A 68,045-nucleotide genomic window follows, 5' to 3' on the forward strand; every position below is an offset into this window, starting at 1 on the left:
CTGAGAAACCTATAAAAAAACCTGTTTTTTTTTCACAGCATTTACCACTATTTGAAATGATTTACTTGTTTCTTGGTTTATTCTCTTGACCCCCTAATCAGAATATAAATTTCAAGAGAAATGAGACTTGGTTGGTCTTGTTCACTGCAATGTCCTCCACAGAGGGTGGGTGCACCTGGCACAAAGGAAACGCAGGTAGAATGTGTGAACGCTGGTTCCCATCGTGGATACCAGACGACATTCTACTCACGTGGCTGCTTCCGTCATGAGTAGAATGGATGGAGAAGGGATAGAAAAGGCACCGGGGACAGAGAGGGCCGTTTGAAAATCAGCATCCCCCTTATCGACGAGAGTGCACTGGGAGCTGTCCGTGGTGCTGCAGCCATCGCCGGGGAGCCAAGGGCGTGACTCCAGCTTGGCGCTTTTCTGGTGTGTGGTTTGTTTTATGGTTTGTGTGTGTGTGTGTGTTTTGGGGGGAGTTTGGTGTATTTTTAATTGGGGTTAAAATATGCATAACATAAAATTTACCATTCTGATAATTTTAAGTGTGAGGTTCAGCGGCATTAATTACATTCACAAGGTGCAACCATCACCTCTATCATCTCCAGAACTTTTTCATCTGCCCAAACTGAAACAATAACTCCCCATCCCATTTCTCTGGTCCCTCATAATGTAAGCTCATTGTTGACTCTCTACTCCCTAGACCAGTGGTTCTCACCAAAAAGCAATTCTGATGCCCTCACCCCGGGAGACAATTGGTGATATCTGGAGACATTGTATGTTATCACCACTCGGGCATGCGAATGACATTGACATCGAGTGGCCAGAGATCAGAGATGCTGCTCAACATCATACAATGCACAGGACAGTCCCCCACAATAGAGAATTATCTGGCCCCAAGTATCATTGGGGCCGGGGCTGAGAAACTTGCCCTAGAAGAATGCCTGAAACAGTCAGTTCTCAGTAGTTTTAAGACATAGAAGTTGTTAAACCTCCTCAAGTCTCATTTTCCTGATTTGCAAAGGGGATTAATAAAAGTACATTCAACCCTCATTTCTTGTTTCCATGTTTCTGTATTTGCCTACCGGCTGAAATTTATTTGTAACATGTGTAACCCCCAAATCAATACTTACGGTGCCGTTTACAGGCAGTGCAGAGCTGTGAAAAATTTGAGTGCATGTTCCCACCTGTGGTGGGGCAAGGTGATTCTCTGTCTTTTTATTCCAGCACAGGCTGTAAACACCTTTCTTTTTCGGGGTCTATTTAGTGCCATGCTTTTGCATTTTTGTGCTTGTTGTTGGTTATATGGCTGTTTATCATGGCTCCCACCCATGGCACTGAAGTGCTATCTAGTGTTTCTAAGCACAAGAAGGCTGGGACACGCCTTACGAAGATATGCACATTAGATAAGCTTCATTCCAGCATGAGTTGTAGTGCTGTGAGTTCAATGTTGAGGAATTGACCATGCATATTAAATAAGGTGTCTTTCAGCAAAACACACACATAAAATAAGTGTATGTATTGATCAGTGGATGACAATGTTGCTCACAGGAACCTAACCCTGTATTTCCCCATGAGCAGGGGCTCAGTGTTCACTGTTCCATGTTTACAGCAACTTTAGAGAACTGCTGCTAATAATGAGAATTGACAGTATCTACTTCAGAGGGCTACTGTGAGGACTAGATAATATTGTGCATGTAAAGCATTTAGCATAATGCTTATAGTCAATAACAGGAAAAAATATATTATGTAATCTGGAAAAATATCCCATTAAAACAGACCTGCATTTGTATAATGCATGCAGCCTTCATTATTTAGAGCTGCAGAGAATTGGAGGGAGGCTGTGTGTAATTACCATGCTGAACTGTAGCCAGTGCATGGTGGGAGAACTGTGTTCTCCAGACCCAGTCGATCGTTCCTCGAGGCGACACATGGTCATAAAGACACAAATGGAAGCATGCCATCCACTAAATCACCCATACGGCTTTCCTTGGCACCCTGGGCTCGCACGGTTTCTGTCCAAGAATTAACTGACTGTTTAAATTAAGGGGCAAAATAACACCACCCCACCAGTCAGTAAATGTACTTTTTTGGGCCTTTTTTAAAATTAATTTTTTAAAGTTTGAAATAACTTTAGAATCACATGAAGTTGTAAGAAATAACAGACATCCTATGTACCCTTTCCCCCGTGTTACCCAATTGTGACATCTCACAAAATTATAGTACAATACCACTATTGCTTTTGATACAGTCAAGATTCAAAATATTTCCATCACTCCAGGATCCCTCATGTTGCCATTTTTTAGCCACTTGCACTTCTCGTTCCCCCGTCCCCATGTCCTTAACCCCAGGAAACCACAAATATGTTCTCCATTTTTATAGTTTTGACCTTTCAAGAATTTTATGTAACAGCATGTAATCTTTGGAATTGGTTTTTCCCACTCAGCATAATTCTGTAGATCTTCATCCAAGTGGTTGTACGTCTCAAGGGTTTATTGCTTTTTATTGCTGAGTATTATTCCACTGATACGAAATGTGTAGAACAGGCAAATCCATTGAAACAGAAAGCAAACTAGTGGTCGCCAGGGGTTGGGGTGGTTGGGGAGTGATTGGTAATGGGGACAGGGTTTCTCCCTGGCGTGGTGGAAGTGTTCTGGAGTTCGTGGTGATGGCTGCACGACTCTGTGAAGGTACTAAAAACCACTGAATTGCGTACCTTAAATGGGTGAATTGTATGGTATGTGAATTATATCTCGATAAAGCTGTTATTGACCCCAAAAAAGTCCCATACGTGTAATTAATAATTTGGTTATTATCTGCTTCCCTGATTCTAAGTTCCCGAGGACTGGTACAATGTCAGTTCTGCTCACTGCTGCATCCCCCCAGATGGCCTGGCCTGTAACAGATGGGTCAAGCTATCTTTCTCAAGACGAATTACACTTAGAGTAGGGTTTCTCCACCTCAGTACTGGTGACAGTTGACGCTGGATCATTCTCCGTGGTAGGGGGCCGCTCTGGACACGTGGGGTGTTAAACAGCATCCCTGGCACCCACTCCCTCCACGCCAGGAGCACCATGCCCGGAGCACCCCCAGTCATGACAACCATAGATGTCCCCGGACACTGCCCAGTGTCCCCTGGGGGCAAATCACTCTAGTTGACAACTACTTATTTAGAGCCACCGAATTTGAGGTGCTGAATGGGCTCTTAGCAGGCCCCCAAAAAAGGCTGGCATCCAGGATGTTGCTGAAGGGACAACCAGGGCTTGGCTGTATGAAAAGGGCCACATCCACTCAGCCAGAAGCGGTCGGTGGGGCACGTAAACCCACTCAAGTGGGACGTAAAGTAAAACACACGTGTAGGTTCGCATCCAGGGCGGGGCTTGGGGTACGGGGTCGGGGGTCGGGGACGCGAGGCTCCCGCAAAGCTGAGTGGTTAAAGGGACAGCGGGGCTGGGGAAGGGGCGGGACTTGGGCACAGCCCCTCCCACATTTGGGCAGTTAAATGGCAGGCGGCTAGGAGGCGGGGCTTGTGGCGGGGGCGAGGCTCGAGGCAGAATTAACGCCTCAGTCGCGAAGCAGGAAGCGAGGGGGGAGCCGCGCGGGGGCGGGGCGCGGGGCGCGTGGCGGGGCGCGTGGCGCGGGGCGCGTGGCGGGGCGTGGGGCGCGGGGCGGGGCGGGGGCGGGGCGGGGGCGGGGCGGGGCGGGGCGCGGGGCGGGGCGCGGGGCGGGGCGCGGGGCGGGGCGCGGGGCGGGGCGCGAGCGGCACGAGGCCCAGGTGACGTCACGCGCCGGGACCCCGCCCCTTCGCGCCCGGGGCCCACTCGCGCCCTGTGGAGACGCCAAGATGGCGGCGGGGAGCTACTACGGCTGTGCGCAGGGTGCTGGCCCGCAGTACAGGTAACGGCCCCGCGCTGCCCGCCGGGGGAGTCGCGCCGCGGGTACCCGCGGGTCCGCGTCTTGGTCAGAATTGGGTGGGACACGTGCTAGGGGTCCCGTTTTGGTTAAGATGGCCGCGGAGCCTGGGCGTCCGCAGCCCCGTTGTGTCTGTCACGGGGAGGGGTTCCTGACGTGGGAGGGGCCCTGGGCCTGCTGCGGGGATGGCCACTGAGCCGTGCGGCGTGGGGGATCGTGCCTGCGGGGGCCGCCGAGATCTGAGGGGGAGGGGCGGGCGGAGGGGGTGTCGGGGGGCGGGCGGAGGGGGTGTCGGGGGGCGATGCGGAGACAGGGGGGGGTGGGGGGGTTGAGGCTTGTTTGGGGGCTGAGCAGAGACTTGGGGCGGGGGTAGCCCACTTGACACGGGGGAGTCCTGAGACCCAATGGGCAGGTGGGCACCTGGGGCTCCCAGGGGAGGCAGGACAGTTAGGAGGCGTGCAGGGGCTGGAGTAGGTGTTGGGATATGTCACATCTAGAAAAGGACCAGAATCCAGGCGTTTGGGCGAGAGGGAGACCAAGGAGCCTGGAGAAGAGATGGGGGTGGGGGGGCGTGGCGGCAGCGATAGGAAGCAGCGGGGAAGGACGGTTCCGTGGGTACATAGGTGGGGTGTTTTGTACCTCAAATGTGCAAACACTCCCACGCCAGTTCTTCTTGGAGCATCTCTGCTCTCTCCTTCAGCTGTCTTTTTTTCTTTTTTTCTTTTTTTAAAGATTTTATTGGGGAAGGGGAACACGACTTTATTGGGGAACAGTGTGTACTTCCAGCACTTTTTTTCCAAGTCAAGTTGTTGTCCTTTCAGTCTTAGTTGTGGAGGGCGCAGCTCAGCTCCAGGTCCAGTTGCCATTGCTAGTTGCAGGGGGCGCTGCCCACCATCCCTTGGGGGACTCAAGGAATCGAACCAGCAATCTTGTGGTTGAGAGCCCACTGGCCCAGGTGGGAATCGAACCGGCAGCCTTCGGAGTTGGGGGCGTGGAGCCACGGGGCGGCCCCACCTTCAGCTTTCAAGATCAAGTCCCAGGCAGGGGTGCAGGGCTGGCATCCCTGAGGGAAAGTGCCCCCTCCCCCATCATTTTCATTTATCACCCTTGTGTCAGTTTCTACCTGGTAGCCTGGCAGAACCTCTTGGGCCTGTTTTCTCAGAGTCTGAGGAGCCAACCACAGGTGCCAGCCGCCCTTTTTGCAACTTGAGAGACAAGTGTCTGCTGCACTAGGGGCCTTTGCTGCACATGTTGTTCATACTTGCAAATAGATGAGGCCAGTGGAAAGTGAGTGCCATCCCCTCAACCTGGGTGTTGTGATGATGCTGCCATGTTCTTTCCTATGGAACATGGGGAACCAGACTAGGGCTTGGAAGGAAACAAGGGTTCCAGCCATTGGGAGCGTTCCTGATGTTTTCTGCACTCAGTGTGGTCTCTAAGGTGTAATGTTTGGCTGGTAATGGATTTTCTATCAGGGAAGGAATGCATAGCCTGCTGTTTCCTGGAACAGTGTTAGGTTTTTATTTTATCCCACCTTGTTTCCATCATCCTTGGTAGTATTGATTACCAATGATTAAAGAAGCAGGACTCTGCTAGTCTTGTAGTCTGTTTGAGAGCGTGTATTTCTAGAAATGCTCCACTCTTCTCTCTGCTTGCTATCTTTTCTCTTTTCTTTCTTCAATGCATTCTTCAGTCAGAACTGGAAAATCACTTTTTTTTAATCTATTGGGGTGACAATTGTTAGTGAAATTACACAGATTTCAGGTGTACAATTCTGCATTACATCATCTATAAATCCCATTGTGTGTTCACCACCCAGAGTCAGTTCTCCTTCCATCACCATGTATTTGATCCCCCTTACTCTCCCACCCCTCACCCCCCTTGAAAATCACTTTAATTTTATGCTTTGTATTAAGACTACCTTCCAGAGGAGAAATTGAGTGTTTACACTGTTAAAATAGATAGACAGACAGACTTTGGAGATATTGTGGGTTTGGTTCCACACTGCCACAATAAAGCAAATAGCACAATAAAGCGAGTCACATGAAATTTTGGTTTTCCAGTGCATAAAAAAGTTACTTACATTCTGTCGTAACCTATTAAGTATACAGCAGCATTGTGTCTAAAAAATGTACATGCCTTAATTTAAAAATACTTTGTTGCTAAAAAACGCTAAAATGGCACTGAGACTTGCTTGATGCAGGGTGGTCACAGGCCTTCAATTTGTAAAATGTGATATCTGAAGCACAGTAAAGGGAAGCACAATAAAACAAGGTATGCCTATCATTGCCGGTAGCTGTTTTCGTCATTTATTTGACTTCCTGTGCTTCCGTGTTTTAGCACAGCTATTGTCTGTATTCTGATGTTGTAGGTGACACGACATACACACATGTAACCAAGGGTGCGAAACTACCAGGAACCCAATGTCAGAACTGTCTGACTTAAGAATTGTCCCTGAGCGCACGTGTTCTTCTTTGAGAAAAGAGAAGTTTTAGCTACAACTAAAATGAATCGCACCAAAATAAATTTCAGTCTCACAAAATATTTAAACAAGATAATCTGCATTATTAGAATGATTTTAAGTTAACCAGATATTCTCTTCTGGGGGAAATGGCTTTTGCTTGGAACCTTCACCTGCTTTTAAAGTACACATTTCTCATATAATGTGCCATGGAAAAGCTGATTAGATAACAGGTTTTGTGAGTACCAACTTCATGGTGGCATTTGGACAATAGTATTTACAAAGACTGTTTCATGAATTGCCAAAGCAAAGACAAGAGTTTGTTTCTTAGAGGAATTTTGAATAGGTTTTCTTGGCTTTTAAAACTGACCACCATGGCACTGGATAGGAATATTCCTTTTTTTTACTGGATTTTTTTTTTTTTTATAAGGCAGGTGCATCTCACAGTGGCCTATGCTGGGATCGAACCAGCAGCCTTGGTGTTATTAGCACCACGCTCTAACTAACTGAACTAACCGGCCACCCTTGATAGTAATATTCCTTATATCATAATCCATAAATCAAAAATCTCTCCCAGAGGCAACGGATACCTTGGGAAAGGTACTAGAGCCCAAACTGACCCTGAGAAGTGCCGGCAGACAGAAGATTGCCTGTTAACACCCCTGGTTAGGAGCTCCCTGCTCTGTCATGTATGGCTGCACCCAGGCCAGCCTCCACTGCCTGCCCACTCACATGTCCTCAGACCCTTCCAGAGCGAACCGTACCTGCCAAGACCCTTCTGTCCCCTAAGCTTAGGTGCAAGGAGCGCAGGTTGCCCGGGAGAATCTGGTGGTCCTGCCTCGCCAGCCAGAGTGCACACTTCTAAATGGACTCCTACTCACCTAAAAGCATTGCTTTAGACACCCAGGAAGGTGGGGCCTGTGGGAACCTCTAGCTGAGTTTGAAGCAGTCCTGATAAATGAGCACCTACGCAGCACCCATTTATTCCCTGGCGGAACTGCCAGGAAGTTGACCTTGGAATAGCAAGTCACATGAGTCTTCCTGTTAGAATGTAGTTGCTGTTGTCTTTTTTAAAGGTCCATCTTAGTAAGACTAACATACATGTTAGGGATTGATTGAAGGAATTCCTTGGGAGGTAATTTTGAGTGGTAGCTCTGGACTGCCAATAAAATGTTGGCTTAAGTGTATTTTAAGGAAAAACTTTCAGATGACTGAACCATGATGTCTTAGATCCTATTACAAATACATTTGGTACATTTCAAATTTTTGAAGTGTGGATTTTGAATTTTTATTTTTTCTGTTTTAGAACCAAAAATCACCTCATCAACAATGGAGCATAAGTAAATTCTAATAGAGGTTTTTTTCTCCCCCTAAACATATTGTGTTTCTGAATTTTTAATATTTTTGTTACATTTTGTCTTTTGTCTGGATCTAATTTGTGTATATTGAGAATTATGAGAACAATACATCAAATTTAAAAGCGTTTTCAAATGACTTTTTAAAAACTATTTTTTCACATGAGTGTAATTGGTGTCGTTTTGTGTGGTTATAGAGGTAAGGGGACAAAGACCATTTATCTGGATGAATAACTGGTAGTCCTGGAAAAATAAGGAAAATGCGCAGGCATCATTTGTAAACCTGTATTCATTCTCCTTTTATCTTATATTAGTAATTAAAAGTTTGTGTAACTTCCGATCAGGGATTGCAGACAGCCCTGTATGGGCCAGACATATACATAAATGAATTGAGTCTAAGAGGGTAGAGAGTGTATGGGGTGGGGGGAACAAAGACAGAGCTTGCACCCCTCCATACACACAACACACACACACACACACACACACACACACACACACACACACCACCTGTTGTCAACCAAACCCAGCGTGGGGAGTCTTCTTCCCATTTCCCCAGAGAACCTGCAGTCCCCTTCTATGTGAAATCATGCAAGTTTTAAATACCAGCACCACATTCAGGCTATGTGGGACAAATGATACCTACCTCCACTTTATGACATCTGCTTTATATTTTTAAAAGTTTAAACATGGTACTGTAGAAGATATTATAGCTACAGTTCATAATAAAAAGGTACAGTACATTCTGAACTAGTTGGAGGAACCCTCCATTTCAACTGGTTTTAGTCAATTAAGACGATTCTGGGGTTGGGGTTTATTGTGTCAGTACCAATTTTTGTTTTCATCACAGTTCTAAGTTGTTTAGACAGCTTATTCATCAAAGCCAAGTAATGCTGTCTAATTCTGAACAAAATTAGGAGGTTTTGACAAATCACAGAGAGTTTTTGCTGTTTCTTTTTTCTTTCTTTCTTTCCTTTCTTTCTTTCTTTCTTTCTTTCTTTCTTTCTTTCTTTCTTTCTTTCTTTCTTTCTTTCTCTCTCTCTCTCTCTCTCTCTCTCTCTCTTTCTCTCTCTCTCTCTCTATCTATCTCTCTCTCTCTCTCTCTGTCTATCTCTCTCTCTCTTTCTTTCTTTCATGTCGTTTTCTATGTCTGTCATGCCTTAAATCTGAAGTGTGCTGTTTACTCATATTCTTTAGCATCTTGGTAGGAAAAGATTTGGACACCACCCAATGTCTAATTCGTTGGTAATTGTTCCCTTTTTCTGTCTCTTGTACCAAACTGCCACAAACTGAAACTGAAATTCTCTGTCTATTCTTTTCTCTTATACTTGTGTTATATGATAATTTTAAGGTTGCCAGTTTCTTTTAGCTGGAAAGTTCATTTGTAAATATTTTGGGCAATGAGATATCTTTTTTGGTAGATATTTTACTTTGGCAGATTTTCCCCCCCTAAAGGTAAGTTACATGTGTGGCACATCACTGTCCATTTGCCTTTTTATTATTTATTTATTTAAGATTTTATTGGGGAAGGGGAACAGGACTTGATTGGGAAACAGTGTGTACTTCCAGGACTTTTTTCCAAGTCAAGTTGTTGTCCTTTCAGTCTTAGTTGTGGAGGGCGCAGCTCAGCTCTAGGTGCAGTTGCCATTTCTAGTTGCAGGGGGCGCAGCCCACCATCCCTTGCAGGAGTCGAACCGGCAACCTTGTGGTTGAGAGGACGCGCTCCAAACTGAGCCCTCCGGGAGATGCTGTGTTCAATCTTAGTTGCAGGAGACGGAGCCCACCATCCTTTGCGGGAGTTGAAGAATCGAACCAGCATCCTTGTGGTTGAGAGCCCAGTGGCCCATGTGGGAATCGAACCAGCAGCCTTCGGAGTTACGAGCATGGAGCTCCACCACCTTAGCCACCAAGCCAGCCCCCCATTTGCCTTTTTAAATTAACAATCCAAGTCACTTGTCACTATTGACTAAAAATCGAGAATGGCTTCATTCTCGAGAGTGGCTTTGATTCTGTAGCATTTTTGTATTTTGGATAGTCAGTTCCATTGACTGAGGTTAACTCCATGATGAGGTTTGCTCTCTGGGAGCAGAATAAGCTATAACATCTAAGATCCTTGGAATGAATGTTTTAAAAAGGCAGTGGCTTTTTAAAACATACTGAATGTCATTGGTTGAATTCATGGTTGGTGGTTCGATGTCTGTTGTATTTGCTCATGAGAACCTCAGATTGGCTGTCCAGCCCTACTTCCCCTTGTTGACACCAGAGAGGCACATGTCAGACCCGTGTAGACGTGTCTGTGGCAGTTTTTCTGCCCCTTAAAGCAGCAAGAGAGGCTGGAACCATACATTACCCCTCACTGTTCCCAAAACATTGGCCTCTCACCAGTTTTTCACAGCATTAAAAAGGCACAGCTGTGTTGTTCGTGGTTGGAAATTCTTTCACTGCTTCTAGGAGTGCTTGTACGTATTGCTTTCTCTTTAGCTTAACCAGCACAATGTCTTCAAGACGGACTTCTTAAGCAACTGACAGGCGGAGCGAACCATGTAGCGGCCCTCTGTGTGGGTACCATATTCCTGATCAGAAGGATGGAAGAGAATTCCAGGAGTTCCCCTGCCAAGCAGAATCTGGCTCACCATCGAGGCTCGGGAAACCGCTGTCACCAGTCTGGAATCCCTGCCTCAGGAATGCCAAGCAGCCGAGTGACTGTCTCTGGGAGCTGAGCAGCCCTGATTTGGAGCCAGAGACTCCTGCCTACATTTTAAAGAAGGTTGCATATGGGGGTAGGGGCTCAAATCCTGTCATCTTCTCAAGAGCCCAAAGATTTATGTCATCGAACACCTTTCCAGTACGTTGGGATGTTTTCCAGACATCTATATCTGAAATTGGTATTTCATGGTGGAGAATGCACATGGGCTTTCGTGGTTAAGAAAATAAAATTCCGCTTTAAAAAAAATCAGAATTGTTATGGGTTTGAATGTATAATACGTAAATATTTTGAATATAAAACCCTTGTGAACCAAAGTGTCAAATCATCGCTGGGTGTGTATGTATGTGTGTAACAAAGTAATTAAATGTGATCTTATTGCCAATAAAATGGATTTGAAAACATCCTCCCTGGTGGATGTCTTTAGTGACCCTACTAGCAGTGGGTATTGCACTTTCCAATGCACCATCTAAGCTCTGGATACTACCCCACCCTGTGAGTCTCAGAGGCTCCTGGAAATCCCAGGGCAGCATGCTGGAGCAGAGCTTTTCTCTCAGCGCGGCAGGATAGGTGGTCTGTGATGTTGAGGTTTGTAACTGCTCAGCGCTCCGATTTGATCTCAGTCTCGCTTAGTTTACACCACCTGAGGGAGCGTGAGGAAGAAGAGTGACAAGTAGGTGAAGAGCTCACTGCTTAAGGGGAGGCTTTACCAAGAGTAAACCTGTGACTTGATTTCTCTTCCTCAACCACCACTCCCAGCTGCTGGCTTGGTCTTGGTCACAGGTTGAAAATAGGCCGCCTGAAGAGCATGTTTGATTCTCACATGAGCTTTATTTGGCCTATGCGGAGGGTGGTTTGCTCGCTTTATTTAAATTAGTCACCAGCATTTCAAAATTGGGAGACTTTACAAAAGTCCTAAATTCTAGCATCGCTAGAAAGTCAGAAGATCTGGGTCGCATTGTGAGCTCCTGCCGTGTGCGAGGCACGGCAGCACATCAGTTCTTGTTTGTCACGCCATCCCAAGAGGGAGGTGTTCCCATTTTACAGGTGAGTAGACTGAGGCAAGGAAAGAATAAGCGACTCACCCAAGGCCTCACAGTGAGCAGAGCCAGGATTGGAAGCCAGATGGGCCGTGGCTCTCTACCCAGTTACTAAGCTTGAAACCCCTGAGAACTCGAACCCAGTTCTCATGCAGAACCCTGACATCCTCCGCTTCTTTTCTCCACCTTGTTGCTCTTAGGGAATGTGTCACGTGGGCCCTGGGATTTTAACCTGTGGGAGCGCCTAAGTGATGACATGGAGAAGTCAGTGCCATTGGAAGAAGAATTTATTACGTTTCCCGAGAGAAGGGCCTAGGCCTCACCACGCCAGGCCAGGCCACGTAAAATTTGCTATTTAACCTCAGTGATTGCTTTTTGATGTCCCCATTCCAGCAGGGGGCCTGTGAAGCCCAAGGTTACAGGCAGAACTGTCTGTGGAAATCAGAGAGGGCAGGAAGTCACAGCTTTCATCTGATTCTTGAAAGGACTCAGAAAAGGCGAGGAGAAGTTGAGAGAAGGTGATATGACCGGTGTGAGGCGCTCTTCCTTCAGACCTGGGGCAGGGAGCCTCCGTGGGAGCAAGTCTTTCTGCTGCCCACTCAGCTGCTTTGCCCCCAGAAGCTAGACCCCCAGCCCCAGGGCCTCCCAGCCCATCCTGGTCCGGCAGCACCGCTGACACTCTCTGTGGGCATCTGCCCTGGGCACTGGCAGGTGTTGGAAAGCATCCCTGCCCCCACCCACTGCGTGCCAGGAACATCCCCCATTGTGACAACCACAGATGTCCCCAGACGCCTCCCAGTGTCCCCTGGGGGCAGAACCACCTGGGTGCGAAGCCCTCGTCTAGATTACCTAGGTTCTGACAAGCCTGGGGCTGTGCCTGGGGAAGTCTTTTCCATGAGCCGTTTTTATGGCTGGCTCCACTCCTACAACCCGGCTGTGGTAGATTGGTTCCCAGAATGTCTCTGTCCTTTACCATTATGTCTGCCCCTTACTGCTGGGACGCCGTAGGTCTTCCCAGCTAAACATGGCATGGATTTCTCTGGCCTTTGACTCGGGGCTCCCTTCTGCCTCAGCTCAGCAGGTAGACTGCAGTGGGAGTGACGCTACCGTACATCAAAAGTTGGTGTCGCCACGAAATTCCTATGTTGAAGTAAAATCCCAGTGCGATGGGGTTAGGAGGTGGAACCTTGGCGGTGGTTAGGTTAGGAGGCTGGCGCCCTCATGGAAGGGAGTAGTCCCCTTATAACAGAGCTCCCTGGTTTGCCACAGGAGGACACAGTGAGAGAAGACAAAGTATGTGGCCGTACTTTGCCGAGCCCTGTTTCAGAACAATCTCTCCCTTTCTCCGTTCCACCTGGGCTCCTCCATGCTGAGGAAGAGACCCACAGGACGTACACTCCCCAAATTTGAGGAATACTCCATGCTCCACTTCCTCAGCTTGCTGAGCTAGATAATAGTGAGGTGACACTTCATCTTCCCAGCCACACACAGTTGTATGTAGGTGGCTTTGTGGGGTCATGAGCAATTAGAGTAAGTTAGGTCGAGTGTTCCCCTTTGGGTTACGACCAGCACTTTGATATTGTCATCAAACATTCACTACACCTGACTGCTCTGCAAAGCCCTGTTTCAGGTGTTTGTAAAGCCCCAGGTTGCCAGCAGCCAGCTTTAGCCAAACTTACAGGTGGCAGGATGTGTCAGGCATTCTTATCCCATTTCCACCGCTTTGGTTGAGGCCCCTGCACGTCTCGTGTCTTCCAGCAGTCCTTTCCCCTGATTCTCCCCTCCATAGCCATCACCAACTGTATTGGTCAGTTTGGGCCACCATAAAACTACCAGAGACTGGACGGCTTACACAATTGTATTTCTCCTAGTTCTGGACGCTGGCAGTCCAAGATGAAGGTTCTGGAGGGGTTGGTTTTCTTGAGGCCTCTCTCCTTGGCCTGCAGGTGGGTACCTTCTCCCTGCGTCCTCACGTGGCCTCTCTGTGTGCAATCCTTGGTGTCTCTAATAAGGGCACCCTTCTCACAGGATTAGGGCCCTCGCGTATCACCTCATTTAACTGTAATTACCTCCTTAAAGGCCCTGTCTTCAAATACAGTGACATTGGGGATTAGGGCTTCCCCATGACTTGGGAGGAGGAAGACATGAGTAAGCCCATAGCACCACCTTAGCTTCCTGAAACAGGTCAGATCTTGACAAGAGACACCTTGGCGACTCCCTGTTGCTTGCTAGATAAAACCCGGCTTCTGCCTAGCGTCCGAGAGCCCCGAGCCCACTATCCAGCCTCCTGTCACCCACATGTCCTGTGTCCCTCAGCACACAGGGCAGTTTTTCTGCCAGCCTCGTGCCTGTCTCCCATTCCAGCGTCTGTGCCAGGCCCTTCTCTCGGCCTAGTCCGAGCCCTTACCCTCTGAAATTCCAGTCACCCTTCTAGCCTGGATTGCGTGGCTCCTCCTGTTACCTGCTGGGTTGTCAGCACGTCCATCCTTCCTTGAGTTGTCCTGTCGTGGTCCCCCCTGCCCCTCTGCCAACATCTCAGCTGTTTGCATAGGAGAGGCTTTCCCCTCCTGCAGGTGTGGGGCGGGGGACGGTGACCTCAGGGGTGTTTCACTGTCTCACATTGAACTGAAAGCCGATGTTAACCTTGAGCTTGTACCCTCACAGTCAACCAGTCTGCTTACAGCTGTGACATTTCATAACAACACCCAGGGGAGCCGCCCTGCATGCAGAGCACCCGAGACCTTGCACTGCAGCCTCTGAATTACTCCAGGGCGTCGGGCTTGGATGCCCAGCCATCTGCACATAGGCTCCTTTGGTTTCTTCCTTTTCGTCTGGCTCAGTGGTTCTTCAAACGTCAGTGCGCATAACACCACCATTCAGGGTCATATACGACGTGTCCTCTTAAATGTACACTTGCAAATGTTCTGTCGGAGGCAGACGTCCTGGTGATCTGGATTAGGGTCTGGACCAGGCATAGAACCGCCTATGACGCTGCCCAGCTGGTGCCCTGGGCCTGAGGTTGTCCTAGGCCAGTGGGGACATCTGTGGGTGTCACGAATGGGGGTGACATTGTGTGGGTGGGGCCAAGGACGCGGCCCAATACCCCGCAGTGCCCAGGACGTCGCCACCCACAGAGTGATCCAGCCCAGTGTCAGCAGGGCCTGCAGCGAGAATCCCTGCGGTGCTGGCAGCCTCTGGCTGCAGCAGCAGCAGGTCTCAGTCCAGACAGCTCCAGGTCTGCGCTTACACTGGCCTGAGTGACCTTGCCTTTGCAACTTGGGCGCATCAGACCCGCTTGTCGAGCCTTCCCGATGGCTGCAACGGCATGGCCTGTCGTCCTCCCAATAGCCATCCCTTCCGTTTTCCTTGCCTGTTTGGGTTGGGTCCACGCTTCTCCCACGTGGTTCAGGAGAGGGTGTCCCAAGCTCAGGGTAAATCTTGATGGATGAAAGCCAGCCAGCCTGGCCTCATTACCCTCAGCTGTGCCCGCTTTGGAGTGGGTGGTGTGGGACCTAGGCTAGACAGGAAGCCAGGAGGGGCAGCTGGCACAGGAAGGCACATGGAGAACTTACATAGAACATACTTGGCAGCTGCGGTTTGACAGAAGAACATTGAAAATAACGTGATGCTTTAACATAAATCCACAAATTCTTTGATACTCCTCCCTTCAAAAGGTGGGGCCTAATCCTCTCCCGGCAAGTGTGGATTAGATTGAGCGATTCACTTCTCACTAACGGAAAGTGGCAGGCATTATGCCATGTGATGTATGAGGCTGGGCCATAAAAAGGACAGTTTCCACCTGGTGTGAGCCCGTGCGCGCTCTCTCTCTCTCTCTCTCTCTCTCTCTCTCTCTCTCTCTCTTTTCTCTCTCATACACACACACCTCCCCCTCTTCCCGTGTCATTATGTTGTAAGAACACTCAAGCAGAGCTGGGAAAAGCCCACTTGGGGAGGAAGTGGGGGCTCCCGCCAACAGCCAGCACCAACTTGCCGACCAAGTGAGGGAACGTCCTGGAAGCAGATCCCACTTCCCCAGTCGAGCCTTCGGATGACGCAGCCCAGCCGACAGCTTGACTGCAGCCTCAGAAAGGCCCTGAGCCAGAGCCCAGCCACGCCGCTCCTGAATGTCTGACCCACAGAAACTGTGAAGATGATAAATGGTTATTATTGATTGAAGCCACATCAGTGGGGCTCATTTTTAACTCCACAGTAGATAACTAATATATAAATGTCTACCAACAGGCACCAGATGAATCACTTGTGATACATTCAAGCAAGTAAATAATCAGCCTTTAAGTTTGGGAGGCTCAGGGCAAGAGTACAAATGAAAATCTGCAATACTCCGTGTCTAAATATTTTAACAGTAGGCTCCTCTTATCCAAGAGACATATGTTCCAGAACTTTCTTATATGATCATTTTTGGTATTGGGCTAAAATCTTTGATGATACACCTTCCCAACAAATAGGCTTTTAAATTCGAGGACTATCTGCGGGTGGCTGATATTTAGCAGAGCGTTGGGGCACTGGGGTCAGAATAGATCCCAAGCACCAGACATGTGTCACTGATCCTCAGGGGACAGATGGATGGGTAGATGGACGGATGGCGCTGGCATCTTTTCTATGGGAGTAAGGCATGAATGAGGGGATGTAGATGGAGGCCTCAGAGGTGTGCTTTCCACAGAGCGAGCCATCAGTAGAAGCTGGTTCTCGTTAGTGAAGAGTTTTTAGTGGTAACTAATTTTCCGTATTTTAATAATGGGGTGGGTTCACTTGTTCTTCAGTTTAAAAATGCCATTAAAGTCCAACTTTGTGGGATCTTGGTGTCAAGAAAAGGACTGCCACCCATGTGGGTGAGGTAAGAAGTCTTCGAATGGGTTCAGGCCTGACTTTGCCACTCACTGTGCCTCAGTTTCCTCTTCTATAAAATGGGCACAAGGATGGTCCCTACTTCACAGCATTGTTGGGAGATTGCGTTCATTCATGAAGAGCACTTAGAACTGTGCCTGTGCTCGTCGGAAGGTCTCAGCAAGTTTTAGCAGTTACAGGAAGTACCGTATGAATAGGCAGCTGACGCAGCTGATGGCGGTGCTCTGCTGGGATTGACGTGCTTGTCTCAGGTTCTACGTAGAGCTCCATCTAATGCAGCCGGGCTTTTGTGTTTGTTATGGTTCTAGCACCCAGCTTCCCATGGCTTTTCCCCTCCCTGCTGCTGGAGCCAGCTTCGCCGTACAAACTACACCTGGAATGGTCCCCACCGTGACCCTGCCGTTTCCCCCCACGGCCACCCAGCCACCCAGGCCCAGCGGCCCAGCAGGGTATGGCGAGTACCAGCCCCACTCCATCCAGGACTTTGATTATGCCGGTGGACCCCCGGAGCCCATCCCCGTGCCTACCACTGCTGCCTCCTACCAGGTATCAGCCAGCCTTTCTCTGCCAGCACCTTTCCCTCCTGGAAAACATGGATGGTGTTGAGTGGAAGAGTGTGGTGGGCAGCCTATACTAGCAGACAGGCCAGGACACATCCCCACCCTCCTCGTGCTCTCGTCCCTGCCCCTATTGGTGACTGGGGACAGGCTCGTCCTTATAGGCCCTTTTGGTATGGATGATGCTACTTTCCCCACCTTGGAGCTCTGGGCCACATACCTTGCCAACCAAGTGAGGGAACGTCCTGGAAGTATCTGGCTGCTGCGTTTCCTCTTGGAATCGCCAAGGCACCCCACGCTGCCTGTGGTCTTCCCCCAGCTTCTGCTACCCACAGGTTGCCTCCAGGTGGGTCAGTAAATGGCACCACAGGCCACCGGGTTTACCAAGCTCCACCAGTTGGCTCCGCCCCCTCCTTCCCTCCAAGGCTTCCTACTCCTCCCTCCAAACCCATCTTTCCACCCCCTGCCCCCTCCCAGGGCCACCTCCTGGCTTCAGTGCTTTTGTCCTGGGCTCCAGGTAGTCCCTGATCCACCCAACAGCCCGAATCCCCCTGTGAACTGAAATCCAGCCACGCTCCCCACTGCCCTTGGCACAGAAGCCAGACCCTTGAGAGTACCCTGGGTGCACCTCACCCTGCCTCCTGCTCTCTGTGTCTCTCCTGCGGAAACCCTCTTGCAGGACAGTTATGGCCCTAGACCCTCGACAGCTGCCAGTACCTACGAGAACAAACAGTATCCCGCACCTGCTGTGGGCCAACCTCAGCTCCCTGCCGTGGCCACACTCTGCCAGCCAGGTAGGTCTCTGCAGAGTCAGAGGGCGGGTGCAAGGGCGTGGAAGTCACTGCGTGAAAGGCACATCTAAACATTCCAGAGTCCTGGAGATCCGGGAGTAATGTGACTGGCAGGGCTGTCTTCTCCGATCAGGCTGACATCTCAGCTAGGTGGTGGCCTGTGTGAGAGAGACGGACAGACGCACGTAGAGAGACAGACACAGAGAGAGAACGAAAATGGAGCTCATAGTGTTTTCCGAGGAAGCTTTCCCAGGGTGGAAGGGGATACGTTCTGCTGAGGACTTGGGTCCTAGAAATGAAAGAGGTAAGGAAGGAACACGTTGGATACACATACACCCCTTTACACGTATGACAGCGGAGGAAGAAGAGTCTAGAAAGGAGTGGTGGGCATAGGTCACCGGCTGGGTTCAGAGCTCTGGACCAGCGGCCCGGGGCTCCGGCCTCCAGCCGAGGCTTAGACATCCAGGGGGCCCGTGGCCAGTCGCACCTGGGGCCTATCCACAAGTGGGGGCCCAGGTTGGCTCCGGCAGCCGGGGACGCTGGTTGTGGTCACAGGCAGCGTGGTTCTTGCTCTCCACTCCCCAGGGATGGTGGTGAAGTGTGGCTCTGATTGCTTTCCAGGGATGAAGGGAGCTTACTGTCAGCGCAGCGTTGGGTATAGCCAAGGGCAGCCTTCACAACTGGCACCCACTACGGCCAGCGCCCCATCCTCCAGTTACACCTATGTCCCAATGACCAGCATCCAGCCTGCGGCCTCCCTGTCCACCCTGCCTTCCTACACCCCATCCTCATCTTCCTACAGCTCCGCCTCCACCTTGGACACAGGTAAGCCGGCGGTTTCCCTGAGCAGGCATGTGGGCAAATCCTGTTATGCTGTCTGCAGCCGAAGTAAACATTGCCCTCAAAACCAACCCATCTCCCTGTCTTATTCTCTCTGCTTCTTAGGACCAAGGTACCCGAGCTATGACGCGTCGGTGTACTCAGGAGCCGGTCCTCACTACCCTCCACTGCTCCCCCCACAGATGCCGGCCCCGCCCCCACCCCCGCCACTCCCAAAGCCCGTGGACTCGTCCCCGTGGGATGGCTCAGGGAGCAGCCCCAGTGCCAGTTCTGCTGGCAGCTTCTCCAGGAAGCCACCGGTTCCCAACAAACACAAGAGCGGGCCCAGGCAGCCCCCACTTCACTACTGCGACATCTGCAAGATCAGCTGTGCTGGTCCCCAGGTCAGTGCCCCGTGCCCTATGCTGGGCAGGCCCCCCACTAGCCGGTAGAGCCCCTTGTCCCCTGTGGCCAACCGGAGGTTTGGCTCGTTGCCTGCCCGAAAGAGGCCTGTTAACTCAACTTGCAATGTCAGGTGTGCGTCAGAACTGCCTTAAGCGTGACCTGCTGGGGTTTGAGAGGAAGGAGCGAGATCAGCACAGTGCTGACTGTTGGCTGCAGAAGCGCAGCCTTGAACCCAGGGTGAAGGGCGTCTCTTGAGTAGGCGTAGGAGTCAGCGCCCCTCCTCCAGCAGCGAGGGCCCAGGCCCACAGGGCTAGGTGTGATGTGCCTTTGCAGGCCCGGGTGCACGAGTGAGCGTGTCTGCGTGTAGTCGGAGTAGACGGAGTGTGGGCTCGCAGCCCGCCTCCCACGCTGTCACCCAAGCAGGTGTCACAGCCTCTCTGAGCCTCCCGCGGATAGTGTTTGCCACGTGTCACCACTCAGCATAGCAACTAGCATGTACTCGATGTGCCTCGGAAACATCAATTCCTCTCATTCCCAGTTTTGCTAATGTGAATAGCACTTTTTAAGCTGGCGTTTTTATCAAGATAGTTGTCGGTTCACAGGTGGTAACAACACAGAGAGGTCCCGTGTACCCTTCCCCCAGCTTCCCCCAACTTGTAACCAGGGTATTGACATTGACACAGTGTGTCCTTCTTCAGATGTCCCCAGCTTTAGTGTGCTCGTTGTACACACGTGTGCGTGCGTGTGTGTTGTGTTCTGTGTGAACTTATCTGGCAGGCTTGTGAGTCCGCTACTACCACCAAGATCCTGAATGTTTCCAGCACCACAGGGTCTATCTTGCTGCCCTTTTCTACTCAGCCCCCACCTGGCTACCTCATCCCCAACGCTGTCTCACATCCTGTGAATGTTGAAATAGCCACACGGGGTCCCCTCCGTTTGTGTCTGGAAGGGATTTGTGTCAGCGCAGCCGCCCTGTGGCCCGGCTGGCAATGCTCTGCATTTTCTCTGGGTGTCCATCTAAGCAGCTCTCCAAGTCAAGGCCAGCACGGCTGACAGGACGGGGGCCACGAGCAGGAGGGCGGCCTCGAGCTGCAGCGGGAGCCCTTGACAATGCAGGAGCCCCCGGCCGCCTCTTTCTAACACTGCCCCCTGGTTCTCTCACTACACACTTAATACTGTGTATTTACCCTGGAAGCCAGGTGCGAGAATGACAAAAATTGCAACATTTGCTCTTACTCTGAACGCTCTGCAAAGCATTTCTGTAGGTTATTTCACGCCTCTAACTGCATGTTACCATCTCCATGTGGCAGTTGAAAGCCTGGGGCTCACAGAGGGTCAGTAGCCTGAGGAACTCAGAATAGTTTTAGGGATGAAGATAGAAATCAGATGTTTTGAGGTTAGTCAAAGTTTTGTGGTTACTACGACCGACCGTGTGTGCAAAGAAGCAGGCGAGAACTGCCTTTAATTACTCCGTTGCTTAGGTAAAACGTTCATAAGGTGCCCACCCCAGCGAATAGCCCTCCACCCCTGCCCCTGCCTCCAACCCGCCCCCAGAACCAGCTGGTGTTGTCAGACCCTTGTGTATTTTCCAGAGGTATTTTTGTTCCACAGATTTAACTCTTGGCACAGTCAGAGTGCACTGGTTTTGCGGGCCTGCTTTATGTGTGTTTGCTGTAGCTTGCCTTGTCTTTAGGATTCCAGAGAGGAGTCTGGAACCACACAAGAGCTTGGTCATTTGTCAGATGCAGTCAGATATTTGGAGCCCCATTGGTGCAGGACACGTAGGCCTATGACCCACAGTAACCCCTCTCGTGTCCAGCCACTCGGTTTATCAGCGGTGTTTTCACAAGAAAGCGTAGTGCAGGGGTGTCCAAACTGTGGCCCGCGGGCCAACTGCGGCCCGCAATCCATTTTTTATTGGCCCGCAGCAAATTCCAAAAATATATTTAGTTTACTTAAATAAACCAGGTGAGGCAATACGTACTTCACCTCGAGTGCGTGCCCCGGCTGTTTGTGTATTTTACCGCATATGGCCCTTGGTAAAAAACATTGAAAAAAAGTTTGGACACCCCTGGCATAGTGTGTCCTTGCTTGGTTTCTGAGGTCAGATTCTGAAAATCCAAAATTTTCTTTCACAGCAGCCCCCAAAACTAGGTGTGTGATCCTTTAAGGATGTAAGCTTAAGAAACTCATTGATTTGTGTGTTTTTATTTTTATTGCTGACTTTCATTTTTCCTTAAATACAGTGATCTTTTAAGAGAATAAACAAACACCAAAAAACCACTTTACATAGCAAATATTTTACATAAATGTAAACATGCACATCTACTTCATAATTAAGCAAAATAAACTTTATTTTTTTATATTTTATTGGGGAAGGGGAACAGGACTTTATTGGAGAACAGTGTGTACTTCCAGGACTTTTTTCCAAGTCAAGTTGTTGTCCTTTCAGTCTTAGTTGTGGAGGGTGCAGCTCAGCTCCAGGTCCAGTTGCCGTTGTTAGTTGCAGGGGGCACAGCCCACCATCCCTTGCGGGAGTCGAGGAATCATACCAACAACCTTGTGGTTGAGAGGATGCGCTCCAACCAAGTGAGCCATCCTGGAGGCAGCTCAGCTCAAGGTGCCGTGTTCAATCTTAGTTGCAGGGGGCGGAGCCCACCACCCCTTGCGGGACTCAAGGAATCGAACTGGCAACCTTGTGGTTGAGAGCCCACTGGCCCATGTGGGAATCGAACCGGCAGCCTTTGGAGTCAGGAGCACGGAGCTCCAACCGCCTGAGCCACCAGGCTGGCCCAAAATAAACTTTTAAGCACAAATTTTTTTTTTAATTGGATAATATTGGGGAACTGTGTTTTTCCAGGATGTCAAGTTGTGGTTTTTTTTTCCCTCTTCCGCCTCCCCCTAACTTCGGTTCAAGCCAGTTGTTTCTCAGTCTAGTTGTGTAGGACACAGCTCTCTGGCTCATGCTGGTGTTATGAGCCTTGCGCTCCACCCAGCTGAGGCAGTCGGTCACCGGTCATTGGTCGGCTGCTCACAGCAGCTCACAGCAATTGTCACCAGCTGCCGGCCGCTCACACTGGCCCCCGGCCACTCATGGTGGCACATGGTCGCCCACGGCAGCACCCGCCAACCTCTGGCTGCTCACGGCCGCCCAGCTCCAGGGAGAGCTGTTGTTCACAATCTTAGCTACAGAGGGCGCAGGTCACTGGCCCATGTGGGAATTGAAACTGCAGCTGTTGACGTTAGGAGCATGGCGCTCCAACCACCTGAGCCACTGGGCCAGCCCAAGTCGTTTTCTCAATCTAGTTTTGGAGGGTGCAGCTCACTGGCCCATGTGGGAATCGAACTGGTGATGTTGGTGTTATGAGCACTGTGCTCTAACCACTGAGAAAACTGGCCCCCACTGGTGGCTCAGCTCCAAGCTCAAGCCGCTGTCTCTCACTGGCCCATGCGGGAATTGAACCGGCAACCCTGTTGTTAAGAGCTTGCACTCTAACCAATTGAGCCATTCAGCCGCCCCCAAGCACAAAATTTTTAAAATCACTAAGCAATGAGACAGATAACCCAAGACAAATAACAGAAGCAACAAAAACACACATTTCATAAAGCTTCAATTGATCCTCTCTTCCAACCTACTGGTTAAGGCCCGAGTTTCAGAAATCCTGCCTTCCTTGCTAAATGGAAACATCCAGTTTGGCTGTACCTAATATATATGCACATAACAGAGTATTACTCTTTCAAAATAATGTAATAAATACCTCTCTCTCTCTCTCTCTCTCTCTCTCTCTCTCACGCACATCCACACTCACACACACACACACACACATCCACACATGTCCACACATACCCTATTTAATCAGCCTCTCAAACAGGGAAGTAAGGATTGTGAAATTTTCAAGTTTTCCCACTTGAAGCACATACATATTCAAAACTCATTGACTTTTTTAGGAAAACAAAAAAAGAAAGAAAAGAAAAAGAAAGAAAGCTGATGTCTTTCAGGCCAAGCACCTGCGTCTGTGGACCAGACATAATAAAGCGGTGCCCGAGCCTCTCAAAGGCCAGCGAATGGAGGGGTGGGGACTGCAGGCCTGTGTTTGCCCCTCATGTTCACCCACGTCCTGCCAGTGAACTGTGGGGAACAGTGCGGTGCCCAGTGGGCATGCACCCCCTCAGGCTGCTCTCACTCTCGCTCACTGTCCGCAGACCTACCGTGAGCACCTGGGAGGACAGAAGCACAAAAAGAAAGAGGCGGCACAGAAGACGGGCGTGCAGCCCAATGGCAGCCCATTTGGGGTGCAGGCGAAGCTGCATTGTGACCTGTGTGCCGTGTCCTGCACCGGGACAGAGGCCTACACCGCCCACCTCCAGGGGGCCAAGCACCAGAAGGTAGGAGCCCCCCACGGGCCCAGGCAGGGCTTCCCTGGGAGCAGCCCCAGCCTCTACACTCGGGCCCCAGAGGGCTCCAGTGACATCAGAAGGGGCAGCCACTGATAAGAGGGAGCTTTCCCTGTAGGGCGCATGTGCCTTCCTTCCTCAGAGGCCTAACACCTTCTCCCAGTTATAAAAGTCCGACCAGCTCCTAGACAAAGGCATAACGCAGTGCAGGGCTCGTATCCAGGCCCTGAGAAACCATTCTCAGCATTAGGCATGTTTACATGCTGACACGAACGAGAGTTTGAATATTGATGAGATCAAACAGTATATTCCATTTGGGGTTTGCTTTTTAAAAACAAGTAAAATTAAAATAGTTTTAATGTTAAGGATATCCAGGATGTGGTGTGACTGATTCCTGGGTGCTTTTGTGTCCACGGACGTGTACACGTCTTCCCACAGAACATAGACGTGCGTGCACAGATGTGTACACGTGTTCCCACAGAACATAGACGTGCATCCACAGACGTGTACACGTGTTCCCACAGAACATAGACGTGCGTCCACAGACGTGTACACGTGTTCCCACAGAACATAAACGTGCTTCCACAGATGTGTACACGTGTTCCCACAGAACATAGACGTGCGTGCACAGATGTGTACACGTGTTCCCACAGAATATAGACGTGCGTCCACGGACGTGTACACGTGTTCCCACAGAACATAGACGTGCGTGCACAGACGTGTACACGTGTTCCCACAGAACATAGACGTGCGTCCACGGACGTGTACACGTGTTCCCACAGAACATAGACGTGCGTCCACAGATGTGTACACGTCTTCCCACAGAACGTAGATGTGCGTCCACAGATGTGTACACGTCTTCCCACAGAACGTAAATGTACATCCAAGGATGTGTACACGTGTTCCCACAGAACATAGACGTGTCCACAGACATGTACACAGGTTCCCACAGAACGTAGACATGTGTCCACGGACATGTACATGTGTTCCCACAGAATGTAGACGTGTGTCCATGGATGTGTACACGCATACCTCTTAGCAGGCGGCCCCTATCCACGCCTCCATCCACACACACTGGGTACCTATCAGGGGTGGGCACCAGGTTGGTGCTTGGGAAGCAGAGAATGGCTCTGCCTTTCAGCCCAAACTCGGAGGAAGGAAGTCGGTGTTAGGCAGCACCGGGTGGCGAATATTATAGGGCCGACATGTGCGTGACTGGTGGGGGCCTAGAAGCAGGAGATAGTTCAGAAAGGCCCTTCCAGGGGGAGTGATGCTCGGGAGAGCAGAAGGCATGTAACCAGAGCTGGGGAGTAGGCGGGTCCCTGGGACTGGGATGGGACCACCCTCCCTCACTTCCACAGGTTGCCAGCCCTGCCATGCCCACCATGCTGCTCTTCCTTCTCTTGAGGAACGTGGATCAGGCCAGCAGATGGCCTTAACAGGGACATCTGTTCTAGGTCTATAAGCTACACACCAGATTGGGGAAACCCATACCCACCATAGAACCGGCACCCAGGAAATCCAGCTCGTCACAGACCACCTGCACCAGCAAGCTGGCCCCCCTCATCACAGAGAGCCCCCCTGTGGCCTCAGCCAAGCCTGGTGCCCGTACTGGCTGCAGTGTGCGCACCCCAAGCAAGCCAGAGCTGGCCAAGAGACCAGCGGCCGGGAAGGCCGCATGTGTGAGTACGTGTCTCTACAGTTCACAGCCTTCCCACCCACGCCCTGACTCAACAAGCCTGAGATTCAGAGAAGTGCTTGCCCAGTTAACTTGTGTGCGTGTGCAAGCCATCGCATCTGGGGAGGGACTAAGCTATGAATGGGGCTGGGGAGGGGGCGTGCCTTCCTCCCGTGTTTCTGCCAGGCAGGATGTGCTCTGGTCCACACCCTCCGAACCTTTGATGTGAGACCATTTCCCAGAAGCCTTGGCAGAATCAATGGCATGGCAGCATCATTTCTTCCCATGGAGCTTGGGGACTGCCCAGGTGCTGGCACTACTCTGCAGCTCCAACCTGGGCTGCTACCTCCCAGGCACTGGGAACAGTCCCTTCACAGCCTGATGCTCACGGTGGACACACTGGGCTCTGACTGTTACATGGGCACTGGAGACTAAGGCCGGCTCCTCAGAGCCCCACCTCCGGCCCTGCCTTCCTTCCGGGGTGGGGCGTATCTGGCGGAGACCCCAGGGAAGTAATGGCTGCCTCATGCCGCATAACCAGGATTAGATGCCTGGCACTCAATCCATAACCGCTCCACATGCGTTTTCTGGTGTGCCCTCCACAACTCTTTAGATTTTGTCATTAGTCCCAATTTGCAGATGGAAAAACTGAGGTGAGGGGAGGGAAAGTTCCTAACCCAGCCACCCCATAAGCGGTGAAGGCAGGATTTAGACCCAGGTCTCTGACCCTCTCTGCTCTTCCCTTCCATGCTTTGTGTGGGAGGAGGAGGGGCTTATTTTTAGCCTCAGCAGCACTGTTTTTTGAATAATCACATGACATTGAAAATAAAATCACAAAGCGCTTTGGATAACAAAGAAATGCTCCCTCCCGAGGCTCAGTGGATTTGTCTTGTGGGGCTGGCTTGCCTAGGATCCTCCTTCCACTTGTTGTCTTACCGTCAATTAACTGAGGGCTGCAGGGGCTGCCGTGGGGGGTTCCTCAGCCAGGGCCATGCTGTGGACAGATTCAGACTGGCACCCAGCACTGTGTGGGCCTCGTTCTCTCAGCTGTGACCCAAGCTGGCATGAGGGGGTTTTGTGGGGGTGAGAGGGGCACTGTGCTATGCTCCTTACACCGGTGGGCTGGAAGCTGGCTGTGGTTTCTGGCCGGACCAAGTTATAAGGGACACAGTTCTTCTTTCCAGGGCCTCCTGAGCCAAAGGCAGTGGGCCGCAGACCCCCAGAATGGAAACTGGCACACCGGAAATCAGAGGTGCCCGGAGAACTGCCCACCCGAGCAGGCTCTGCAGAAGCTTCTGGAAGCTGCAATGACTCAGAGCCAGTGGGCCCAGGCTATGTGGAGGAGGTAACTCTGCCTGTGACTCTTGCCCTTAGGCCATCAGCGTGTGCCCTGCTCCACTCCCGAGCTCTGGTGGAGAAGGGCCTTGCTGGGCTCAGACTTCGGGCCCTCAAGCCAGTTCTCCCTCTTACATTTACACACCCATCCCGGGGCAGACCTCAGTGAGTTGTGCAGAACTTGCTAGAAGGCCCGGGCACTGGGTTTCAGGTCTTAGAAGGAAGGCCTGAGGCAGGCAGGGTTATTTCTTGCTGGGCAGCCCCTTTTCCCGTGGGGAGGAAGGTGGGAAGAGGAAGCCACGTCCTAGAAATCCAGGTGACTGTGTCACCCCAAGCTTGACACATGATTCTAGGGGTATGAGGAATAGCGTGCGCGCTGCACGACCATTGCCCAGACGTGCCCAGAGCCCAAGCAGTAGCTCCGCGGGTTTGTCTTAACCTTCTAGAACTCCAATCCTGAAGCTCCTCCTGGATGCTTCCGTAGTTCCCATCCTCCCTGAGTGCTGCCGGAGACGGTGTGGCTGGGAAGTGAGTGCTAACATCCCGCCTTTTGCTTTTTCGTCGTTTTCTTCAGCCAGTGCAGCGTCTTCCGTGTTGTCCGTGCCAAACAACCACACCAGATAGGATTCCTGTGCCCGACACCCCAGCATTTCGTAGTTAAGGAGATGAGATCCCTAAATGCTGCAGCAAACAGAGAAGAGCACTCTGGCCCTGGTGGGCGGAAACTGTGACAGGGCAAAGACGGGAGCAGCTCAGGGCAGGACATCGGTGGGAGGTGGCTGAGCCCAGGGGAGGAGGCGGGACCTCACGGTGGCAACTGACGGTGGCAAGGGCCAGCCCCCCAGGAGGGCGTGCTGGCTCCTCGGAAAGTCACTCTGAAACAACTCGGCAGATAGGAAGCTGTACTGTCCACTTCTCTGGGCCGCTCAGGAAGGCGTAGTACCCTCGGAGGGCGGAGGGAGGCGCCCTTCAGCTGAGCTTTGTGTGTCAGGTGTGCAACGACGAGGGCAAAGTGATCCGGTTCCACTGCAAACTGTGTGAGTGCAGCTTCAATGACCACAACGCCAGGGACATGCACGTGAGGGGGCGGCGCCACCGGCTGCAGTACAAGGTGTGCCCTGCAGGGGGCTGCGCGCGGCGGGGAGGGGGTGACCTGCCATGCTTCCCACATCTCCGGCCCTGTCTCAAAGCGTGGCATTCTTCCTCGACAGTAGCTCCATGCCCGGAGGGCCTTGCAGCAGAGTCCAGGACCGCATTTCCCGCTGCCTGGCCGACCAGAGCAGAAAGCAGGCCGTTGTATTTGCCAGTTGATTTCCTCTCTTGCAGATGAATGTTTACTTTTAAAACTCTGTACCCACGTGTTCCCCAGGGGAGCCCTCAAGCTCACGGTCAGATCGTCTGTGTGCCCACAAAACAGGACTCAGATGTGGCCTCTTTTTCCCGACTCAGCGTCCGTTCATTCCTACGTGACATGTGCTGTGTTTCTTTTCTTGGGCCTCCGCCTGTGTCCCAAGCTGGCGTGTGCTGGCTGAGATGGGGAGCGCTGTGCCTCATCTGAACTGAGTCCCCACAGGAAAGCATGCAGCTCAGTGCAGGCTGAGTCTGTGAGCTCGGGAGACACCGGGGTCCTGGTGCTGAGGGGACCAGAGGGCCCACTGCGGCAGAGCGGCGTGGGCCAGGCTGAGCCATCCTTGGGGAGTCTGGGACCTCCATGCCGAGGGCCTCCCAGCGCCAGCAGCCCACACGGGGTGGCTTTGCGTGGCCAGGAGCTACTGTGGGCCCATGGGCACGCCCGCACACGTGTGTTTAAACATGCCTGACTGTCAGGCTCCAGTATGCTTGTGCACAGCACACACGTGTAACTCTCCTTGGATTACATGTGATAAACAGTGGTTTCTGGGTATTTCCTCTTTGGGTCGCAGCTTCATTGACATATCATTCACAGACCACACAGTTCATCCACACAAAGTGTACCGTTTAATGGCTTTTACCGTATTCAGATTGTGCCGCCACCCCTTCTCTTTACTTCCAGAACATCCTCATCACTCCAAAGAGCCCTGTCCCCATTAGCAGTCACTCCCCAGTTCTGCCCCAAGCCCTGTTTAAAAACCACTAACCTACTTCCTGCCTGTGGATGTGCCTGTTCCGGACGTTTCCTGTAAGTGGAATCACACACTGTGTGTCTGGCTTCTCTCATGAGCCCCGTGTGTTCAAGGTCCATCCACGTGGCGAGTGTCAGCACCTCCCTCCTTTTCACGGCCGAGTAGTATTCCATTGAGTGGATGGACCACGTTGTGTGTATCCATTCACCTGTTGGGTCGTTTCCGCCAATGAGTAATCCTAGACAACACTACACCTTCTGAATGATGAAATCAAGTGATGAAAATCAAAGTTCAGCAAATGAATTAGCAATGCTATTTGAAATGTACATGGCTGGATTTCACGCCAACAGTGTTTGCCCTGAATGATTTTGATTGGAAGTGAGCTTTTTCCGTTGAACGTTCAGTGACTTCAGTGATTGCCGGTGGTTGATTGCCGGTGGTGTCGCAGCTCCTTTGGCTCCTCTGTCAGATACGTAGACGTGGTTTGGCTCTCACTGTTGTCAGACGTCGTGTCTGTTACTCTGCGTGTCAGTCGTGTTTGTCCCCTGCGTTACTTCTCTTTCCTGCCTGTGCTTTTGGGGACGAGGAGTGTTAAGACTGGGGGGGCTTGAAACCTAGCTGTTGTCTGAATCCTGCAGAAGGGTGTCCGTCACGGGTTCTCTCGCTGGGTCCCTGAGACATCCCGGCATTGTCACCTAAGTGATGGTCTCTGGTCTTACAGCCCTTCCTTTCCTTTTCAGAAAAAAGTGAACCCTGACCTTCCCATCGCGATCAGACCCAGCAACAGAGTCCGGAAGCTCCTGAAGGAGAAGCAGCAGCAGCAGAAGCAGCTGACCAGGAAGCGGCTGGCAGAGCTGCGGCGCTGGCACGCGGAGATGAGGTATGGCGTCCTCCCCTCTCCCCCTTGGCCCGGGGCAGCTTTGAGAACCAAACATCCATTTACTCTCTTGCTCGAGTTGTAGGGACATCTGCTGTCGCTTCCAGGCCTGAGGACCCGGGTACTCATGACCTGCGGGGTGGGTAGGGGACACAGCACTTGTCCGGACGTGGAGGGTTTTGGAGCTAGCCGGCCCTGTGCACAGGTCACTCGAAGGGTCACCTAACAAACGAGGGACGGCGTGGTCCTGCCAACCACGGGGCTGGCACTCTCACGCCTGATTCATAAGGTCACCTGGGTATCCGCCTGACTTCCTGTGTCCCTGTGTCCCCCGACCCTTAGGATCCCTCTGACCCCTGCCATTCCCCTGACATCTTGTGTCCTGTGACTCCTGACCCGTTGTCTCCTGACTGCCCTCACATTTGTCACCATCCTCCTCCACCCTCCAGAGCAATTCCAACGCATTTCGTGACACAGTATCCGATTCACAGAAGATCTGTGGCAGCATCTGGGCTGGGGAATGAGGTCCAGGATAGACTCGGGGGCTGCGGCTGCTCAGGCACTCAGGCAGGCTACTCGGGGGCTGCGGCTCCTTCTTCCACAGCAGTTGCCCGTGGTTTGTGTCCTCATGGCCCTTGGGGCCTCAGTCTTCCTGGCATATGGTGGGCGTTTATGGGCTCCTTCGGGGTCCCGTTTAGCCGCTGCGTCTCCTTAGTGGTCTTGCAGGCCCACACTTGCTCAGCCCAGGACCCAGGACGGGGCAGCTGCAACATATGTCTTCCATACGCTGCCTGCTCCGACGAGACAAGCCTGGGGTCCTACAGCTGCTGACCGCGGTTTGCCCTCTTGCTTCCCCACAGGTGCTACGACCTGTGCAAGAGGCGGCTGGAGGAGAAGCTCCAGGCCCAGGATGAGCACCTGGCTGGCTCGCGGACAGACCAGCACCCCCCGCCCCTCACGCCCCTCACGCCCCTCACGAGCAGGCCCGGTGTGCCCATGGCCACACCTCGGGTGGGTGGAGGTCGTGCACAGAAATGCCTAGTGTGGCAGTGACCCCGGGCTGGCTGATGTTCTCCCATCCTCACTAGGACCGGAATCTTCCAGGAGTGAGGAGCAGGACTTTGTACCAAATCCCTGTAGGGATGCCCACCCCCTCGCTGGTCACCACCGGGGCTCCACACCCCGGTCCCACCACCCACACAGTGGTCCTTTTAGCTTCCCGAGGCCTCGGTTGTCACATCCCTCGTGGTCCTTAGGAGTCTGTCTGTCTGAGCAGGCCGTGGTTGGATGGGAACCTTAGATTTGCACCTTGCTGAGGGCGCAGGCCCACTGAGTTGGCTGAAAAGCCTATGGCTGGGAAATGTAAGAACATCACAGGGGAGCCCACTGGCCCCCCTCAGCCCGGAGTTTCCCGCAGCCATTGGGAGGCTCTGGGGTCCTCACTGGGTCACCACCTATGGGTTGCCATCATTCCTCAGCATGGCTTCCCCCTCCGCACCCCGTGACCGCCTGCTGCATGTGCTATACTTCTGCAAGGCTGACACGCATCCTGTCCCCTGCCCACCCGGGACCTCTCAGCCCACTGGTGACGTGCACACCTTTCTCCACAGCTCTCACGACGGCCAGAGTCCAGTGATGACCGGCACGTCATGTGCAAGCATGGCGCCATCTACCCCACGGAGGAGGAGCTCCTGGCTATCCAGAAGGCCGTGTCCCACTCAGAACGCGCCCTCAAGCTCGTGTCCGACACGCTGGCAGAGGAGAATTCCGGAAGCCCAGAGCAAGAGGGTGGTGAGTGCAGGTAATGGCGATCACCGTGGGTCTCCCCAGGCCCAGGCGACTTGCAGGAGGTGGGGGGTCTGCTGTCTGGGGCGATTGTGGGGGTTCTCACAGGAAGTCGCTGGGGTGGCGGCAGAGGCTCACCCTCCTCGGATGGCTTTGGGTCTCTGCAGTGGCAGGAGCTTTCCAGCCTGTGGGTGGAAAATTCACCAGGTGAGTCTCAGGGCCAGAGCACCAAGGTTCAAATGGAGTTTTAGTCCCAACAGGCGAGAGCTGTTGTTTTAACACCAGAATTTACTTTTCTAACCAAAGGGGCATCTAGAAACATAGTTCACAAAACATGAACTACCTCTGTTTGCTCATCTGCTAAATGGAGGTAAGTGTGATTGTGCCCCGATCGCTCCACCCCACGGAGCAGCAGCAGCCACTTCACGCCCACCTGAGTCGTCGTTCCAGGCCCTGTGATTTTCAGGAGACAGAAAAATCCCTGTGCCTTGTAATGAGTTGCAACACGATTTAAATAATCCGAGAGGCAGTTAGTGTTTCCAGGTCCTTTCTCTCTTGGTGTCTTCATCTCCTTTTTCTATTTTTATTTTTTTTTATTGAAAAATACTCATATCATGAAATTTACCATCGTAGCCATTATTACGGGTACAGTACAGCGGTACATTAAGTACATTCTCAAGGTTGTGCAACCATCATCACCCACCACTATCTATTTTCAGAACTTTTCCATCATCCTAAACAGAAATCTGCCTGGTTAAATTCCCCACCCCCGTCCCAGCCCCAGGCACCATCATTTCACTTCCTGTACATGCAGTATTTGTCCTTTGGCCAGTGCCACTAGGTTTCTTTTCATCATGGTGTTTGTTTCCTAGCAAAGAATATGTGCCACTTGTGAGTTACAAAGTATCAGATAAAATGAACTCACCCTTCAGTTTAAACATGAGAACTTCCCTGAAAGGATGCATTTACTTGGGAGAGTGAACAGTTCTGGTAGGGAAAACAAGGGTGCAAAGAAGACATTTCTTTCATTCCCCCCTCCACTCCATGACTTGGTGAAACCAAAACACAAGACAGCAGAGTCTGATGGGGGAAGTCTTTGAAGGATGCAGCCCAGCTCTGAGGTTTGCCTGCGGCTCGGAGCTTGCCCACAGTCAGGAAAAGATGGTCTGGCCATGAGGCATGACACAGCAGACGTGCAGAGCATGTGAGGGGAGAAGGCAGGGAACGCGGAAGCTGCCCAGAGGCGGCTGCTACTGCAGACAGAAAGGGTGTCTCCTCGTCTAAACCTTCACTCTTGTTTGCTGAACAACAACAAACAAAAATCACCCCTCATGTAATGCTTTGAAGTTCCATGCAGGTTTTTTTTCCCCTGTACACTTGTTTTGGTCTTCTTTTTGTTTTTTAAACTTTTTATTTTGAAATAATTATGGACGTGTAACAAAATAGTACAGAGAGATCATGGGACGCTTCCCGCAGCCTCCCGCAGTGTGGAGACTTAGCACCAGGCAAGGCTGGAAGTCGACACGGCTCGGCAGAGAGTTGCAGACCTTCCTCCTATCTCCCTGTGTCAGAACGCACTCTGCTTCTCAGATGCCATCTTGTACAGCTCAGGGCATCGCATCACCTGCATAAATACCCGTCACCCACCAGTCAGGACCCAGAACCTTCTGTCAACACGAAAAAGCAGTCTTTACACCTCCACGCTTCCTCCTCCCTACACCCAGCAACTGCTGTGTGCTTTGAAAACAAAACGATTGCGTTTTTAAAAGCTTCCCCGTAACATTTACATCACATTACACGTCCTTACCTATTTTTCAAAAGCACAGAAATGTGTTTTCTAATGGGAACATAATAAACCATCCTGTGGATGTTCCATTATTTATTTAACTGTTGCAAAGAGCAAGTTAGTGTTGGATTCTTTCAACTTTCATCATGGAAATTCTCTAACATACACAGAAGCTGAGGGACAGTAAAATGTGACAAATGCCATGTGACCATTCCTGAGCCATGACCAGCTCACACGATTTCACTGGCTCCCCAGCCCCTCCTCCCTGCCCCTCTGGTGAAGGTTAAAAGGAGAGCCTATCTCACGCGTATCGTCATATGTTCCGTTAGTATTTACTACCTACCTCTAAACAATAAGGACTCTATTCAACAAAACCACAATGCCATTATCATTCTTTCAAATGAACAATAATTTTTTAACATCATCCCATATCCGGTCAGTGTTGAAATTTCCAGCTGTCCCACAGATAATCACAATGTGTTTTGTTGGTGTTTTAGGGTGTGTTTTTTTTCTCATTTTACAGCTTGTGTGAATTGGGGTTCAAATTGGTTGACAAACCTCTAAGTCTCTATGTCTGCAGGTCCCCCCTCCCCTGCTTTCTGCTTTCTCTTCCCTTAGGAGTTTCAGTGGCAGAGTCGGGGCCCTGTCCCCTAATCCAGGTGTCCCTGGTCTGGATTTTGCTGGCAGCCTCCTGAGCCAGGTCCCATCAGGGCTTGTTGGGCTCCAGAGCTCTGTGGTCCCCAAATGGATAAGAATACGTAAATGTGTTTGTTTGTTTTCTTAAGAAAGAAAACTTCTATCTCTAGAAGTGTCACAAAGTAAAAGTGGTGATTAGAGAGTGGCAGGAGATGGCAGCTTCTAGAGTGGAAGAGGTGACATTTGTTTAGAGATCTGGCAAGTGAGGGCGTCCCAGGCACCAGTCCTGGGGACCAGAGCAAAGGAGCGAGCCCTGTGGGGCTGGGGGATATAGGAAGGGGTTTGGGTTAGAGCATCAGGCCTAGAGGGAGTCGAGGGGAGAGGGTGGCGGCAAGGAGGCCTGGGGTCAGGCTGGGGGCCTGGGCCAGGCCAGGGAAGAAGCTTGGGTGTTGCTCTTCTGCCAGCCGAGGGCCAGCGCCGGGAGGTTAGGTGGCGGGCAGTCGCAGTGATCAGGTACACACTGCAGAAAGGTGGCTCTGGGCTGTGGGGAGGTGAGGCGGGAGCAGGGACTCCCTTAGGACGCTGGCCTGAGCACCTGGATGGACCTGCTCGCAGAGGGTCCAGGTGGGGGTGAAGTGACCCTAGTAATGGCTCAGAAGGTGCCCAATCCCAGGGGCTGACCAGGGTGGCGCCAGCTGGCTGAGGACCAGGGGCCACTGGGGATGCCATCGTTGGCCTTTTTCAGAATGTAATTTATCAGGGGATAGTGACAAGTGCCAGCCCTTAGTGAGCACGTATAATTTACCAGTTGCATTTCCAACGCTTTTCTCAGATACGTCTTCTCATGTCTCCTTTTCGTCAAGTGCACTCTGAAAAGTGCGTCTCGGAAAGTGCCCATTTCATAGATCAGGAAGCTGAGGCACAGAGGGCTCAGCAAGCTGCTGGCATCCCAGGAGCTCATAAGGGACCGGGCTAGGACCCCACGCTCCCTTCCTCCCCAACCCCTCTTCTCCACCAACGCGCTTTTGTGGCTTCGTCTTCATTGCAGCTTCAGCCCCTCTGCTCGGATCCTGAAGGGCGTGATGCGGGTCGGGCTCCTGGCGAAAGGCCTCCTCCTGCGGGGAGACAGGACTGTGCAGCTGATCCTGCTCTGCTCCCAGAAGCCCACCCGTGCCTTGCTGTGCAGGGTCACCGAGCAGCTGCCCCAGCAGCTCCAGGTAAGGGCCCATCGCCTGGCAGGGCACTGCCAGCCCTCTCCCAGGAGCCCCTCGGGCTCCCAGTGGCGGGGGTCGGGTGACGGGCAGGGGGTGACTTTGCTTCCACAGGATTTTAGGAAACAAGAGGTTGTGGTTATTACATACAAACCAGTTTGTTTTTATAAATAGTTGCAAGGAGACAGATTGGTGGCAACTTGAGGGTTCCTTTATAAAGTGAGTCCCTGGTAAAACTTGGAAACCATGTAAATGTCCCCCCATGAGGATGGCAGCTTAGGTTACATCCTTCCTACAGAGCCTTAAGCAGCCATTTAAAAGGATACATTGTGTGTTGTATAAAAGAGGGAAGTTAGCCCTCCCCTTGACAAGGGTGGAGGAGACCCTCGGCCTGACAGCGTGCATATATATGGTTAAGGCATTACCACCTACTTCATGGTATCTAACCATCGCTTTTAAAAATCCTTTACCTTCTCATCAAATAAAAGGCTACATGGTGATGAAAACTGCTGTGAGGTTGACTGTAAGATTTCACAGCCACAGGACCAGGAAGGCAGAGGCAAGATGGAAGCCCGTTTTGAGGCCTGTGGGAGGGGAGGCTGGCTGGATTTTCTCCGCTGGAGTACTTCCTCTGTTGTTGTCATAGGACTTTCCTCACGCGCATTGATAACTGGGGGAAGAGTGAGATCCCGTCATGATTTACACTGATCATCTTAGGTTAAACAAATCAGTTCCAGGGCAGCGTCTTCCTGATGTGTCTGGCGCTGTTCCTGTGAGATTCGGCTTGGCTCCTATGACCCGCTTCGGGAGTGCGGGGACTCGCGGACCCCAGCCCTCTCTCAGGAGCAGATAAACAAACAATAGCCGCCTAACTTCACTTTGTTTCCTGTGAGGAAATTAAAGCCTCACGCCAGGTAGAGTGCACCTGGGGAGGCAGGGGCCACGTCCAACAGGACAGAGGGAGGTGTGTGTCCTGGCAGAGGACTTTTCGGTGGTTTTCAGTGTTCTGTATTACCAGTGAGCCTGCACAAAATAAAAAGCTTTGTACACACGCCGCTCCACACATGTGGGAGTGTATCCTAGGGCAGAGTCGCTGGGTCAAAGGCATGAGCCTGGTGCTCCTGGAAAGTGTTTCCAGGTCAGCCTCCACCGGCAATTTCTAGCTGCACAGATCTGCCGGCCCAGCTGCTCCTCTGACTTTTGGAGTTTTGCCTTCTCACAGGTGATGATGACACCTCATTATAGTTTTAATTTGCTTCTCTCTTACTATGGCGTTAATCTGTGTCATTGTGTAAGAAGGGACACTTCTGTTTTCTGCCAACTATCTGTTGTATCACTCGCCAGGTTTTTTGTTTTTGTTTTTGTTTTGGACTGCTGTTCTTGTTATTGAGTTAAGGGAGTTCTTTACATATGAAGGCACCTTATATGCAGGGTCTTATATGCAGTGTCCATTGTCTATACGCATTTCTACATGTGTGCACTCCTGGAGGGCGGGGCTATGTCTCAGCCCTGTGGAGGCTCCAGGGGCCCCGTATGGGGCTTGCCACCTGGCCACATCCTTGCTGTTTGCACCTGCCTCTCAGCTGGAGTGATGCAGCCTTGTGTTGTGTTTGCACCTCGTAGATGGTGACAGAGGACAAGTACCAGGTCTCCTCTGACCCCGAAGCTGACATCGTCATCTCGTCCTGTGAGGAGCCCAGGATGCGGCTCACTGTGTGTGTCACCTCGCCCCTGATGCGGGAGAACCCCTCCACGGACAAAGGTTTGATGGAAGCCTTCTGTCCAGCCCCCGGCCCCACGCACCCAGGTGGCCTAGGGCAGCGTGTGACTCTGCTCTGGGTGGGGGTGAGGTGATGAGGGTGTAGCCTTCTGCCACTTCTGTCAGTGCTGGAGGCCACCGGTCAGATAAGAGCTGGGCCTTGGGACAGCGGAGGAAATGAGCTGGTGACCAGCGGTCAGAGGCTCAGCAGAAGCCTGGGGCTGGGCACACTCCTCCCTGACGTCCAGGCTGCTGCAGGTACTGGCACCCAGCCCCGGGGAAACCAGCGATGGTGGGAGCTCAGATTGTCCATCTGTCCATAGCAGAGGCCGCAGCGTCCTCCTGCTCCCACACCACACATATGGGACACAGGGGCTCCAGGGAGCTTGAAGTAGATGGGCATTGCCTGAGGGAGAGTGGGGGGTTGCCGGGCGAGGCCAGGGGGCAGCGAGAGTCCCCACTGCACGGCAGAGGCCGGCCCACAGGGACGCACCTCCTGGCTCATCAAGCTGTGGAACCTTCTGGAACAGCCCCAGGAGCGTTTTCCAATCCAGTCATTCTTGAACCCCCTTCGTGATTGGTGTTTTGTCATAGCTGAGGGCCACCAACTACTAATGTGTTTTTTTTCTTTAAATCAATTCATTTTTGACACTCAAATATTTAAAGAGGAGATCCTTTGACAATAAGTGGAAAGCCATTACCAGTTGTCATAAATGGAGAGTCATCTAAAAATAAATACAGGGGTGGGGGGAGCAGCATTATTAAATTCTAGCTGAAAGCCCTGCTAGGGTTTGCTCAGACACACGTACAAGGGGGAGATTGGGAATGTTAGAAAGTATAAAGATCCATGGCCACTCGATGGAGGCTGACCGGAAGGATTAAGAGAGCCGGAAACCCCTCTGTGGCAGACGTTCTGTGAGCAGCAGGAACCCGTAGCCTGTCAGTCTTCTGCCCACACAGGTGTCCACACCAGTCTGCCTGTTGCTGGGGGGGTAGCTTCTAACCCTCCTTGCAGACACACCCCTGCCACTTCCATCTCAGCCCTGTGACAGGCAGGCGACAGGCACAAGGACTCCTGGGGATATTTACGGGCAGTAGTGAAACCTGTACTCCATCATGTGACCTAAATAAACTAGGGTCTCCTAGAATGAGATGATAATATTCTTGAAGCAGTAATAAGAAGAAAGGAAAAAACGGACCTGAATTTCTCAGACACGGGAACCTTTGTCGTAGATGATGGGATGTGTTCAAACTGACCCACTTTCTCCCTTTTAATTATGCATTCGGAAGTTTCTGGAAATCTGGCTGTATGCATGGTTTTCCATCTGTCCTGTGATTTGCTAACTGAGGAAGTCAGCACTGAAATGGCTCAGTAACGAGCATTAAACTCTTCGCTTGTGGGCACGAACCTCAGAGGAGATAGGATTTCACCGAAATTATTTCTCTGCTCCGCGCAGTGTCCTGGAGGAAAGACAGTCCGGGGGAAGCACAGATCTTCCAGACAAAGAAAATGGGGCCCAGAAGATAAATAACATGAGACCCAGATAATTGAGGGGCAGGGCCCCCATGTGGCCGAGGGAGGGAGTAGAGTGGGAAGGGGCGCCTTGCCCACAAGTCCTTTTCTTCTAGAAGGAATGGAAGCTCCTCCACCCGACCCAGGGGATATCTTGAGCCCAGAAAAGTGTCTCCAGTCACTGGCTGCCCTCCGCCATGCCAAGTGGTTCCAGGTCAGGGGGCAGGGGTGGGAGGGGGCAGAATCTGTCTGTCCTGCCAGTTGCACCTTCAGCCGTCTCCTTGGCTAGCAGCTCGGCCCATGTCTCCTTGCCCAGCACGAACCTGATGGGTCGGATCAGAGCAGGCCTGGTTCTGTTGTCCTGTACCCATTTGGGAGTGGACTCTGCTCCCAGCCACCACCCTCTAGGCCAGCCAGCTATGCCGCTGGAAGCCCTCCCTGGCCTCCATAGCCACGATGCCAGGACAGGACCCTTGGATCTGTTCGCCACCCCCAGGGTCAGCCCTTGTCCCCTCAGCTTCACACATGCCCCCCTTACAGCCACGTGCATGTGGCTTCCGGAGCTCACAGTGCGTTTCTTCTCCCAAAGGCACGAGCCAGCGGCCTCCAGAACTGTGTGATTGTCATCAGGGTTTTTCGGGACCTCTGCCAGCGTGTGCCCACCTGGGGGGCCTTGCCAGACTGGGTAAGGCAGTGCCAGGCAACCGGCCCTGCTCTGGGAAGCCCACCGAGGGCCTCTGCAGCCCCAAAAGGCCTTGCTTCCTCCTAGATAGACGTTGCCCCTCCCAGCTTTTCCCAGAAGAAGCTGGTGTCAGCCTGAGTACCCGGGAGAGGTAGATCACAGCAGCGGCTTCTCGCGGGTCCCTTGGCACCAGGCAGAGGCCTGCTCTGGAGCACAGCCTCACTCGGCTGTATTCTCTTAACCCATGACCTCGCGGGCAGCACCAGGCACCATGCCAATGCAAGGGTACCAGGCAACGTGCAGCATCAGCACAGAGGGCCTGGCGAGGGCAGGGACCTGGCTGCTCATCCTGGCTCCACGCTGGCCTCTGGGGGTGCCCGTTCCCCCCCCTCCTCTGGAGAGGATCCCCCTGCAGCTCTGACACCTCTGGCCAGTAGACACCAGAGCCTATGGTGGGGGAAGAGCAGAGAAGAGAGACTGCAAGGGCCTGCATGACCCCCAAACCCCCAAACTGCCGAGGTGTGAGACCCCAGCTCCCGCTCTCTCTGGGGTCCCCCAGCCCATTTTTCTGTGGAATTGTGTCTTGTCCCTCCATGGGTCAGTCTCTGAGTGTCCCTCTCTCTCTGACCCCCAGTGATGGGTGGGATGACCTAGAGGTTTTGAAGTCTTTCATATTATTCTTGGGAAGGGGCTCAAGCCCCCTGAACTCCGAGGGCCATTTGCATTCTATGTGTGGCCTTCTGCTGCCAGTTCACCTCCTCCCGCGCCCAACAAGCAGGCCCTGCCCACACCGGCCTGGGCCACCACTGGTCTTACTCATGAGGGCCATCTCTGAATCCAGCGGTTCTGGTGCCTGCCCTTTCCTGCCTCCCCTGGGTGGCTCCTTGGAGGAGGGAGCAGGCTCTGGCTAAATGTACTGCGGGCCACTGAGAAGGAGTTTCTTTTAACTCTTGCAATGGTAGTTTGCAATGTCACAGCTGATGGCATTCTGCTGATGGCGAAACTGAGGATTAGAAAGTGAAGAAACCCGCCCTTGGCCATGCCAGGAGTGGCAAGGCCTCTGTGACCACCCTCCTCCGTAGAAATTGAAAGGTGGGTGGGAGTGCGGGAAAGAGCTAGGAGGGGCCTCCTGTCCTGGGGTCCCCTGGAGATCCCCCAGCCAAGCCCCACAGGCTCTTCCAGGGGGAGGTGAGCTGGCCTAGGCACTCTCCTCAAAGGCCAGTGTCTCCTTTTCTGTCGCTGCCCTGCCCAGGCCGTGGAGCTGCTGGTGGAGAAGGCTCTGAGCACTGCGAAGCGGCCCTTGAGCCCCGGGGCCGCCGTACGAAGGGTCCTGGAGTGTGTGGCCTCAGGGATGCTCCTGGCAGGTCAGTTCCCATCACCTGGGAAGCCTAGAACACTGGGGCACGTGGCCGAGACTGTGGGTCATAGCTGGGGACAGAAGGAGCCTCCTACTAACACTAGAGAACAACGTCCATCCCAGACAGGAGGAGGGACCCAGACACACACGCATCCCCCAGAGGGCAAGTGCAGAATGCGCTCACCTGCAAACGCAGGCGAAGGGTCTTGTAGATGGAGCAGGCGGGGGAGCTCTGTCTGTCGTCCCCTTGGGGGTGGCCTTAGTGGGAATATTCCCCAAAGAAATAATCAGACACTCAGAGAACGGGTTGTGTACGATGCTCCCCACAGTGTGGCTTACAGTAGCAGGTGGGAAAAGAAGCTTCACGTGCACTCAGATACAAAGATGGTGTTTTCGTTATTTTAGTGACACGGGATGATATATTAAGTGAAAGAAGAGGAAATGCATGCACTGGGCCCGTGGTGTGAGCGTGTAATACAATCATGTTCTCAGGCACACGCATGTGCACACACACAGCGGCTGGAAGGAGCTCTGCTGAGTGTGTGTGGGGACAGGGAGGGCTGCCCCAGGAGAGACGCCCCCAGAGGAGACCCTGTGCTGGCCCATGTGGCCCATGGACGCCGAGGGGTGTAGTTGCAGACCCTGTGCTCAACCGTCTCAGGCCCCCACGGTGGCAGTCTTTCACGAGGGTGCTCTCTCCTCCTTTGCCACTCCCACCTCCCCTCGCAAAGATGGGCCCGGGCTCCAGGATCCCTGCGAGAGAGACCAGAGGGATGTGACTGGGTCCATGACCCTCCAGGAGCGGGAAGACATCACAGCCAGCGCCCAGGTAGGACAGCCGGTCCCTGCAGCTCCCCGCCTGGGCCAGCCCAGCTTGCTGTGGGTGGCACCCCAGTCCAGGCTCTGTTTGCAGCTATGCAGCACTCCAGGAAGTGGAGTGGGGTTCCCCTTCCCTCCCCCTGCAGAGATGGGTAGCCTGTGGGTGGCAGGACTGCTTCTGGGGAAAGAGCCTGGCTCAGAGCTGAAGCCACCATGGTGATGAGCTGCAGCCCTCGCTGGTTGAGGCCGTCCTGGGTTCCCCCCACCGCCCGCCCCTCGTGCTCTGTGAACACCCAGTTTGGGGCCCAGCAGCCTCAAGCACCAAACACACTCCCTGTGTGTGGCTTGCGTCCCTGTGTACGTTTATGAGTCTCCCAGTGGTACAAAAATCACACTGGGCCTGACATTTAGGAACTGTCTTTAATGGAAAGAATCACATTGCTCATGATCAGAGCCGAAGTGGGAGATGCAGGACCCGGGGTGCCTGTAGTGAGGCGGGAAGCACTGCTGTGCCAAGGGGCACCCTGGCAAAGTCGTGCCATCAGCCGGCCTGAGCGCCTCCCAGGATAGTTCTTCATGCCTGGGGAGGGGGGCTGAGCGTGGCAGTTACTCGAAGGGTGCTGCTGAGGACAGGGAGCCTGGTGAGCCGCTGTGTCTGCCCCAGGCCAGGGGTCCGGGTGAGGGGTCCTGACGGGCTGTCTGCCCCCAGCACGCCCTGCGCTTGTTGGCGTTCCGGCAGATCCACAAGATCCTGGGCGTGGACCCTCTGCCGCCGCCCAAAAGCAGGCCCGGGCCGCGCTTCCGGAAGAGGTCCAGGGAGGCGGGCCAGGCCGAGGACAGCAAGGGCCCGAGGAAGCAGGCTCGTGGGCCGGAGAGGGACAGTGTGAGTGGCCTTACCTCCCCAACGGGACCGGACGTCCCGCCGTGTGGCCACTTCATCCCTGACACCTGACAGTCATGTTCTCCTTTCCAGTAACGTCCTGTGCGTTTCCGTAAAAACACTTGTGCTTACATCATCAGTGAAATTGCATGATCCAGGGACGAGAACCCCGAGGTGCCCCCAGTGCTGGGTGGAAAGTGTGGCACCACAGCTTTGAACCCTGGCACTTCTGCTAGCTTTAAACTCCCCACCCGTGGAGACTAAGGGTGTGGGCTCTAAATTGCTTCCTGTGGACACCCCAGCTGTGTGTGGACTTGAAGTCACTGGGGCAGGCCCGTCTGGGGACCCTTGTCTGGGAGGCAGACCAGGGAGAGCTGGGGGGTCAGCCAAGCCCAAGGGCGCAGCTGGGCTCAGCCTGCTCCAAACACAGCCTAGAGATGGCGCCTCAGCCAGAGCTCTGCAGGGCCCGAGCCGGTCTTCCCCTTGCCGCCCAGCCTCCCTTGGGGAAGGCGACAGGGCCAGGGGTGGTGAGCATGTAGGTCGAGTGCTCCTCTGGTCCCCCAGAAACATCTGTGAGCCTACAGTCCGCCCTGACCCAGAGCCCCCGAAATCCCCCAACCACTGAGTGCCTTCTGCTTACAGAGGGGCTGCTCGGTAATGTCCCATTTAGGGCTGGGTTTGCCCAGTGTCTTTCTGCCATCCTCCCTGCAGAGGTCTGGCCTACCTGGGTCCAGGGCTCGCCTCCTGGTGCAGGACTCAGGGTCGGGCCCCTCCTGGTTCTGATGGGCATGGGGGCACTCCCTGCCCAGCCCCTGCCCTGATTTGTTCAAACCTTCCTTTTCGGCAACCAGATTTTTTGGCCGGCTGCCCAATGGCCTTGAAGGAGAAAGTCCATGTTTGTGCCAATGAAGTTACAGTCAACTTGATTCCTTTGATTTCATGTCTATATTTAAGGCACAGCCTCTGTGTGGCTTCATATCTAGTGTCTTTGTAGAGCTACCTGGAAGTTTGGTGGGGGGAATAAACGACCTATGCTTACCTTTTCGTGTGGACCACACTCGCCCTTCTTCGTGGTGGGCTCTCCCGCTGTCTCCTCGGGGACACTTGCTAGCATTTCTCCCCAAGACTCTGAGGCCACAAATGTGGATGGGGAGGACAGGTAGGGATGGGGAAGACATTGGAGAGGCTGCTACTGTCCAGGGGCTGCTTCTTAGGTGTGGTCACCTTCAGGCTGGCCCCACACCAGGGTCCCCTGGGGGTGCCAAAAAGCTGGCTCTGCAGATCCCACCCACTCACAGGACCCAGCTCAAGAAGTGCTCATTTCACACATGTGCCAGGCCACCAAGGGACCCACCCTGGCCTGGTCCAGGAGATGCACAGTGGGACTATCAGCAAGACAGTGGGGCGCCTAGGAGGCTTCCTGGAGGAGGGGTCTGGCCAAGCTGAGTTGAGGGGGTGGCTCTCCACTTGCTGGCCCCCCACTAAGAGTTCCCTGCAATTTCCCCAAATCCTCATCACAAACCTCATGGGGTGTAGGGGTAGCGCAGATGCGGAGACCTGGTCAGCAGCTTAGCTTCTGACAGCTTCAAGCCCCCATGGCATCCCAAGACAGTGTTGCAAGGTGGCAATGGCCCCCACAGAAGTGGCACCTGTCACTGTACACAGAGCACAGGCTGGGAGACAGCTAGAACCCCGTTCTCAGAGCCGGGCCAAGGTAGTGTTGGTATCTTGGGTAGGCAGGACCCAGCCTGGTTCTAGCAGGTGCATTAACTACCAAAAACAGGAAGGCGGCCAGCCAGCCAGGTGCCTAGCTACTCCTGCCTCCCTGGGAGGGCAGGCTACTACTTGCTTTTGCCTCCTCTGCCTCACACCCCATCCTGAGGAAGCGGGTCCCCTGCCTCTTACAGGCACCCTGTCAATACCTGGGAAGCAGAGCCAGCCCCTCCGCTGGTCCCGGTCCCAGCCACAAGCAGGGCACAGGGGCTGGGTCCAGAATCTCCACCTCACACGGGGGACTTCACCCCCCACATACTGTCGTGCCCTCTGCATTTTGGCCAGCGGACTCTGCCATTCACTCACCCAGCTGCCCTGGCTGACAACCCCCTTTGTGGGGGGGTCCTCCTGGATTCCTCTGTGATCGGGGCTAACCATCAAGAAGTCCTGTCAGTCCGGCTCCTACTGCTCTCTATCCACACTGGTACTCTGCTTTTTCAACTCTCTATCAGCAAGAGCTCTGGATAAACCTCAGGATTGCACTCAGGATAAAACCCAAATCCCAGTGAAGCCCCACAAGAACCCATGTGCCACCCTCTCCCTCAATAATTCCACTTTGGATCCTGCTTGTCAGAGCAGCCAATCTTGTTGCTGCCCCAGGGCCTTTGCACATGCTGTTCCGCTGTATGGTAGCTCTTCCCCTGACCTGTATGTATGGCCAGCGACTCTGCCCCTCCTTCAGGTCTCAGTTCAGATGTCACGTCCTCAGAGAGGCCTCGTTGATCACCTCAACTTGCCACATAACCCTATTAATTTTCTCTCTACCACACCTCACTGATTAAGACCACCTGTTATCTGCCTTCCCCCCCAGGATGTGAATTCTCTGTGGACAGGAAATATGTTTACCTTACTCCCCGTGATATCCCAAGGTCTAGAACAGACCATGTGCATATAGTAGTAGCTAAATACAACTGTTAAAGGCTGGAAGCCACGCTCTGAGAGCCAGCACGAGTCTGCGTCAGAGGAATTGGCCTCCTAGCAGTTAGGAAGATGCCATTTGTTTCTGTCTTGTCCCAGGAGAGTATTGTAACAGCTGGGGTGAGAGCCTTTACAAGGGCAGTGGCAACATGGTGAAGGGAAGGGAGAATGGGTCTGCCTTCAAGACGAGGAGGAGGCAGGTGTGACCGTCGCAGCTGCACCTGTGGAAAGCCCCGTGTCCTGCTGCTATGAACCGCTCACAGTCTGCACACCGACTTCCTCCCTTACATCCTGCCAGGGGCAGCTCTTGGAAACCACATCACTCACAATCACTGGTCCCATCCCTAGTTCCCGAGGAGACAGATACTATCTTTGCCACAAGGTGGTTTAAAACTAATCCTGTTGACAGAGTTAAATCAGCTCCCGTAGCAACTCCAAGAAACCAAGTTTAGGCAATGCGACAGCAAAACGAAGCAGTCAGTCAGCGATGTACTCGGTGCAGATGGATGAGCCGTCTGGGTGATGAAGCTTGCTCAAAGCCTGGCGAAGAGCAGTTGATTCTGATCTTTCCTCTCCATCCTTCTTCCCACCGGGCAGGGGACCCCAGAGCGGGCTGATGGGAACATACCGGACCAGGCACTAGAGAAGCCTGACTTCTGTGAGGGGGAGTAGCACCTTGAGGCAGCTACTACTGGGGACCTAAGGCTTCAGGATGCTGGCCTGCGAGCCTGGTTGCTAGGAGACGGCAGTGAGTGGGAGAGATGATGTGGGGCCTGTCGGGAGGGCTGGAGCGGAACCTGTCAGGCAGTCCAGGGAAGACAAAAATGGAAGGGCAGATCCATCGCTTCCATCTGCAAAGCCACTGATAACACACAAACATACCCCGAAAATGCCCTGCAACCCTTGTCCGAAATAAGTCACACCCAGGGGTAGAGGGAGCATCTCCAAGTATTGGCCGGCTTCTTTGGAGAAATGGTGGCTCCATCTTCTCCCTGGTCCCCTGTTAGTGTGGCTTCTGGAGGATGAGATGTTTCCGGGAAGTAGATTAAGGCTCTGCTGAGCGGACAAGCCAGAGGACCCATGTTTCTCCTTAAGCTGGAAAAGGCAGCGAGGTGCAGGTTGGGGGGAGTCACACCCTGTTTGCCCAAGTTCAGAGAAATAAAATGTGCTGGGAAATAGATACTTGTTCACTCGTGTTCATACCCTGTTTCCCCGAAAATAAGACCTACCCGGACCATCAGCTCAAATGCATCTTTTGGAGCAAAAAAAAGACGCATTTGAGCTGATGGTCCGGGTAGGTCTTATTTTCGGGGAAACAGGGTAGCAGCACTCTTCACAATAGTTTAGAGCTGAAAACAACACATGTCCATGGATGGATAAATGGATAAACAAAATGTGGTCCATCCAGATAATGGATACTATTCAGCCTTCAAATAGGACACTCTGACACCTTACGTTCGGTGACATAAGCCAGACTTATTTGGGCTATTATGAAGAGATGTAATTTTTAATAGCTGCATAATATGCCACCGAAAATCATACCCTGGTTTGCTTAACCATTCCCCTCTTGCACATTGACATTGTTTTCAAATTATAATACAGTGAAATGTTCCTGAACAGTTGCGATTCTGTTCTTTCCATAGATGCCTAAGAATGGAATTTCTCGGTTGAAGGGCATGACATCGTAAGGCATTTGAACTTGCGTGTGAAAGGTTATGTTCCCTCAGACCTTTGCCAGTTTCCTTCTCGTTGTAAACGAAGAAACCCCATTCACCACCCCCAAGTCGGGACTGTGCCATCTCATTTAAAAAAATACTTTCCTGCACATGGATACAAGCTTAACAGTTAGGGTTCCTTCTGCAACATCTTATTTCCTCCGCTGTTCTTTCATTTTTTCATTCACTCTACACCTGTTGATTGAACACCTATTAATTGCCATGGGCTGTCACTCACGTGTCTACCTGCTGTCCACCACTGAGAATGTTGAGATTTATTGAATATTCACTCAGCAAACACTCACCACCTTCCTTAGGAGAAACCGATGATGAACCAGAAGTTGTCACTTTATACAGTGAGGGGGACTCCGGGCTTGGCCCTTTAGCATATTAGCTGTGGGGTGTCAGGACAGCTCACTTCACCTCCCTGAGCCTCTGTAAAATTGGATTAGAACAAGTAGCACCAACCTTTAAGAGCTGTGGGGAAAACTCAGCAATAAAATGCATTTTTTAACACTACACAGAAAGGTTCAGACTCAGGGAAATAGGCACAGTGGAGGCAGGTGAGAAGATGAAAACCAGTGATCAAAATGAAACTCACACAAGGAACAGTGATCCCAGATGCCTTCCCCGTCTCACTTTCTAGAACAGTGGCTGCCTGGCTGTGAGAAAAGCCTTGTAGACGCGGCTGATGTTTGGGGGCTCCCCACAGTGGCCAGGAGCCCATCATCACCCCCCCATGTTGAGGAGCTCCCTGTCTGCTCTAGCACTCCCCTTATAAATGTTAGCCAACGAAGAGACTAAAACCCACAGAGAGAGAGAGAGAAAATAACTTGGAGGAAAGAGACAAAGAGAACAGAAAAAAGTTCTAGAAAAGCCCTTCTGTATATTATCCTCAGGGAGCTTATAGAAGACACAGAAGCCAGGGAACAAAATTTAAGTCGCCTTTTGAAAAGGAACATTCAAATGGCCTTAGAAATTGAAAACCTGAGATGCAAAATGTTGACAGAAGGGCTGGAAGAAAAAGTAGAATTGAGAAGACAAAAAGAAAAAAATGTAGGCAAGAAAATAAGACCAATTCCAATATATGACAAAGGAGAGTTTCACAAAGAGGGAAGAGAGAAACCAAAGTGGAAGAAATCACCAGTGATACCCTTCAAGAAAGTTCACCAGGAATGGAAGACATGGCAGAGCCCATTGACTGAGCAGCCCAACACGTGAAAATAGACCCCTACTCAACGCACACTGTGGGCATGCAGCATGTGGAGAATAAGGAGAAGATTCTACAAGTTTCCAGAGAGGAAAAAACACACCACATAAACATGTGACAAGCAGAGCATGAGGAAGCAGGACAGTTCAGATTTTTCAACTCCCCAAGACCGGAAGCTGGAAGATGTAAAGTGAAGGAAATTATCCACCAGCCAGAACACTGTCCTTAGCCAAACCACCAATCTCACAGGAGATTGGAAGGAAATGCTTTATCTGAATATGCCCAGGGAGCGCACATTCCCAAAACAAGTGCACAAACCAAGAAATGGGGACCTCGACCCAAGAAACAGATGCTGCACCGCCCCCCCAATCCCCAGTACTGAAGAAGGGAGGGGCCAGTACCACAGCGGGGCAGCGGCCACACCCTGAGGGGACAAGTTAGTTCCATGGAAGAGGCCAGGGGAGAGAGAGTCACAGACACACACCAAGGTGATCACTAACTCCGGGAGAATCACGAAACCAGGCCGAGCAAATAAAAGTGTTCCTTGGTGTACGTCGCTCCACTGAACAATGCTTAACATGTTGCAACATAAGCACCAAATATGCATTTAACCAAAAATGGTGATCAAACCATTGGGAGAGCAGTATGCCTAAGAGAGCTGAGTCTCTCTCTTCAGGAGCAGGAAATCAATGGGCAGTGATCAAGAGATGTGGAAAACATGATTTTGAAATATGAAAGCCAATACCAGAGAAACAGCCAATAGAAAGAGCAATGGCAGTCCTTGGGGAGTGGGACATACATTGCTTTGTTTAAAATCGTTTTTTAAGCTTAGCACAGTCTTCAGCACACAGCAAAACACTACAAAATACCGTTACTATTAATTTTGATAAAAAGAAAACATACAACTTTCAGGAGCTCATTGCTGAGTCAGGGAGCTTTTTGTAGTTAGGAGAGCACTTGAGAGCTCGCTACATATCATGAATATCGACCCATTTAGATTGAAAAGTGCACCTACAGGTCAAATAGATTTCAAAATGTGCCGATTTTAAGAAATTGAAAACTGAAAGAGACCAGAGGTCAGAAACCTACAGCCCACTTACCCACCGTCTGTTTTTATACATCCCGCAAGCTGAAAATGTCTCTGCACATTTTTAAGTGGCTGAAAAAATCAAAAGTCTTAATATGGCATGACATGTGAAAAGTGTATGAAGTCCAGATTTCAGTGTCCATAAATAAAGTTTTATTGGAATGCAGCCATGTCTGTTCACGTCCATGTCATCTATGGTGGGTTTTGCGCTACAAAAGCAGAGTTGAGTAGTCTGGACAGAGATCATCTGGCCCTTTTCAGAGAAAGTTGACCAACTCTTGAGTCAGAGGATGAGGGTCTGGGGACGGGATGGGGAGGACCTCTGGAGCAGAGGCTTGGGGGCAAGTCCTCTGACAGACACGCTTTGCCTTGTGGTATTTTGTGGATCCCCCACTCTCCTTCCTGTCTTCACTCTTTGTATGATTCTATTCATTTGTTCTGTGAGGGCCTACTGTGCACTAGGCTCCAGAGACAAGTGATTGCCCAAGCCAAAGCAGTCCCTGCCCTCACTAACAGACCATACATTCTGTCAAGCGAGGCGAGGCAGGAGGGCTATGGATGAGAACACGTAAGACAGGGCAACAGGCAGTGTTTTGGGCTTGGATGGTGAGTGGCCACTATGGGTGGTCGGGAAGGGTCTCTTGAAGGAGCCAGAAATGCTGAGAAGGAGCCATCTTTGAGAGGAGCTGAGGGAAGACGTGATAAGAGGAGAAAACAGCACATGCAAAGGCCCTGAGGCTGGATCACGCCTGGAGCATTTGAGGAACACGAGAGAGCCACGCCAGGGGAAGTGGAGGGAGCTGAGAGCAGAGAGGTGACAGCAGCCATGGTGGAAAGGCCAGTGGAGGGCCACAAATGAGGAGCTTGGGTTTCATCCCCAGCACAGCCAGCGCCATGGGAAGGTTGTACGCTAGGAAGTGACACAGGCCCAGGTTACACACAGTGAACTGCAAGCGTGGCAGGGAAATGATATGCCTGGCTCCACCTGCAGTACAAGGAAGACCAGGCGAGGGATGTGGGGGGAAAGCAGACAGCCTCCCCCATTAACGGCAGATCACCCCTGGCACCCCAAAGCAGGTCGCTTGGAGGAGCCCTTGTTCCCCAAGTCAAGAATGATGCAACCGACCACAGCTCTGGTTGCAAGATGAGCGATGCAGCATTTTTCCTCGAAAGAGCAGAGTGTTCCTCCGCTGAATCCCTGAGGCCCCTGGCAGGGAAGAGAAAGCTAAATTTAAAGGTGTGCTAATTGGGGCAGTCTGATCTGGCCACTGGATCCGCTGGGGCCATGGTGCCAGCGCAGCCATCCCCACATCTGGCTGCAGCTGCCCTGCCTTGCCTGCCCTCCAGATCCAGAAATTTCAATTATGGGCACATTCTCTGGTGGTCTATCATGTGGCCACCACTATGCCGTGCACCAGCATGTGGGCCCTGAAGCTGGGTGGGCCTGGGTTCAAAGCCCAGCCCACCACTTCCTGTGTCATAGGGTGAGCCTCAGCACTCTCTGAGCCTCAGCTTTGCCATCTGTGAAATGGGTACAATGAGAGTGCTTGCCTCACAGGTGACATGTACTGCTCATTCTCTCTCCCCTCCCCAATATTCCCTGGCTTAAAAAAATACTTTCTGAATACTACTGTGTGCCAGGAACTGATCACAGCTGTGAACGACACTGTCCAAAATCCCTGCCCTGGGGAGTTGATGTTCTAGAAAGGAAACAGCCAGTAAACAAGATAAACAAGTGAAATATATGGTCAGTCAGACCATGGTAGCTCCACAGAGCCACAGGAGAGAGAATATAACATGTCAGAAGGTTGAAATATTCTGTAGAGTTGCTATAATGTTGGTTATGTCTGGCGAAGTGTCCTAGGCAGGAGGCGCAGCTAATGCAACGGCCATTAGGTGGGAGCAAGCCTGGGAGCTTTGAGAAAGAGGATGCCAGTGCTCCTGCCTCCCCCTTTTGGCCCTTTTGGGTCCTTTCAGGGCATACAAGTGGGGTCTTGCTCTGAGGAGGGTATGGATGTCTGAGAAGGTTTCATAAAAATCGTGCCAGTTTTGATGGACATGGAAGATGAGCTGGGGTAAAAACTACATTTCCCAGCTTCTTCTGCTCCTGGGATTTCACTGGAAGAGTCCTTAAATGAAGAAAGGTACCCTTTTCTGCCAACTTCCTGCTTCCTATTGACTGGAATGCAATAGGTGAGAGGGCTGGAGCTCAAGCAGCCATCTTAGGTCAAGAGAAGGAAGTTTGAGTGTGGACAAAGGCAGAGCAACAAGATAGCAGGAGCCTGGGCCCCTGACATACACAGGATTTCCTCCCTCGAAGAGCATTAATTTCTACCTAGTAATTCAAGCCTCTAACACTTGGGGTCTTCCATCCCCCACAGCCAATCCTAATTTTAACTGATGCATTATGTAAAGTGCCTGTCACATGACTTCTTTTGTTTATTGCCTATAATGATTTTCGTCCATATTCGTAAAGAATAAGAAATATATCTTGCCTTTGAAAAGTCTACAACTCCATTGGGTGTGTCTGCAGGCCTGACTTCTAGCCCCAGTGTGACCATGGGTAAGTAGCCTTGCCTCTCTGGGTCTCAGCTGCTCCAATTCTAAAATGAGAGGATGGGCCCCCAAAATCTCCAGGAATTTGAAGAACAGAGGGTTATGTAAATCGCAACAGTCAAAATAGGAGAACGGTGAGATGTGAAGAACAGTGAGATTCAGATGGACGAAAGAAAGGCATTCAGGCAGGGGACAAGGTAGGTTCATCAGGGTTTCTCTGTTGCAAGTGACAGAAGCCAGCACCACCTGGTCCAGGGCATGAAAGAGAAGAGATCCCTCTTCTTAGCTGGGTTTAGGGCAACGTAATCTGACTCACCAATTCCACATCATAGAGATTTCATTTTAGCACACCACTCTGGTCCCATTTTCAGTATTAGGAATTCTTTTGGTTACAAGTGGCAGTTACCTCCTGAAAGCAACCAAAAAGCAAAGACCTTTTTCCAATGCTAGGCATGGCTGAATCCAACGATTTGAATTCTTCCTGTGGTATTCAGTCTGTTTCCTGGCTCTACTTCCTCTGGGCTGGCTTTTTCTCAGGCAGGCTAATGGTCTCAGTTCCCAAGGCCAGATCCACGCCCATCGGTGAAATGAGATGGCTAGTGTCTCTAGCGAGGGGTCCTTTCAGGGCATAGAAGTTAGAATTGCTCTGAGAAGGGTAAGGGTGTCTGAAGAAGGCTTCATAAAAATGTCAGTTGAGCTGGGCATGAAGGATGAGCTGGAGATGCCATCTGGATGGTAGCAGCACATTCCGGCAGAGGGGACAGCCCATGTGAAAGCATGCTAACTCCTGCAGTTCAGAGTTGCCAAACTATTGGGTGCTTGGTGGCAGCAGAAGCAAATGAGGCCAGAGAGGTAGTTGGAGGCCAGACATGAAGAGCCCTGAATGCCAGACTGAGTGTTTTAGGCTCTGTCCTGCAGGCAGTGGGGGCTATCGCCGGATTTAGAGCAGGAGAGGGCCACAGGCACATTTTCATCCCTTGGTGATGCCGTGGAAGGTGAATGGTAACAAGGAGAAAAACTGGAGGCAGTTGGGAGACCAGTGAGGGGGCTGCTGTGTCACCAGCCTGCACCGATGGGTGTCCAGGGGTTGGGGGTGGGTGGGTCAAAGAATTTCCAGAATCAAGTTGACAGGACTGAAATGTGGAGGATGAAGAGCCCAGGACTGGGGAATTCTGGTATCCGACCGATGGTGTGGCTACTGGCTTCAGGCAGGTAGAAGGGAGAGGCAAGTCCTTCAGCTCCTAGCAGGAGGCAGGAAAACGGGTGTTGCCTCCGCTGGGGACTGGAAGACCCATTGAGTCTTTGTGATTCAAAGTGGCCAATTATTGGATACCTCTAGGAATGGGGAGCTCACCCCTTCTGTAGCTCTGACCCAAATAAACCATGGACTCAAATCTATCCCCCTAAAGTCATGCACAGCTCAATGCCCCATGCCCACACCCATGGGGGGAGGGCTCCCTATTCCCCAGGCCAACCCTTGGAGATTCGGGCACTTAACACCTTCTCCTTAAGTCTGTCAGTCCTCAGTCTCAACATCTTTGCTTCCGCTGATCACTCAGAGGTAGGGCCTTCAAGAGTGTGGGACGTGGACCCCTGGCTGTCCTGGGGAGGATGTAGGTGTTACTCAGACCCTAAGTACCTATTCGCAGAGGGAGAAAGCCAGCCCCTTGTGACCCTCTTCCCTTCTCTCTGAATACACCAAGGAGAATGTCTGCACAGGGTGCTAGGGCATCTCAACCTCTTAGACATGGGCTCCTGTCCTTGCTGAACAAAGAAGACAGGTCTCCGCTGCGGGGCCTAGGGCCGTAGCAGTCCCTGCTGAGCATTTAATGGTGCTCTCTGTGGGTTTCCTCTGTGTCTGTTTTCTATTTCTGGAAAGTGATGATGGTATATATGGTAGGCCCCAATCACCCTGACTGAATGCTGGCTGCAGGGTCCCAACCCTAGGACCAGAGCAGTGCCCAGTGGCTGGGAAGCAGGGCTCTCTGGGCATCTTGATTCATAGCCCTCCAAGGTCAGCTCCATCCTTGTCTGAGCCGACTCTGCCCTTAGAAGCAATGGAGTCATGGCTGGGGGCCAGGCCCAGTGCCTGGCCATTCAATGCTCACCCAGCTGTCCTCTGAGGGGAGGCCCTTGTTGCCCAGCCCTTCAGAGGAGGAAACGGAGGTCAAGAGTGGGGCAGTCCTGACTCTGGCACAGCTGGGTTGGCTCCAGCCTCAGGACCCACCATTATTCTCCAAAGGAGGGTTGCTCCGCCAGGAGGCTTCCAGTTCCACACGATTTTTTCCCTTGTGGCCCCAATTTTCCCTTAATGATAATGATGACGATACTGGCAGCGGTTGACATTTTGGGGGTGTTTTCTTTGTGCCAGGCACCAACAGCCTTCTACAGCAACAGGTAATTAAATGAGCTCCCGTTGGCAGAGGAGGTGACAGGGCGTTGGAACGGCAGAGTCCGAAGGGCCCACTTGGTCGTCTGGGCTCTGCCGCCTGCTTATCTCCCCGACCGGCAGCTCATTCACTCCCCTCTGCGCGCGCGCACGCGGTGTGGCACCTGCTCCACACTCCAAGGCCTCCGCTTCTCCGGGTGAGCTGGGGTGCGCGCCCCGCAGCATCAGGCCAGGGAGAGGCGTGGAGCCGGTGAGAGCCTCCAGCGCCCCCCGCGCCGCGCGGGAGGGGCCGGGGACCGCGGAGGCAGGGCGGGGAGGGACCCGCGGCCGCGCGCAGAGCAGACCGCAGTGCGGCCGGCGCTAGGACCCACGGGATCCTCCCTGGCCGCGGCACCTCCCGCTCCCCCGCCACCCTACCTCTCCTCCACCCCCAAAATGAGGAAACGGAGGAACTTGCTCCAAGTTGTGCAGCGGGGCCCGCCTTGGGGGTGCGCAGCTGGCACGCGGGGGCCCTTCTGGGGGCGGGGGCGGGGCGCGGCCCGGGGACGCCCCCTGAGCAGGTGAGCGCGGCGACGGGATTGGGGGTAGAGACGGCAGGGGCAGTGGAAGCGACCAGAGGGCTCCATGGGGGCCCGGGCGTTCGCGGGAGGGGCCGGTGTGCGCTCGAGTGTGCACGTCCGGGGCGCGCGACGGGCACGCTGCTGAGGTGGGGGTGGTTAGAGGCGATCAAGCGCGGGGTGGGGAGTATTCTGGGTGGGGGTGTGCGCGTCTGCGAGCCCCCAGGTGTGTGTATCAGCGCGTCCACGTGGAGGCATGTGCGCGTGTGGCCGAGATGCGTGTGCGCGGCCCTGTGTGTAGCTCTGCGTGCCTGGGTGGCCCAGCGTTTGGCGCCCAGGTGTTCAAGTATGGGTCTGTGTGTGTTAGTGAGTGGGCAGATACACACGTTTCCAGATGTCCTAGCACCTGTGCATGTGTACACACATGTAGAGGCGTGTGCACACCTGTCTCTAGGGGGGCATGCCTTTGCTTACACACCTGGGTGCCTGTGGGTACCTGTGTCCACCTGTGTCCAAGCCCGGTGTGTTTCTGTGTGTGCTCGTGTGTACATGGGTCAGTATAGGTGTGAGTACATATAGGGCTGAAGATTTATGGGGGTGCACATTGGAGGAGCCAAGATTCACCCCCCCAACTTGCCCCACTGTCCAGCTCTTGCAGTAGGGTAGATGGGGGTGGCAAGGAAAAGTCCCCAACCAAGCAGCAATGAAGGCGTGTGAGTGTGTGTGTGTGTGTGTGTGTGTGTGTGTGTCTGTGTCTGTCCTGGTTTGGGGTGGGGGAGTCAGAGAGGTTCTGCTGGTGGTCAGAGAAGCCCAGCAGGGTTGCACAGCCTCTGCCCCACCTCCCGGTCAGAGTTTCTTGGGAATGACCTTGAATCATTCTGTATTTGCCTGCCCTGTTCCTGCCCACTCACCAGAAAAGAGGAAGAACCAGGGTTGATTAGGTGGCACCAAGCTCCCCATGTGCTGTGTGGGCTGCTGGTGCCTGAGCTAGGCACCTGTCCCCTCCCCAGCCCGTGGCCACTAGCTCTGTGCCCACCTTGTGCCTCAATTTCCCTTTGGGAACCAAGGTGGGGCGAGGTTCCACGGTTTCCTTGCTGGTGTTTCATGGCTGTGACTCTGCTAAGGAACTCCCCTGGGTAAAGGCCATCTTCCCAAAGGGCCTTTGGGAACCCTTCCTTGAGCCCCCCTGCCCCCGGCTGTCCCTCCGACCTGGCTTGGGCTGGAAGTGGTAGTGATGGGTTGAATCTGGGCTCTTCAGCTGGTCTCTGCCTCCTCCCCAGGTGAACCCTTGCTTCCTCTGTGCCTGGCACTCCACCCATCTTAGCCAGGATGCCCACGGTGAGTAACCTCGACCTGGGTGCCTGTGGCCTCGGCCCTTCCTCAGCTCAGTCCACACCCACAGGACCTCAGCTCCACGGGGAGGAGGACTGTACTCTGACCCGCGTCCCTGTAGCTGCTGTCGCCCAAGCTTTCTGATATTTGGTGTTGCATTTCTTTCACCTTTTCTTCCTGACCTGTGCTGAGCACCTGGTGTTTGGGACTCTAATAAATCTCTGTTGGCAGCTCCCTTGTCCTTTCTCCTCCTCTCGCTCTTTCTCTCTGTTTTCTCTGTCTCGGTCCAATCTTTCTCCGGGGCATCTCCCTCATGTCCCCTTTGCCCATCTCCCTCAACCCCTCACCCAGAGGCGCTGGGCCCCAGGTACCCAATGCATCACCAAATGTGAGCACATGCGCCCCAAGCCTGGAGAGCTGGCCTTTCGCAAGGGTGACGTGGTCACCATCCTGGAGGCTTGTGAGGTGAGCAGTAGCCGGAGGGCCTGGGTGTATTTGGGGACAGGACCCCCTCCACACACAAACACACACATACGGACCCCTGGCTCCCTCCCTGGCAGAGTAAGAGCTGGTACCGTGCCAAGCACCACAGCAGCGGGCAGGAGGGGCTGCTGGCAGCCGGCGCACTACGGGAGCGTGAGGCCCTCTCCACTGACCCCAAGCTCAGCCTCATGCCGTGAGTTGTGGGGCGTCCTGGAATGGGGGGCCAGGAGGGCCTGGCCAGCCCAGTGCAGCCTGCCCTTCTGCCCCCACAGGTGGTTCCATGGGAAGATCTCAGGCCAGGAGGCGGTGCAGCTGCTGCAGCCGCCTGAGGATGGGCTGTTCCTGGTGCGTGAGTCAGTGCGACATCCCGGTGACTACGTGCTGTGCGTGAGCTTTGGCCGAGATGTCATCCACTATCGCGTGCTGCACCGCGATGGCCACCTGACCATCGACGAGGCCGTCTACTTCTGCAACCTCATGGATATGGTGGAGGTGCGCCCCAGGCCCCAGAGGCGTGTGCTCCCCCGTGCAGAGAGGCAGCCGGTCCCCATGGACCTCCGACTCTCTAGGGGTCTGAGTCCTCTAGGCCCCACCTGCAAGGACTGGGGTGGCTCCTTCAGGGACCTTCAGGGACCTCCGAGTGGACACCAATCCAGAGACCTCCCCATCTTCCCTATTTCCCCCATAGCCTCCATCCTTTCCTGTTTCCATGCAAAGCAGCCCAACACATCCTGTGAGACCCAAACCCCTCTCCTTCTCATCAGCTCCTGCCCACCCCATCCAGACCACGCCCCAGGAAGGGGACAGGATGCAGGGGTTCCCCACACCCCAGGGTTGGACTCACAACCACTTCTGCCCTGTCCTGCCCTGCAGCATTACAGCAAGGACAAGGGGGCCATCTGCACAAAACTCGTGAAACCCAAGAGGAAGCCGGGGGCCAAATCTGCGGAGGAGGAGCTGGCCAAGGGTAGGGGTCTGCGCCCTCTCCACCCACATTCTCCCCCCTGAGGAGTCAGGGGCCTGGGGCCCGGCATGGGGCCAATGCCACAGCACTTGAGTATGGCGCCGTGCCTGGCACTGCGGTGGAAGGCCTGGGCTGCCCTGGGATTGGGCAAAGGGCACTCACAGACACTGATCATCTCAAGATTGAGCGGGTTCCCACACCTGCTGCTTCCCACACCCATGTCCTTCTTACGCCCTGTCACCTGAGCTGGAAACCTGGCCGGAAATCTCAAGCCACCCACCCTCCCACATCCCCTTCACGGTCAGGTTCTAACTTCACTTAACACCCCGCCTGACCTCACACCTTTCCATCAGACCATATTCTTCCAGGGGGGCAGTCCCCCTACTTCCCGACCCTTACGTCTGTGCCCCCAGAGGCAGCTTTCTACCATGATAGCCCACCCACATTGCTCCCCATCTTAAAGGTGGGAGGCCCTGCAGCTATTCTGCCTTCTAGAACATTCTCTTGTGGCTGAGCCTTCTTTCCTGCCTCATCTACAGGACCCTTCCTCTGTTCACAAGCCCCCCTCCCAGGCTGTGACTCATTTCCTCTTATGCCTCCGTGCTGTTGTGTGTTCTGTTACCTTCACCCGAAATGCTTTTTCAGCTTCTGTGTAGTGAAATCATCAATATTCAAGGCCCAAAGCAAATGCCCCCAACCACAGTCACCTCTACGGTCTTTGGAACCTGACACCCGTGGCTGTCTCCTTGAAAGCACGAGTATCTCCTGGGGAGATCTGGCGCTGTCACCATTCCTGATGTACCTAAGGGGCTCCTGGTTTGGAGGGGGGGGGCCTACAGAACCTGCTAGGGGGGGAGGCGGGGAGGACACTGGCCTGCTTGTGACAACGGTCAGGGAGGCGAGCACAGACCACAACGTACAGCACTGGAAGGGTCTAGAGGTTTTGCTGGTCTCCCTGTCTGTTGTGTTTTTTTGCTCTGTGTATATTCCTGGGTGACCAGAGGTAAAGGACGACAAAGGGAAGAGCATTTGGGGTATTTGGAGGGACACAGTCTGCAGGCAGAAGAGAGATAGGCAGCCCTGCATCGGAGGCTCTGTTGCCTTCGACCGCATGATAAAATGGTAGCAGGAGTGGGTTCATCAGACATGCCCTTGGACCATTGCTGGGAACAGCGGCCACCTGTGCCCGGGTGTGCCTCACCAGGTAGTACCCCCAAGGGGAGGGACCTGGGAGCCGGTTACCCCTCTAACCAGGTCTTCATCCCACAGCCGGCTGGTTACTAAACTTGCAGCATTTGACTCTGGGAGCGCAGATTGGAGAGGGGGAGTTTGGAGGTGAGTGGGGGTGTGGGCTGAGGGGCACGTTCAGGTTTTGGGGTCACAGAGATGATTCACATCCATATTTAATACCTACTTGCTGGGTGAGTAAAGACAAACCACACCTCTCTATGCCTCAGTTTCCCCCTCTATGAAAGAGGGTTGACAGCAGCTGTCGTGAGGAATAAATTAACTCAGGCAGGTACCCAGTGAACGTAAATGAGTCTCTCACACCTCTAGGCTCTTGCACATGCTGGTCCCTTTACTTGGAATGCCATTCCCTGAAATGATTATTCTGGAAGGCTCTGTGGCTTAGATCAGGGGTCTGCAGACTTTCTCTGGAAAGGGCCAGAGTGCAAATATTTTGGGCTTTGTGGGCCAGATGGTCCCTGTCACATCTGCTCAGCTCTGCCTTTGTAGCAGGAAAGCAGCCCCAGATGACAGGTAAACCGATGGGCCTGGCCATGTGCCAATAAAACTTTATTCATGGACACTGAATTTTGAATTTTGTATAATTTTCACTGTCATGAAAAAGTATTATTTCGGGTTTTTTAAATCACTGTAAGAATGTAAAAACCACTCTGAGATTGTGGGCCTTGCAAAAACATGACGGGACTGGATTTGGCTCAAGGGATTTTGGATTTTGCTGACCCCTGGCTTAGATGATTCTCCTTGAGCAGGAGGTGTGGAGCTTGTAGGGGGAGGGGTTTTCCAGTCCTGGAGATCCAAGGCTCTGTTGGTGTACATGGGGGCCAATGGGAGTGGTGTACCCCATGTCTGTCCCCATCTCCGTGGGTCCTGATCTCTGTCCCGCCTGCCAGCGGTCCTGCAGGGCGAGTACCTGGGTCAGAAAGTGGCCGTGAAGAACATCAAGTGTGATGTGACAGCCCAGGCCTTCTTGGATGAGACAGCGGTCATGACGTGAGTCCCAGGTGGGGGTCAGGCACCCTGAGTTTGGGGGTTCTGGCTGCACTCTCACCTCAGGCCCACCACCCCACCCCATCCTCCCCCCAGGAAAATGCAGCATAAGAACCTGGTGCGTCTGCTGGGCGTGATCCTGCACCAGGGACTCTATATCGTCATGGAGCACGTGAGCAAGGTGCGGTGGGGCCCAGGTGCAGAGGGGCGGGGGGGCAGCCAAGAGGCCTGGAACCCCAGCCCCCCGTCCTCCCCATAGGGCAACCTGGTGAACTTTCTACGGACTCGGGGCCGGGCCCTTGTGAACACCCCTCAGCTCCTGCAGTTTTCCCTGTGAGTGGGGACCCCCGGGGGATGGGGAGGAGGCTTTTCAAGGTCCAGGGGAAAGCGAGGCACGGAGAGGGAGGAGCCCCAGCCCTGGTGCCCCTGCTCTTCCCCAGGCATGTGGCCGAGGGCATGGAATACCTGGAGAGCAAGAAGCTGGTGCACCGAGACCTCGCCGCCCGCAACATCCTTGTCTCTGAAGACCTCGTGGCCAAGGTCAGTGACTTCGGCCTGGCCAAAGCTGAGCGAAAGGGCCTGGACTCCAGCCGGCTGCCCGTCAAGTGGACGGCGCCTGAGGCACTCAAACACGGGGTGAGCGCTCCTGTCTCCAGGCCCCTTGGAGCCCCAGCTCCACTGTGTGGCCCTGGGCCTGTGTCTTGGTCTCTCTGAACCTCCAAGGAAATGGCTCTGCCTCCCCAGTGAACACTTGCCTTTAGTTGTTCTTTTTAGCCCCTATCTGGCCTCTCCTGTGTGTGACCCTGTCTGGGCCTCAGTTTCCCCATTTCTGGGCTCAGTGCTGAGGGCAAGAATAGTGAACCTCCTTCCTGCACTGACTCTGACCTCCACTCGGTTGAGGGTGGGGGAACTCAGGGCGTGGAGTCTATTAGGAAAAGACCGGAGAGTAAAGATCAATCTAGGGGGACTTTTTTGAGGAAGCATGGGCTGGAGCAGAAACCCTGAGGGGTCCTTCCTCACCCTAGTCTTGGGCCCACAGAAATTCTCCAGCAAGTCCGATGTCTGGAGTTTCGGGGTGCTGCTGTGGGAGGTCTTCTCATATGGCCGGGCTCCATACCCCAAGATGGTGAGCATGGTCTGGGGGTGCAGAGGTACTGGGTTCCATGCGGGTCTGGGGCTGTGGCCCTGATCTCCAGCCCACACCGGTGTGCCCTCTCCCACAGTCGCTGAAGGAGGTGACAGAGGCCGTGGAGAAGGGGTACCGCATGGAGCCGCCTGAGGGCTGCCCAGGCCCTGTCCACACCCTCATGGGCAGCTGCTGGGAGGCGGAGCCCGCCCGCCGGCCTCCCTTTCGAAAACTGGCCGAGAAGCTGGCCCGGGAGCTGCGCAGCGTGGGAGCCACTGGCCCTGCTGACGGACAGGACGCTGATGGCCCCACCTTGCCCTGTGGCCAGGACCCCTGACCCTACCCAGCGGGGCTGTAGGCCCCAGAGGAACGAGGGGGGGCTCCGGGTGGGTGGGGCATGGGCCAGGCCTGAGGTAGGTCAGGGCCAGCAAGCTGCCCACCTGGCTCAGAGCACAGACGCAGGCCCACATGGGGGCTTGGGGCAGCCCCTGGATACCACGGACCCAGGGAGGAGAAGGATTGGTGCCTGGATAAAGACTGGTTCCAAGGACTGTGGCCATCTGAGTCTCTCTGCAATCTCTGGCGTCCCCTCAGCCCAGGGCATTCGTACCACCCCGAATCCCTGATCACTCAGCGTGGAGTGATCCACCTGCCAGTCGTCTGCCCCCTGAGGGGTGTCCAGCTGGGACCCACTGACAGGCACTGTGGGAATACAGACCTCTGGGATGGAGCCACTCCACAGAACCACTTGCCATCACCCATAGGTCCCCTCTGGGGTGCCGTATTCAACCCTCCAAGTCCCAACCCTTGGGTCGGTGCCCAGTCCTCTGAGTTCTGGGCTCACGGGATCATGGCAGACTTGCCCCTCAGAGCAGCAGCAGGCCTACAGGAGGCCAGGGAGGGGCTGCCACTGCGGCTGTGTCCCCACCTGGAGATGCTCCCCTGGGGCCACCCACATCCTCCACCTGTCACAACCCAACAGCCTAATCCAATGACTTCAGGGAAGGCTCAAGAAAAACGGACTGAGCAGCCTGTCCCGAAGCCCTGCCCCTCTTGTTCATTCTGGGGAGGGGCCGATCTCCAGGCTTACTTCCCAGGTTCAAATCCCGACTTACCCCTAGCTGTGGCCCCAGTGCAGTCCCAGACAAACTGGAGGGTTGGCATCTTTTGGGGATATAAGAACCTTGAGGGCTCATATCAGTGAAGGGCTGAGCATACACAGTTGGTACTCAGTTATTGCTGTGGCAACCACCCCATCTCAGTTGACGTTCCCATGCAGACAGCCTCTAGGCTGCCTGGAAGGGGTCTTGGGCCAGTCTGGGCACCGTCCAACTCCAGGACTCCCCGAGCTGGGGAAGGGACACCAGGCCCGAGCATGCATTCCCACCTCAGCCAACCCACCCCTTCATGAGTTGAGCCTGGCTAGGAAATACTCCAAGGTCATGCTGACCGCCTGAGGTGCCCACTGAAGCCCGGCCCACCTCCTGGCCACAGTTTCCTCACCAGCACCTGAAGGGGTTTAGTAATTCTTCCTAGGGGAGAAGTGAAGGGTAGCAGGCCAGAGGGGCAGAGTGGCCTGGCCTGTCCCTGCCTAATTCAGCCAAAGGGCACCGCCTGTCCCTGGGCCACACCCCTAATCCGGCCCTCTAAGCTGACTCAGCGTCTGCACTGCCAGCCACATCCTGCTAACTCCCCAAAAGCCGCTGCACCTGATGCTGGAGCCCTGCTGCAGCCTCTTCTCACGCTGCCAATGAGCTAACTGGGGCCTGAGAACAGAGTCACTCATTAGCGTTTTAAAGTGATGGAGCAATTAAGGGAATCATCTGCCCACCCCACAGGCCTGGCCCTCCTTGGCCACAGATCCCGCCTTACCGATGGGGCAGCTGAGGCCTGGAAGGGCCCCAGGAAGCACTAGCTGCTCCTCTGGCCTGCGCTCAGGGCACCTGGGGCCTCCCTTTGCCTCCCTATGTCAGCCCTCCCTCCTGGGACAATGGGGGCCACATCTGGCTCCTTGTCTAAGGCTGCTTGGCCCTGAAATTGGTCCCAACTCCTCCAGGGCCTGGTCGCCCCTTTTCTGGGTGTGCGTGTACCTATGGCTTACTGCGTCTGTCTCTTTCTCCATGTGTGTCTCTCTCCTTGCAAAGCCAGCATTCCAGAAGGATCTATTTCTAATTTCTCTCATACTCGCTCCATGGTCCTTCCAAGTGCCTGGGTCTCCTCCAGGGAGACCACCTCCCTCCATTAAATCCAGCAGTCTGTTTTCAGGCCTCACCTTGGTCCCTCATCCCCAACCCCTTCCTCTCGGTTTTCATGGTACCCCCAGCCCCCAGCCCCAGGCTTCTTGAATTGGGAGGGTTGGCAAACCAGTGTTAGGGGCTACCCCTGGACTTTGCTCCAGCTCTCAGGCCGTCGTCTCTGTGACAGTCCCATTATCCACTTGTCCCCAACGTCTCCTTCCCTTCCTGCTCCCCAAACTTTCTCCCCACAGAATTTCTCTCCTGTTCCCCATCGCCTCACTCCTCACCATCCCCACGACCTTTGCTCTTGCCTCTAGCCTCCTGCTGGCTTCCCATCTTGCCTACAATAGATACTCATCCCAACTACCATCTGACTGTGTCCTTTCCCTGCTCTACAAACTTTATGGCTCCCCAGTACCTTCCCCTTCACACCCAATCTTGTCCAGAATTTGCAGCCTTGCCTTCCATCTCCCATTCTGATTACTTTCCTTAAAAGAACAACCCAACCTACCCCCTTTCCTCCCTGCTGGACTTTTCTCACTAAACCTGGGACCAACTGACATACTATATTTTACTTACATAGTTGCTGATTGTCTCAACTACTGTGTTTCCCCGAAAATAAGACCTAGCCAAACCATCAGCTCTAATGCATCTTTTGGAGCAAAAATTAATATAAGACCCAGTCTTATATAACATAATATAAGACTGGGTCTTTATTATATTATATATTGTATTATATTATACAAGATCTAGTCTTATATTATATTAAAAGAAGACCGTGTCTTATATTAATTTTTGCTACAAAAGAAACATTAGAGCTGATGGTCTGGCTAGGTCTTATTTTCGGGGAAACATGGTAGGATGTCAGCTCCAAGATTTGTGTCTGTTTTGTTCACTGGTATACAGCAAGTACAATAAATGTTTATTGAGTATGCAAAGAGTGAACTTCTATTCATACTTCAAAACCCAGCTAAAATGCCCCTTATGCCATGCCCTGTTCAGTAACCAGAAGAGCAAACTAAAATTGCTTTCACCTCTCGGAACCTCTGCTTCCCCAGGTCCGTTGACATCCACGAGTCTAAGAGGGCCTTTTTCTGGCCTCGCTGATAAAAACAGTAACAGCAGACATTCACTGAGTAGTCACTGCATGCCAATCACTGTGCAATGTTCTTTCATCGCCTCATTGAGTCCTGTGAGAGCCCTATGGGGTACGTCCTGGTGCCGCCCATTTTACAGCCAGGAAAACAGGCCCAGAGACAGGGAGACCTTTGGTGTCCTGCTCCGAGGGGAGGTGGACCAAAGCTGGCAGTCCCCCCAACCCCCAGCCCTCCACCTGCCTAGCCCTCCCTCATAGCTCAGGGCAGCTAGTGCTGGGCAGGAGGGGCCATCTCAATTAATCACCTTGTGCTAATCCTTCCCCTCTTGACCCCACCCCTCCTGGTCTGGCTGGGTCAGGCCAGCAGCAGAGAAAGTGCTGAGCCCGCTGGGGCGGGAGCCCTGTGGATAACTGGCTGACAAGGACTGTTGGGGGTGGTGAGCATTGGGCAGAGGGGGCAAGGTGGGCATGCGGGGGAAGCTAGGGGTGCCGAGTGTCCCCCAGGGCAGAGGACTTGAGGGTAAAGAAGCATTCCAGGGGGCAGTGTCCCAACCTCCCTCCTGGGGAGTCCTAGATACAGAGAGAGAAGGCCAGACAGAAAGACAGAGATGTAGGGAGAAAGAGGTGGCCAGGGAGAGCTGGAGAGGGAAAGAGAAAATCAAGGTGGGGGACAGAGACACAGAGACACGCACACAGAAAAAGAGTCAGAGAAGGAAGTGGAAACAGAGACAGAGCGAGATAATCCAAGACTGACAGAGAGAGACTGGGAAGGCAGAACGAATGCAGGACCCCAAGGAGGGAAAAGCCCCTCCTCATCTTACCCCAGGCCCAGCCCCTGCTGGGAGTTCCCCTGCCCTCCCCAGCCTGCAGTCTCACCGCTAACTGTCCTGCTGCTGTCCCGCCAGGTGGAGGTGAGGAGGAGCCATGTTCCTGAGTTCTGGTGAGGGGCCAGTGGCTGAGGGTGGGGGGCCAGCACCCTGCAAGGAGGCCCCCAAGAAGAAACACCGGAGGAACCGCACCACCTTCACCACGTATCAGCTGCACCAGCTGGAGCGGGCATTCGAGGCCTCCCACTACCCAGACATTTACAGCCGTGAGGAGCTGGCAGCCAAGGTGCACCTGCCAGAGGTGCGTGTGCAGGTGAGGGCACCCCCAAGGACCTAGGGAGGGAGCTGTATCCAGATAGGAACCCTCCCAGTGCGTGGGTGGAAGAGAAACTGGGAAGGCCTCCCGGAGGAGGGGGTGTGGGACTAGGGCTGTGACATCTGAGTAGGAGTTTGCCAGGTAGAAAGGAGAAAGGGCGTTTTTCTAAGACTCCAAACAGCGTGTACGAGGATGTGCAGGGGTTAAGTCCGAGGCGTTTCCATTGAGTTAGGTGTCAGTTAGGTGGAAGGGGAAGCAGAAAATGGAGCTGAGAAAGACCTTTGAAGGTTCCTGAATGCTGAGCTGAGCTGCTTGGACTTCATGATCAAGGGCCAGAAGAGATAAGGGAGGAGGCTGAGGAGCCTGAGGACCTGGGCAAAGAGAATGGCGAGGAGGGATTAGATTCAGAAAAGATTTCGGGGCAATGCAATGGGTGCCGCGAGGCAGGGCTCCTTCTCTCAGTACAGCCGTGAGGCAGAATAACAAAACCTACTGGTACCACAGCAGGCTGGGAAGTCCAGAGAGGGACGCTATGGATTGGGGGGGAGCGGGCTGTCCTCCCCACCAGCCCTGGGCTGGGAGCACCCTCTCGCTGCCTCCAGGTGTGGTTCCAGAACCGCCGGGCCAAGTGGCGGCGCCAGGAGCGTCTGGACTCGGGCTCAGGGGCCATGGCAGCCCCGAGGCTCCCTGAGGCCCCAGCACTGCCGTTTGCCTGCCCTCCGGCCATGCCACTGTCCCTGGATCCCTGGCTGGGCCCCAGGCCCCCCACATTGCCAGCCCTCCCTCACCTCCTGGGCCCTGGCCCAGGGCTGCAGGCGTCCTTCAGGCCCCATGCCTTTGGTTCAGCCTTTGCAGATGGCTTCACCCTGGAGGAGACATCCTTGCGGCTGCTGGCCAAAGAGCACGCACAGGCTCTGGACAGGGCCTGGCCATCGGTTTAGCCAGGTGCCCACCCAGCCCTCCCTCTTCGACCTGTCCCAAGGGCCTGGGACGTGCTGGGTGACAGATCTAGGCAAGGTCACGGAGCAGCCCAACCAGCAGGCCAGGCCATCACTGAAGAGCAAGACTTGAGACCCCTGCCACCCCTACCCTCGCTGTCCAAGGCCACCCATGCAGACCTCACCCTGCCTTTCAGGGAGACTGGTGCCATCTTGGGAAGGAGGTGGCTACGGGGTTTCCAGGCCAGGGGGCAGGGCCATGGGTGGCCTGAGGGGGAGTCTCTACCCCTTTTGGGGTCTCAGTGCCCCCATCTGTCAAATGGGGGGTGGTGGATGGATTTGGAGGCCCTGGGACGGTAAGGCTGTAATCAGGAGCCGCCAGGACTTTAATTCTGCGAGTCGATGACTCTAAATCCCTCCTAATCTTTCAGCCTGGCTCTCAGGGCCTCCCTCTCCGAGAAATAACTAGTAACAGCAGAGCAGCTCCTGTCCAGGGGCTTCCTTTCACAGCGTGCTTCTGGCCCAAGCCATCGTATGAGGCGGCACAGCCCTCAGCTCCATTGTATAGGGAGGTAACTAAGGCCCAGAGTTGGGAAGCCAGTTTACTGGAGCCACACAGCCAGTAGGGGTCCAGCTGTTTTTCAAACTCATGCCTGACTCCATTGCCCCAGGTGTACACTGGGTCCTTACTAGCGTGGGAAGCGGTGGCACCCAGGCCAGGGCTAATGGGGGATGACGGGAGAATATGGTCCATCCCTGCTCACTCCATGTTTCAAAGTGCGGCTTATGTCCCCACTGACCAGAGATCCCATCACATCTCCTAGCCCAGCCAGGCTGGGAGGGGGTCCTGGGGGCAGGCCAGCATTTGTTCTGTTCAACCCAATGCATCCATCCATCCATCCATCTACCCACCCACCCAATAAGTGATGGGGACACAACAGTAAACAAAACAGACAAAATCCCTACCCTAATGGAGGGATTCCAGTGGGAGACAAGATGCACAATTAAAAAATAACTAAAACATAAAACGCCAGCTGGTGGTAAACACAAGGGAGAAAAATAAAGCTAGGAAGGGCGAATGGCAGTGCATGGCAGGTGTTGCAGTTGAATATGGTGGTCAGGGTAGGCTTCACAGTGACCTGAGAGCAGAGTCCTGGAGGAGGTGAAGGAGGGAGCCATGGGGACCGCAGGAGAAGAGCAGCCCAGGCGAGTCATAGGTGCAAAGGCCCTGGGGCACAGCCCAGCTGCGTGAGTTGGAGGAACAGCGAGGAGCCCATGTGTCACATAGAGCAGTGAGTGAGGGGGGAGAGCGGTAAGGAGGTGACAGGGCAGGGCAGGCAGGGCCCTGTTGCAATTACAACTTTGGTTTTTACCGAGACCCTGGGAGAGTTGGGATGCGCCATCTGCCCAGGGCAGGCCACCAGGGAGAGCATGTTCCTGGTAATCCTGAGTCTCCTACCTGGATAAGGGCTCTCATTTTCCTGGGACCAGGCAGAGTTAGCTGTGGGAACACTGCCCTGCCCCTCCAGTGTGGACTGGGGCATGAAGGAAGGCACCCACCCACACATACAGATGCCTGTTGGAGAGAGTGGGGCCATAGCAGGGGCTGGGTCCCCACCCCAGCCTCCTCCAATCAGGTCGGTTCTGGCCTTGTGCCTGGGCCACTGTCCTCGAGACCCTCCCTCACAGCCACATAGGGCAGGAGTTAGGACCGCCCAGAGCTGAGATGCTCATTAAGGCTGTGGATGAGGTTCAGGGTGCCTCCCGCACGCTCCAGGATGCGTTTCCTGGTGAGGGGGGTGGCAGTGAGAGCTAGGCACTAGTTGGAGGGGACAGGACAGTTGGTAGGCCCATGTTCCTAGGCTCAAGTGGTTGGCCCATGAAGATAACCTGTGATCTTGGCAGGAGGTAAAGGGAAGTCCTTTCCATCTGACTGCACTTACTGAACTAGGTTGGGGGGGGGGCTCCAGAAGCCCTGGAGCCACCCGTCCTACAGAACTACCAAGAGGGGATCAAAGGGACCCAGAGATGGAGGGAGCCACAGAGCTGAATACTGAAGCATCTGGATCCAGCTATGCCTGAAGCCAGCCCTACCCCTGGACATTTCAGTTCCAGAAGCTTGTAAACTCTGTTCTGCTTCACGCGGCTTAAGTCAGGTTTGAATCCTTTGCAACCAAGAGAGGCTTTGCTATTAAAACCTCCCCCTTGAGAGAGATGAGGGTCAGGGGGATCAAATACATGGTGATGGAAGGAGAACTGACTCTGGGTGGTGAACAGACAATGGGCTTTATAGATGATGTAATACAGAATTGTACACCTGAAATCTATGTAATTTCACTAACAATTGTCACCCCAATAAATTAAAAAAAAAACCTCCCCCTTGAGGAGTGGGGTTGGGGCCTCTTGGGTAGTGCTAGGAATTCCAGGAATTGGGGTGAGGTCTGGAGGTGACGATGGACCTGCAGAAGCCCACCAGGAGTGGGGGCTGGGGCCATGGAACCACTGCGTCTGAGGTGCCACCTCCCTACCACCCACCCCACGTCCCTCCGGCACATCAGACAACA

The 68,045-nt window shown here is 53.4% G+C and overlaps 3 protein-coding genes across 10 annotated transcripts; all 3 read left to right on the forward strand.

The window, feature by feature from the left end:
• Positions 1-3,798: 3,798 nt before the first annotated feature.
• Positions 3,799-48,232, forward strand: ZFR2 (zinc finger RNA binding protein 2). Of its 4 annotated transcripts, none has more exons than XM_081076718.1 (19): positions 3,799-3,897; positions 16,644-16,881; positions 17,572-17,686; positions 18,305-18,508; positions 18,629-18,906; positions 23,111-23,293; positions 24,760-24,988; positions 26,165-26,325; positions 27,307-27,426; positions 29,158-29,297; positions 30,155-30,305; positions 30,905-31,095; positions 34,550-34,718; positions 36,336-36,474; positions 38,101-38,198; positions 38,574-38,669; positions 39,919-40,030; positions 40,755-40,852; positions 46,057-48,232. In XM_081076718.1, the coding sequence occupies exons 1-19, from the start codon at positions 3,845-3,847 to the stop codon at positions 46,099-46,101; spliced, it is 2,820 nt and encodes a 939-aa protein (XP_080932844.1). In that variant the 5' UTR covers positions 3,799-3,844; the 3' UTR covers positions 46,102-48,232. The 4 variants fall into 4 exon arrangements, with proteins under 4 accessions (XP_080932844.1, XP_080932841.1, XP_080932842.1 ...); XM_081076715.1 differs by lacking the exon at positions 46,057-48,232 and adding an exon at positions 41,552-42,766; XM_081076716.1 differs by lacking the exon at positions 46,057-48,232 and adding an exon at positions 41,552-42,766 and having other exon boundaries at positions 38,104-38,198.
• A 5,093-nt stretch (positions 48,233-53,325) lies between these two features.
• Positions 53,326-62,911, forward strand: MATK (megakaryocyte-associated tyrosine kinase). 5 transcript variants are annotated; one of them, XM_081076633.1, is made up of 13 exons: positions 53,326-53,378; positions 55,208-55,265; positions 55,611-55,724; positions 55,820-55,935; positions 56,015-56,234; positions 56,616-56,709; positions 57,976-58,041; positions 58,845-58,944; positions 59,038-59,122; positions 59,201-59,274; positions 59,382-59,577; positions 59,981-60,067; positions 60,165-62,911. In XM_081076633.1, exons 2-13 carry the CDS (start codon positions 55,257-55,259, stop codon positions 60,402-60,404), a joined length of 1,401 nt encoding a protein of 466 aa, XP_080932759.1. In that variant the 5' UTR covers positions 53,326-53,378; positions 55,208-55,256; the 3' UTR covers positions 60,405-62,911. The 5 variants fall into 5 exon arrangements, with proteins under 5 accessions (XP_080932759.1, XP_080932760.1, XP_080932757.1 ...); XM_081076634.1 differs by lacking the exon at positions 53,326-53,378 and adding an exon at positions 53,530-53,620; XM_081076632.1 differs by lacking the exon at positions 53,326-53,378 and adding an exon at positions 53,859-53,930.
• Positions 62,912-64,324: 1,413 nt separating this feature from the next.
• Positions 64,325-65,484, forward strand: RAX2 (retina and anterior neural fold homeobox 2; the record flags this gene model as incomplete). The annotated part of the gene is made up of 2 exons (XM_081077406.1): positions 64,325-64,540; positions 65,146-65,484. 2 exons carry the CDS (start codon positions 64,325-64,327, stop codon positions 65,482-65,484), a joined length of 555 nt encoding a protein of 184 aa, XP_080933532.1.
• Between the last annotated feature and the right edge of the window lie 2,561 nt (positions 65,485-68,045).

Source organism: Rhinolophus hipposideros (assembly GCF_964194185.1).
Source record: "Rhinolophus hipposideros genome assembly, chromosome: 16".
Classification (NCBI taxonomy): domain Eukaryota; kingdom Metazoa; phylum Chordata; class Mammalia; order Chiroptera; family Rhinolophidae; genus Rhinolophus; species Rhinolophus hipposideros.

Excerpts from the sequence above, each read along its gene's own strand:
- ZFR2 (XM_081076715.1), top strand. The coding sequence starts at position 3,845 with ATGGCGGCGGGGAGCTACTACGGCTGTGCGCAGGGTGCTGGCCCGCAG. Across the intron at positions 18,509-18,628 it reads CGCCTCCACCTTGGACACAG|GACCAAGGTACCCGAGCTAT; the intron begins GTAAGCCGGCGG and ends TCTGCTTCTTAG. Across the intron at positions 38,199-38,573 it reads GCCATGCCAAGTGGTTCCAG|GCACGAGCCAGCGGCCTCCA; the intron begins GTCAGGGGGCAG and ends CTTCTCCCAAAG.
- MATK (XM_081076630.1), top strand. The coding sequence starts at position 55,573 with ATGTCCCCTTTGCCCATCTCCCTCAACCCCTCACCCAGAGGCGCTGGG. Across the intron at positions 58,945-59,037 it reads GATGAGACAGCGGTCATGAC|GAAAATGCAGCATAAGAACC; the intron begins GTGAGTCCCAGG and ends TCCTCCCCCCAG. Across the intron at positions 59,275-59,381 it reads CAGCTCCTGCAGTTTTCCCT|GCATGTGGCCGAGGGCATGG; the intron begins GTGAGTGGGGAC and ends GCTCTTCCCCAG.